General features: G+C 43.5%; 2 long non-coding RNA genes across 2 annotated transcripts; both read left to right on the top strand.

Moving 5' to 3' along the window:
• Positions 1–43,981: 43,981 nt before the first annotated feature.
• Positions 43,982–45,077, top strand: LOC141638013 (uncharacterized). Its single transcript, XR_012541971.1, has 2 exons — positions 43,982–44,198; positions 44,856–45,077. It is a non-coding gene; the product is annotated as an uncharacterized LOC141638013 (long non-coding RNA).
• Positions 45,078–50,456: 5,379 nt separating this feature from the next.
• LOC141638015 (uncharacterized) lies at positions 50,457–51,553 on the top strand. Its single transcript, XR_012541973.1, has 2 exons — positions 50,457–50,673; positions 51,332–51,553. It is a non-coding gene; the product is annotated as an uncharacterized LOC141638015 (long non-coding RNA).
• The last annotated feature ends 20,536 nt before the right edge of the window (positions 51,554–72,089 follow it).

Here is a 72,089-nt window from a genome sequence, read left to right as displayed (position 1 = left end):
ATTAATTCCTGAAATGAGCTCGGATACGTGATTAAAAAACAGGATAAAAAGAAACAGGTCCTCATTTACCTTCCGAACGGCCGAAATTTAAGTGTATAATACACGGTTTTTCGGATTCCGGCCCAGAACAAAATTTTCCGTAAATCACATAGAAAGTTTCTCGGGTCAGATAAAGTGGCCACGCAAAGTTTGAGCACCAACGAAAGACATTTGGGGTGCTTGGTGTGCCAATCCAAAGATTCGCCAAACTCCTGGATTATCGTCAAAAATGCTTTAAAGCTAGTTATTTGAGGCTGAAATCGAATGCAGTTATTCCCTGAAATGAGCTCGGACGCGTGATTGAAAAACAGGGAGAAAAAGAAACAGGGTCCGATACGACCTTCCGAACGGCTGAAATTGAAGTGTATAATACACGGTTTTTCGGGATTCCGGGGTCCCGGAACAAAATTCTTCGGAAATCACATAGAAAGTTTCTAGGGTCAGATAAAGCGGCCACGCAAAGTTTGAGCACCAACGGAAGACATTTGGGGGTGCCGGTGTGCCACAAACCAGCATTCGCCGAAACTCGGATTATCGTGTAAAATGTGTTAAATCTCGTTATTTGAGGCTGAAATCGAACAGGTTAATTCCTAAAATGAGCTCGGATACGTGATTGAAAAACAGGAGAAAAAGAAACAGTGGTCCTCTGACCTTCCGAACGGCCGAAATTGAAGTGTCTAATACACTGCTTTTTTGGGATTCCCGGTCCCGGAACAAAATTTTCCTAAATCACATAGAAAGTTCCTCGGGTCAGATAAAGCGGCCACGCAAAGTTTAAGCACCAACGAAAGACATTTGGGGTGCTGTGGTGTGCACAATCCAAAGATTCGCCGAAACTCGGATTATCGTAAAAAATGCTTTAAAGCTAGTTATTTGAGGCTGAAATCGAACAGGTTAATTTCTGAAATGAGCTCGGACGCGTGATTGAAAAACAGGGAGAAAAAGAAACAGGGTCCGATACGACCTTCCAAACGGCTAAAATTGAAGTGTATAATACACGGTTTTTCGGGATTCCGGGGTCCCGGAACAAAATTCTCCGGAAATCACATAGAAAGTTCCTCGGGTCAGATAAAGCGGTCACGCAAAGTTTGAGGACCAACGGAAGACATTTGGCATTTTGGGGGTGTCGGTGTGCCACAAACCAGCATTCGCCGAAACTCGGATTATCGTCAAAAATGCTTTAAAGCTCGTTATTTGAGATTGAAATCGAACAGGTAAATTTCTGAAATGAGCTCGGATACGTGATTAAAAAACAGGGAGAAAAAGAAACAGGGTCCGGTACGACCTTCCGAACGGCCGAAATTTAAGTGTATAATACACGGTTTTTCGGGATTAAAGTCCCTGAACAAAATTTTCCTAAATCACATAGAAAGTTCCTCGGGTCAGATAAAGTGGCCACGCAAAGTTTGAGCACCAACGAAAGACATTTGGGGGTGCCGGTGTGCCACAATCCAGCATTCGCCGAAACTCGGATTATCGTCAAAAATTCTTTAAAGCTAGGTATTTGAGGCTGAAATCGAACAGATTAATTTCTGAAATGAGCTCGGACGCGTGATTGAAAAACAGGGAGAAAAAGAAACAGGGTCCGATACGACCTTCCGAACGTCTAAAATTGAAGTGTATAATACACGGTTTTTTTTGGATTCCGGTCCCGAACAAAATTCTTCGGAAATCACATAGAAAGTTTCTAGGGTCAGATAAAGCGGCCACGCAAAGTTTGAGCACCAACGGAAGACATTTGGGGGTGCCGGTGTGCCACAAACCAGCATTCGCCGAAACTCGAATTATTGTGTAAAATGTGTTAAATCTCGTTATTTGAGGCTGAAATCGAACATGTTAATTCCTAAAATGAGCTCGGATACGTGATTGAATAACAGGAGAAAAAGAAACAGGTCCTAGTCACGACCTTCCGAACGGCCAAATTGAAGTGTCTAATACACTGCTTTTCGGGATTCCAGGTTCCGAACAAAATTTTCCGGAAATCACATAGAAAGTTCCTCGGGTCAGATAAAGCGGCCACGCAAAGTTTGAGCACCAACGAAAGACATTTGGGGGTGCCGGTGTGCCACAATCCAGCATTCGCCGAAACTCGGATTATCGTAAAAAATGCTTTAAAGCTAGTTATTTGAGGCTGAAATCGAACAGGTTAATTTCTGAAATGAGCTCGGACGCGTGATTGAAAAACAGGGAGAAAAAGAAACAGGGCTTGATACGACCTTCCGAACGGCTAAAATTGAAGTGTATAATACACGGTTTTTCGGGATTCCTTGGTCCCGGAACAAAATTCTCCGGAAATCACATAGAAAGTTCCTCGGGTCAGATAAAGCGGTCACGCAAAGTTTGAGGACCAACGGAAGACATTTGGCATTTTGGAGGTGTCGGTGTGCAACAAACCAGCATTCGCCGAAACTCGGATTATCGTGAAAAATGTGTTAAAGCTCGTTATTTGAGATTGAAATCGAACAGGTTAATTTCTGAAATGAGCTCGGATACGTGATTAAAAAACAGGGAGAAAAAGAAACAGGGTCCGGTACGACCTTCCGAACGGCCGAAATTTAAGTGTATAATACACGGTTTTTCGGGATTCCGGGGCCCGGAACAAAATTTTCCGGAAATCACATAGAAAGTTCCTCGGATCAGATAAAGTGGCCACGCAAAGTTTGAGCACCAACGAAAGACATTTGGGGGTGCCGGTGTGCCACAATCCAGCATTCGCCGAAACTCGGATTATCGTCAAAAATGCTTTAAAGCTAGTTATTTGAGGCTGAAATCGAACAGATTAATTCCTGAAATGAGCTCGGACGCGTGATTGAAAAACAGGGAGAAAAAGAAACAGGGTCCGATACGACCTTCCGAACGGCTAAAATTGAAGTGTATAATACACGGTTTTGGGATTCCGGTCCCTAACAAAATTCTTCGGAAATCACATAGAAAGTTTCTAGGGTCAGATAAAGCGGCCACGCAAAGTTTGAGCACCAACGGAAGACATTTGGGGGTGCCGGTGTGCCACAAACCAGCATTCGCCGAAACTCGAATTATTGTGTAAAATGTGTTAAATCTCGTTATTTGAGGCTGAAATCGAACATGTTAATTCCTAAAATGAGCTCGGATACGTGATTGAATAACAGGGAGAAAAAGAAACAGGGTCCGGTACGACCTTCCGAACGGCCGAAATTGAAGTGTCTAATACACTGTTTTTCGGGATTCCGGGGTTCCGGAACAAAATTTTCCGGAAATCACATAGAAAGTTCCTCGGGTCAGATAAAGCGGCCACGCAAAGTTTGAGCACCAACGAAAGACATTTGGGGTGCTTGTGCCACAATCCAAAGATTCGCCGAAACTCGATTATCGTAAAAAATGCTTTAAAGCTAGTTATTTGAGGCTGAAATCGAACAGGTTAATTTCTGAAATGAGCTCGGACGCGTGATTGAAAAACAGGGAGAAAAAGAAACAGGGCTTGATACGACCTTCCGAACGGCTAAAATTGAAGTGTATAATACACGGTTTTTCGGGATTCCTTGGTCCCGGAACAAAATTCTCCGGAAATCACATAGAAAGTTCCTCGGGTCAGATAAAGCGGTCACGCAAAGTTTGAGGACCAACGGAAGACATTTGGCATTTTGGAGGTGTCGGTGTGCAACAAACCAGCATTCGCCGAAACTCGGATTATCGTGAAAAATGTGTTAAAGCTCGTTATTTGAGATTGAAATCGAACAGTTAATTTAAATGAGCTCGGATACGTGATTAAAAAACAGGAGAAAAAGAAACAGGTCCTGCATCGACCTTCCGAACGGCCGAAATTTAAGTGTATAATACACGGTTTTTCGGGATTCCGGGGTCCCGGAACAAAATTTTCCGGAAATCACATAGAAAGTTCCTCGGGTCAGATAAAGTGGCCACGCAAAGTTTGAGCACCAACGAAAGACATTTGGGGGTGCTTGGTGTGCCACAATCCAAAGATTCGCCGAAACTCGGATTATCGTCAAAAATGCTTTAAAGCTAGGTATTTGAGGCTGAAATCGAACAGATTAATTCCTGAAATGAGCTCGGACGCGTGATTGAAAAACAGGGAGAAAAAGAAACAGGGTCCGATACGACCTTCCGAACGGCTAAAATTGAAGTGTATAATACACGGTTTTTCGGGATTCCGGGAACAAAATTCTTCGGAAATCACATAGAAAGTTTCTAGGGTCAGATAAAGCGTCCACGCAAAGTTTGAGCACCAACGGAAGACATTTGGGGGTGCCGGTGTGCCTGAAACCAAAGATTCGCAAACTCGAATTATCGTGTAAAATGTGTTAAATCTCGTTATTTGAGGCTGAAATCGAACATGTTAATTCCTAAAATGAGCTCGGATACGTGATTGAAAAACAAGGAGAAAAAGAAAAGGGTCCGCGACGACCTTCCGAACGGCCGAAATTGAAGTGTCTAATACATACATCAAGCTGATGGATTCCAAAGTCCGGAACAAAATTTTCCTAAATCACATAGAAAGTTCCTCGGTCGAGATAAAGCGGCCACGCAAAGTTTGAGCACCAACGAAAGACATTTGGGGTGCCGGTGTGCCAAATCCAAAGATTCGCCGAAACTCTGGATTATCGTAAAAATGCTTTAAAGCTAGTTATTTGAGGTCAAATCGAACAGTTAATTTCAAATGAGCTCGTACGCGTGATTGAAAAACAGGGAGAAAAAGAAACAGGTCCGGTACGACCTTCCGAACGGCTAAAATTGAAGTGTATAATACACGGTTTTCGGGATTCTAGGGTCCCGAACAAAATTCTCCGGAAATCACATAGAAAGTTCCTCGGGTCAGATAAAGCGGTCACGCAAAGTTTGAGGACCAACGGAAGACATTTGGCATTTTGGAGGTGTCGGTGTGCAACAAACCAAAGATTCGTTCATGCGAAACTCGGATTATCGTGAAAAATGTGTTAAAGCTCGTTATTTGAAGTCAAATCGAACAGTTAATTCTGAAATGAGCTCGGACGCGTGATTGAAAAACAGGAGAAAAAGAAACAGGGTCCTGTTTACCTTCGAACGCTAAAATTGAAGTCTATAATACACGCTTTTTCGATTCCGGTCCCTAACAAAATTCTCCGGATATCACATAGAAAGTTCCTCGGGTTTGATAAAGAGGCCACGCAAAGTTTGAGGACCAACGGAAGACATTTGGCATTTTGGGGGTGTCGGTGTGCCACAAACCAGCATTCGCCGAAACTCGGATTATCGTCAAAAATGCTTTAAAGCTCGTTATTTGAGATTGAAATCGAACAGGTTAATTTCTGAAATGAGCTCGGATACGTGATTAAAAAACAGGGAGAAAAAGAAACAGGGTCCGGTACGACCTTCCGAACGGCCGAAATTTAAGTGTATAATACACGGTTTTTCGGGATTCCGGGGCCCGGAACAAAATTTTCTGGAAATCACATAGAAAGTTCCTCGGGTCAGATAAAGCGGCCACGCAAAGTTTGAGCACCGCAACGAAAGACATTTGGGTGTGCCGGTGTGCCACAATCCAGCATTCGCCGAAACTCGGATTATCGTCAAAAATGCTTTAAAGCTAGTTATTTGAGGCTGAAATCGAACAGATTAATTCCTGAAATGAGCTCGGACATTTGATTGAAAAACAGGGAGAAAAAGAAACAGGGTCCGATACGACCTTCCGAACGGCTAAAATTGAAGTGTATAATACACGGTTTTTCGGGATTCCGGGGTCTCAGAACAAAATTCTTCGGAAATCACATAGAAAGTCTCTAGGGTCAGATAAAGCGGCCACGCAAAGTTTGAGCACCAATGGAAGACATTTGGGGGTGCCGGTGTGCCACAAACCAGCATTCGCCGAAACTCGGATTATCGTGTAAAATGTGTTAAATCTCGTTATTTGAGGCTGAAATCGAACAGGTTAATTCCTAAAATGAGCTCGGATACGTGATTGAAAAACAGGGAGAAAAAGAAACAGGGTCCGGTACGACCTTCCGAACGGCCGAAATTGAAGTGCCTAATACACTGTTTTTCGGGATTCCGGGTTCCCGGAACAAAATTTTCCGGAAATCACATAGAAAGTTCCTCGGGTCAGATAAAGCGGCCACGCAAAGTTTGAGCACCAACGAAAGACATTTGGGGGTGCCGGTGTGCCACAATCCAGCATTCGCCGAAACTCGGATTATCGTAAAAAATGCTTTAAAGCTAGTTATTTGAGGCTGAAATCGAACAGGTTAATTTCTGAAATGAGCTCGGACGCGTGATTGAAAAACAGGGAGAAAAAGAAACAGGGTCCGATACGACCTTCCGAACGGCTAAAATTGAAGTGTATAATACACGGTTTTTCGGGATTCCGGGGTCCCGGAACAAAATTCTCCGGAAATCACATAGAAAGTTCCTCGGGTCAGATAAAGCGGCCACGCAAAGTTTGAGGACCAACGGAAGACATTTGGCATTTTGGAGGTGTCGGTGTGCAACAAACCAGCATTCGCCGAAACTCGGATTATCGTGAAAAATGTGTTAAAGCTCGTTATTTGAAGTCAAATCGAACAGTTAATTCTCAAATGAGCTCGGACGCGTGATTGAAAAACAAGGAGAAAAAGAAACAGTCCTCGACCTTGAACAGCTAAAATCAAGTCTATAATACACAGTTTTTCGGGATTCCGGGGTCCCGGAACAAAATTCTCCGGATATCACATAGAAAGTTCCTCGGGTTTGATAAAGAGGCCACGCAAAGTTTGAGGACCAACGGAAGACATTTGGCATTTTGGGGGTGTCGGTGTGCCACAAACCAGCATTCGCCGAAACTCGGATTATCGTCAAAAATGCTTTAAAGCTCGTTATTTGAGATTGAAATCGAACAGGTTAATTTCTGAAATGAGCTCGGATACGTGATTAAAAAACAGGGAGAAAAAGAAACAGGGTCCGGTACGACCTTCCGAACGACCGAAATTTAAGTGTATAATACACGGTTTTTCGGGATTCCGGGGCCCGGAACAAAATTTTCTGGAAATCACATAGAAAGTTCCTCGGGTCGATAAAGCGGCCACGCAAAGTTTGAGCAAAGAACGAAAGACATTTGGGTGTGCCGGTGTGCCACAATCCAGCATTCGCCGAAACTCGGATTATCGTCAAAAATGCTTTAAAGCTAGTTATTTGAGGCTGAAATCGAACAGATTAATTCCTGAAATGAGCTCGGACGTTTGATTGAAAAACAGGGAGAAAAAGAAACAGGGTCCGATACGACCTTCCGAACGGCTAAAATTGAAGTGTATAATACACGGTTTTTCGGGATTCCGGGTCCCTTTAACAAAATTCTTCGGAAATCACATAGAAAGTCTCTAGGGTCAGATAAAGCGGCCACGCAAAGTTTGAGCACCAATGGAAGACATTTGGGGGTGCCGGTGTGCCACAAACCAGCATTCGCCGAAACTCGGATTATCGTGTAAAATGTGTTAAATCTCGTTATTTGAGGCTGAAATCGAACAGGTTAATTCCTAAAATGAGCTCGGATACGTGATTGAAAAACAGGGAGAAAAAGAAACAGGGTCCGGTACGACCTTCCGAACGGCCAAATTGAAGTGCCTAATACACTGCTTTTTGGGATTAAAGGTTCCGAACAAAATTTTCCGGAAATCACATAGAAAGTTCCTCGGGTCAGATAAAGCGGCCACGCAAAGTTTGAGCACCAACGAAAGACATTTGGGGGTGCCGGTGTGCCACAATCCAGCATTCGCCGAAACTCGGATTATCGTAAAAAATGCTTTAAAGCTAGTTATTTGAGGCTGAAATCGAACAGGTTAATTTCTGAAATGAGCTCGGACGCGTGATTGAAAAACAGGAGAAAAAAGAAACAGTCCGATACGACCTTCCGAACGGCTAAAATTGAAGTGTATAATACACGGTTTTTCGGGATTCCGGGGTCCCGGAACAAAATTCTCCGGAAATCACATAGAAAGTTCCTCGGGTCAGATAAAGCGGCCACGCAAAGTTTGAGGACCAACGGAAGACATTTGGCATTTTGGAGGTGTCGGTGTGCAACAAACCAGCATTCGCCGAAACTCGGATTATCGTGAAAAATGTGTTAAAGCTCGTTATTTGAAGCTGAAATCGAACAGGTTAATTCCTGAAATGAGCTCGGACGCGTGATTGAAAAACAAGGAGAAAAAGAAACAGGGTCCGGTACGACCTTCGGAACGGCTAAAATTGAAGTCTATAATACACAGTTTTTCGGGATTAAAGTCCCTAACAAAATTCTCCGGATATCACATAGAAAGTTCCTCGGGTTTGATAAAGAGGCCACGCAAAGTTTGAGGACCAACGGAAGACATTTGGCATTTTGGGGGTGTCGGTGTGCCACAAACCAGCATTCGCCGAAACTCGGATTATCGTCAAAAATGCTTTAAAGCTCGTTATTTGAGATTGAAATCGAACAGGTTAATTTCTGAAATGAGCTCGGATACGTGATTAAAAAACAGGGAGAAAAAGAAACAGGGTCCGGTACGACCTTCCGAACGGCCGAAATTTAAGTGTATAATACACGGTTTTTCGGGATTCCGGGGCCCGGAACAAAATTTTCTGGAAATCACATAGAAAGTTCCTCGGGTCAGATAAAGCGGCCACGCAAAGTTTGAGCACCAACGAAAGACATTTGGGTGTGCCGGTGTGCCACAATCCAGCATTCGCCGAAACTCGGATTATCGTCAAAAATGCTTTAAAGCTAGTTATTTGAGGCTGAAATCGAACAGATTAATTCCTGAAATGAGCTCGGACGCGTGATTGAAAAACAGGGAGAAAAAGAAACAGGGTCCGATACGACCTTCCGAACGGCTAAAATTGAAGTGTATAATACACGGTTTTTCGGGATTCCGGGGTCCCGGAACAAAATTCTTCGGAAATCACATAGAAAGTCTCTAGGGTCAGATAAAGCGGCCACGCAAAGTTTGAGCACCAATGGAAGACATTTGGGGGTGCCGGTGTGCCACAAACCAAAGATTCGCCAAACTCGGATTATCGTGTAAAATGTGTTAAATCTCGTTATTTGAGGCTGAAATCGAACAGGTTAATTCCTAAAATGAGCTCGGATACGTGATTGAAAAACAGGGAGAAAAAGAAACAGGGTCCGGTACGACCTTCCGAACGGCCGAAATTGAAGTGCCTAATACACTTTTTTCGGGATTAGGTTCCGGAACAAAATTTTCCTGGAAATCACATAGAAAGTTCCCCGGGTCGGATAAAGCGGCCACGCAAAGTTTGAGCACCAACGAAAGACATTTGGGGGTGCCGGTGTGCCACAATCCAAAGATTCGCAAAACTCGATTATCGTAAAAAATGCTTTAAAGCTAGTTATTTGAGGTCAAATCGAACAGTTAATTTAAAATGAGCTCGGACGCGTGATTGAAAAACATGGAGAAAAAGAAACAGGGTCCGATACGACCTTCCGAACGGCTAAAATTGAAGTGTATAATACACGGTTTTTTAAAGGATTCGGGTCCCTAACAAAATTCTCCGGAAATCACATAGAAAGTTCCTCGGGTCAGATAAAGCGGCCACGCAAAGTTTGAGGACCAACGGAAGACATTTGGCATTTTGGAGGTGTCGGTGTGCAACAAACCAAAGATTCGCCAAACTCGGATTATCGTGAAAAATGTGTTAAAGCTCGTTATTTGAAGCTGAAATCGAACAGGTTAATTCCTGAAATGAGCTCGGACGCGTGATTGAAAAACAGGGAGAAAAAGAAACAGGGTCCGGTACGACCTTCGGAACGGCTAAAATTGAAGTCTATAATACACAGTTTTTCGGGATTCCGGGGTCCCGGAACAAAATTCTCCGGATATCACATAGAAAGTTCCTCGGGTTTGATAAAGAGGCCACGCAAAGTTTGAGGACCAACGGAAGACATTTGGCATTTTGGGGGTGTCGGTGTGCCACAAACCAGCATTCGCCGAAACTCGGATTATCGTCAAAAATGCTTTAAAGCTCGTTATTTGAGATTGAAATCGAACAGGTTAATTTCTGAAATGAGCTCGGATACGTGATTAAAAAACAGGGAGAAAAAGAAACAGGGTCCGGTACGACCTTCCGAACGGCCGAAATTTAAGTGTATAATACACGGTTTTTCGGGATTCCGGCCCGAACAAAATTTTCTGAAATCACATAGAAAGTTCCTCGGGTCGGATAAAGCGGCCACGCAAAGTTTGAGCACCAACGAAAGACATTTGGGTGTGCTTGGTGTGCCAAATCCAAAGATTCGCAAAACTCGGATTATCGTCAAAAATGCTTTAAAGCTAGTTATTTGAGGCTGAAATCGAACAGATTAATTCCTGAAATGAGCTCGGACGCGTGATTGAAAAACAGGGAGAAAAAGAAACAGGGTCCGATACGACCTTCCGAACGGCTAAAATTGAAGTGTATAATACACGGTTTTTCGGGATTCCGGGGTCCCGGAACAAAATTCTCCGGAAATCACATAGAAAGTTTCTAGGGTCAGATAAAGCGGCCACGCAAAGTTTGAGCACCAACGGAAGACATTTGGGGGTGCCGGTGTGCCACAAACCAGCATTCGCCGAAACTCGAATTATCGTGTAAAATGTGTTAAATCTCGTTATTTGAGGCTGAAATCGAACATGTTAATTCCTAAAATGAGCTCGGATACGTGATTGAAAAACAGGGAGAAAAAGAAACGAGGTCCTCGACCTTCCGAACGGCCGAAATTGAAGTGTCTAATACACTGTTTTTCGGGATTCCGGGTTCCCGGAACAAAATTTTCCGGAAATCACATAGAAAGTTCCTCGGGTCAGATAAAGCGGCCACGCAAAGTTTGAGCACCAACGAAAGACATTTGGGGGTGCCGGTGTGCCACAATCCAGCATTCGCCGAAACTCGGATTATCGTAAAAAATGCTTTAAAGCTAGTTATTTGAGGGTTGAAATCGAACAGGTTAATTTCTGAAATGAGCTCGGACGCGTGATTGAAAAACAGGGAGAAAAAGAAACAGGGTCCGATACGACCTTCCGAACGGCTAAAATTGAAGTGTATAATACACGGTTTTCGGGATTCTCGGTCCGAACAAAATTCTCCTAAAAATCACATCGAAAGTTCCTCGGGTCGATAAAGCAAACCACGCAAAGTTTGAGGACCAACGGAAGACATTTGGCATTTTGGAGGTGTCGGTGTGCAACAAACCGAAGATTCGCCGAAACTCGGATTATCGTGAAAAATGTGTTAAAGCTCGTTATTTGAAGTGAAATCGAACAGTTAATTCTGAAATGAGCTCGGACGCGTGATTGAAAAACAGGAGAAAAAGAAACAGTCGTCCTATTTACCTTGGGCAGCTAAAATTGAAGTCTATAATACACGTTTTTGGGATTTCGGGTCCGGAACAAAATTTTCCGAAAATCACATAGAAAGTTCCTCGGGTCAGATAAAGTGGCCACGCAAAGTTTGAGCACCAACGAAAGACATTTGGGGGTGCGGTGTGCCAAATCCAAAGATTCGCCGAAACTCGGATTATCGTCAAAAATGCTTTAAAGCTAATTATTTGAGGTCAAATCGAATGAAATTTAATTCTGAAATGAGCTCGGACGCGTGATTGAAAAACATGGAGAAAAAGAAACAGGGTCCGATACGACCTTCCGAACGGCTAAAATTGAAGTGTATAATACACGGTTTTTCTGGATTCCGGAACAAAATTCTTCGGAAATCACATAGAAAGTTTCTAGGGTCAGATAAAGCGGCCACGCAAAGTTTGAGCACCAACGGAAGACATTTGGGGGTGCCGGTGTGCCACAAACTAGCATTCGCCGAAACTCGGATTATCGTGTAAAATGTGTTAAATCTCGTTATTTGAGGCTGAAATCGAACAGGTTAATTTCTAAAATGAGCTCGGATACGTGATTGAAAAACAGGGAGAAAAAGAAACAGGGTACGGTACGACCTTCCGAACGGCCGAAATTGAAGTGTCTAATACACTGTTTTTCGGGATTCCGGGGTCACGGAACAAAATTTTCCGGAAATCACATAGAATGTTCCTCGGGTCAGATAAAGCGGCCACGCAAAGTTTGAGCACCAACGAAAGAAATTTGGGGGTGCCGGTGTGCCACAATCCAGCATTCGCCGAAACTCGGATTATCGTAAAAAAATGTTTTAAAGCTAGTTATTTGAGGCTGAAATCGAACAGGTTCATTACTGAAATGAGCTCGGACGCGTGATTGAAAAACAGGGAGAAAAAGAAACGGGGTAAGGTACGACTTCAGAACGGCTGAAATTGAAGTGTATAATACACGGTTTTTCGGGATTCCGGAGTCCTGAAACAAAATTCTCCGGAAATCACATAGAAAGTTCCTCGGGTCCGATAAAGCGGCTACGCAAAGTTTGAGCACCAACGGAAGACATTTGGGGGTGCCGGTGTGCCTAAACCGCGATTCGCCAAACTCGGATTATCGTGAAAAATGTGTTAAAGCTCGTTATTTGAGGCTGAAATCGAACAGGTTAATTCTGAAATGAGCTCGGACGCTTGATTGAAAAAGGGAGAAAAAAAATTGGGTCCTGTCGACCTTCCGAACGGGCAAATTGAATTGTATAATACACGGTTTTGGGGATTAAAGGTCCCGGAACAAAATTCTCCGGAAATTACATATAAAGTTCCTCGGGTCAGATAAAGCGCCCACGCAAAGTTTGAGCACCAACGGAAGACATTTGGGGTGCGGTGTGCGAAAACCGCATTCACCGAAACTCGGATTATCGTCAAAAAATGCTTTAAAGCTCGTTATTTGAGGCTGAAATCGAAACAGTTAATTTAAAATGAGCTCGGACGCGTGATTGGAAAGCGGGAAAAAAGAAACAGGGTCCCATTTACCTTCCGAACGGTCAAAATTGAAGTGTATAAATACACGGTTTTTCGGATTGGGGTTCCTAACAAAATTTTCCTAAATCACATAGAAAGTTCTTGGTCGAGATAAAGCGCCCACGCAAAGTTTGAGCACCAACGAAAGACATTTGGGGTGCCGGTGTGCCTAAAATCGGATTCGCCGAAACTCGGATTATCGTGAAAAATGTGTTAAAGCTCGTTATTTGAGGTGAAATCGAACAGTTAATTCTGAAATGAGCTCGGACGCTTGATTGAAAAAAACAGGAGAAAAAAAATTGGGTCCTGTCGACCTTCCGAACGGCTGAAATTGAAGTGTATAATACACGGTTTTGGGGGATTCCAGGTCCGAACAAAATTCTCCGGAAATCACATATAAAGTTCCTCGGGTCGGATAAAGCGGCCACGCAAAGTTTGAGCACCAACGGAAGACATTTGGGGGTGCGGTGTGCTGAAACCAAGATTCACCGAAACTCGGATTATCGTCAAAAATGCTTTAAAGCTCGTTATTTGAGGTGAAATCGAACAGGTTAATTTACAAAATGAGCTCGGACGCGTGATTGGAAAGCGGGGAGAAAAAGAAACAGGTCCGTGCGACCTTCCGAACGGCTAAAATTGAAGTGTATAAATACACGGTTTTTCGGGATTCGGGGTTCCGAACAAAATTTTCCTAAATCACATAGAAAGTTCCTCGGGTCGATAAAGCGGCCACGCAAAGTTTGAGCACCAACGAAAGACATTTGGGGTGCGGTGTGCCGTAAATCGGCATTCAAAACTCGGATTATCGTGAAAAATGTTTTAAAGCTCGTTATTTGAGGCTGAAATCGAACAGGTTAATTCCTGAAATGAGCTCGGACGCGTGATTGAAAAACAGGGAGAAAAAGAAACAGGGTCCGATACGACCTTCCGAACGGCTAAAATTGAAGTGTATAATACACGGTTTTGGGGATTCAAAGTCCCTAACAAAATTCTCCGGAAATTACATATAAAGTTCCTCGGGTCAAATAAAGCGCCAACGCAAAGTTTGAGCACCAACGGAAGACATTTGGGGGTGCCGGTGTGCCAGAAACCCACATTCACCGAAACTCGGATTATCGTCAAAAATGCTTTAAAGCTCGTTATTTGAGGCTGAAATCGAACAGGTTAATTTCTGAAATGAGCTCGGACGCGTGATTGGAAAACAGGGAGAAAAAGAAACAGGGTCCGGTACGACCTTCCGAACGGCTGAAATTGAAGTGTATAAATACACGGTTTTTCGGGATTCCGGGGTCCCGAACAAAATTTTCCGGAAATCACATAGAAAGTTCTTCGGGTCAGATAAAGCGCCCACGCAAAGTTTGAGCACCAACGAAAGACATTTGGGGTGCTTGGTGTGCAAATCGGATTCGCGAAACTCGGATTATCGTCAAAAATGCTTTAAAGCTCGTTATTTGAGGTTGAAATCGAACAGGTTAATTCCTGAAATGAGCTCGGACGCGTGATTAAAAATTAGGGAAAAAAAGAAACAGGTCCGGTACGACCTTCCGAACGGCCGAATTGAAGTGTATAATACACGGTTTTTCGGGATTCCGGGGTCCCGGAACAAAATTATCCGGAAATCACATAGAAAGTTCCTCGGGTCAGATAAAGCGGCCACGCAAAGTTTGAGCACCAACGAAAGACATTTGGGGGTGCCGGTGTGCCACAATCCAGCATTCGCCGAAACTCGGATTATCGTCAAAAATGCTTTAAAGCTCGTTATTTGAGGCTGAAATCGAACAGGTTAATTCCTGAAATGAGCTCGGACGCGTGATTGAAAAACAGGGAGAAAAAGAAACAGGGTCCGATACGACCTTCCGAACGGCTAAAATTGAAGTGTATAATACACGGTTTTTCGGGATTCCGGGGTCCCGGAACAAAATTCTCCGGAAATCACATAGAAAGTTCCTCGGGTCCGATAAAGCGGCTACGCAAAGTTTGAGCACCAACGGAAGACATTTGGGGGTGCCGGTGTGCCCAAAGATTCGCCGAAACTTCGGATTATCGTCAAAAATGTGTTAAAGCTCGTTATTTGAGGTTTGAAATCGAATTGGTTAATTCGAAATGAGCTCGGACGCTTGATTGAAAAACAGGAGAAAAAAATAGGGTCCGGTTTACGACCTTCCGAACGGCAAAATTGAAGTGTATAATACACGGTTTTGGGGGATTCCGGGGTCCCGGAACAAAATTCTCCGGAAATTACATATAAAGTTCCTCGGGTCAGATAAAGCGCCAACGCAAAGTTTGAGCACCAACGGAAGACATTTGGGGGTGTCGGTGTGCCAGAAACCAGCATTCACCGAAACTCGGATTATCGTCAAAAATGCTTTAAAGCTCGTTATTTGAGGCTGAAATCGAACAGTTAATTTACAAATGAGCTCGGACGCGTGATTGGAAAACGGGAGAAAAAGAAACAGGGTTCGGTACGACCTTCCGAACGGCCGAAATTAAAGTGTATAAATACACGGTTTTTCGGGATTCCAGGGTCCCGGAACAAAATTTTCCGGAAATCACATAGAAAATTCCTCGGGTCAGATAAAGCGGCCACGTAAAGTTTGAGCACCAACGAAAGACATTTGGGAGTGCCGGTTTGCCACAATCCAGCATTCGCCGAAACTCGGATTATCGTCAAAAATGCTTTAAAGCTAGTTATTTGAGGCAAATCGAGCAGTTAATTCACTCAAATGAGCTCGGATCGTGATTGAAAAACAGGAGAAAACGAAACAGGTCCGATCGACCTTCCGAACGGCTAAAATTGAAGTGTATAATACACGGTTTTTCGATTCCGCGTCCGGAACAAAATTCTCCGGAAATCACATAGAAAGTTCCTCGGGTCCGATAAAGCGGCTACGCAAAGTTTGAGCACCAACGGAAGACATTTGGGGGTCTTTGGTGTGCCTAAAACCAAAGATTCGCCGAACCTCGATTATCGTCAAAAATGTGTTAAAGCTCGTTATTTGAGGTTGAAATCGAATAGGTTAATTCCTGAAATGAGCTCGGACGCTTGATTGAAAAACAGGGAGAAAAAAAAAAAGGGTCCGGTACGACCTTCCGAACGGCTGAAATTGAAGTGTATAATACACGGTTTTGGGGGATTCCGGGGTCCCGGAACAAAATTCTCCGGAAATTACATATAAAGTTCCTCGGGTCAGATAAAGCGCCCACGCAAAGTTTGAGCACCAACGGAAGACATTTGGGGGTGCCGGTGTGCCAGAAACCAGCATTCACCGAAACTCGGATTATCGTAAAAAATGCTTTAAAGCACGTTATTTGAGGTTTGAAATCGAATCAGTTAATTTCTCAAATGAGCTCGGACGCGTGATTGGAAAACGAGGAGAAAAAGAAACAGGGTCCGAGACGACCTTCCGAACGGCTGAAATTGAAGTTTATAAATACACGGTTTTGGGGGATTAAAGTCCTGAACAAAATTCTCCGGAAATTACATATAAAGTTCCTCGGGTCAGATAAAGCGCCCACGCAAAGTTTGAGCACCAACGGAAGACATTTGGGGGTGCCGGTGTGCCAGAAACCAGCATTCACCGAAACTCGGATTATCGTAAAAAATGCTTTAAAGCTCGTTATTTGAGGCTGAAATCGAACTGGATAATTTCTGAAATGAGCTCGGACGCGTGATTGGAAAACAGGGAGAAAAAGAAACAGGGTCCGGTACGACCTTCCGAACGGCTGAAATTGAAGTTTATAAATACACGGTTTTTCGGGATTCCGGGGTCCCGGAACAAAATTTTCCGGAAATCACATAGAAAGTTCTTCGGGTCAGATAAAGCGCCCACGCAAAGTTTGAGCACCAACGAAAGACATTTGGGGGTGCCGGTGTGCCACAAACCAGCATTCACCGAAACTCGGATTATCGTAAAAAATGCTTTAAAGCTCGTTATTTGAGGTTTAAATCGAACAGGTTAATTCCTGAAATGAGCTCGGACGCGTGATTGAAAAACAGGGAAAAAAAGAAACAGGGTCCTATTTACCTTCCGAACGGCGAAATTGAAGTGTATAATACACGGTTTTGGGATTCCGGTCCGGAACAAAATTTTCCTAAATCACATAGAAAGTTCCTCGGTCAGATAAAGCGGCCACGCAAAGTTTGAGCACCAACGAAAGACATTTGGGAGTGCGGTGTGCCACAATCCAAAGATTCGCAAACTCCTGGATTATCGTCAAAAATTCTTTAAAGCTAGTTATTTGAGGTCAAATCGAACATGGTCAATTCCTGAAATGAGCTCGGACGCGTGATTGAAAAACAGGAGAAAAAGAAACAGGTCCGATCGACCTTCCGAGCGGCTAAAATTGAAGTGTATAATACACGGTTTTTGGGATTCAAGGTCCGGAACAAAATTCTCCGGAAATCACATAGAAAGTTCCTCGGGTCCGATAAAGCGGCTACGCAAAGTTTGAACACCAACGGAAGACATTTGGGGATGCCGGTGTGCCACAAACCAGCATTCACCGAAACTCGGATTATCGTCAAAAATGTGTTAAAGCTCGTTATTTGAGGCTGAAATCGAACACGTTAATTCCTGAAATGAGCTCGGACGCGTGATTGGAAAACAGGGAGAAAAAGAAACAGGGTTCGGTACGACCTTCCGAACGGCCGAAATTAAAGTGTATAAATACACGGTTTTTCGGGATTCCAGGGTCCCGGAACAAAATTTTCCGGAAATCACATAGAAAATTCCTCGGGTCAGATAAAGCGGCCACGTAAAGTTTGAGCACCAACGAAAGACATTTGGGAGTGCCGGTTTGCCACAATCCAGCATTCGCCGAAACTCGGATTATCGTCAAAAATGCTTTAAAGCTAGTTATTTGAGGCTGAAATCGAACAGGTTAATTCCTGAAATGAGCTAGGATGCGTGATTGAAAAACAGGGAGAAAACGAAACAGGGTCCGTTACGACCTTCCGAACGGCTAAAATTGAAGTGTATAATACACGGTTTTTCGGGATTCCGGCGTCCCGGAACAAAATTCTCCGGAAATCACATAGAAAGTTCCTCGGGTCCGATAAAGCGGCTACGCAAAGTTTGAGCACCAACGGAAGACCTTTGGGGGTGCCGGTGTGCCAGAAACCAGCATTCACCGAAACTCGGATTATCGTCAAAAATGCTTTAAAGCTCGTTATTTGAGGCTGAAATCGAACAGGTTAATTTCTGAAATGAGCTCGGACGCGTGATTGGAAAACGGGGAAAAAAAAAAACAGGTCCTAGTTTACCTTCCGAACGCAAAATTGAAATTGAAGTGTATAAATACACGGTTTTTCGGGATTCCGGGGTCTCGGAACAAAATTTTTCGGAAATCACATAGAAAGTTCTCCGGGTCAGATAAAGCGCTCACGCAAAGTTTGAGCACCAACGAAAGACATTTGGGGGTGTCGATTCCGCCACAAAAGATTCGCAGAAACTCGGATTATCGTCAAAAATGCTTTAAAGCTCGTTATTTGAGGCTGAAATCGAACTAGTTAATTCCTGAAATGAGCTCGGACGCGTGATTGAAAAACAGGGAAAAAAAAACAGTGCAGTACGACCTTCCGAACGGTTGAAATTGAAGTGTATAATACACGGTTTTTCGGGATTAGTGGTCCCTAACAAAATTTTCCTAAATCACATAGAAAGTTCCTCGGGTCAGATAAAGCGGCCACGCAAAGTTTGATTACCAACGAAAGACATTTGGGGTGCGGTGTGCCACATCCAAAGATTCGCCGAACTCGGATTATCGTCAAAAATGCTTTAAAGCTATTTATTTGAGGTTTGAAATCGAAATGTTAATTCCTGAAATGAGCTCGGACGCGTGATTGAAAAACAGGAGAAAAATAAACATGTCCAATACGACCTTCCGAATTCGGCTAAAATTGAAGTGTATAATACACGATTTTTCGGATTAAAGTCCGAACAAAATTCTCCGGAAATCAATAGAAAGTTCCTCGGGTCAGAGAAAGCGGCCACGCAAAGTTTGAGCACCAACGGAAGACATTTGGGGGTGTCGGTGTACCTGAAAACCAAAGATTCGCAAAACTCGGATTATCGTGAAAAATGTGTTAAAACTCGTTATTTGAGGCTGAAATCGAACAGGTTAATTCCCGAAATGAGCTCGGACGCGTGATTGAAAAACAGTGAGAAAAAGAAACAGGGTCCGGTACGACCTTCCGAACGGCTGAAATTGAAGTCTATAAGACACGGTTTTTCGGGATTCCGGGTTCCCGGAACAAAATTCTCCGGAAATCATATAGAAAGTTCCTCGGGTCTAATAAAGCGGCCACGCAAAGTTTGAGCACCAACGGAAGACATTTGGGGGTGCCAGTGTGCCACAAACCAGTATTCGCCGAAACTCGGATTATCGTGAAAAATGCTTTAAAGCTCGTTATTTGAAGCTGGAATCGAACAGGTTAATTCCTGAAATGAGCTCGGACGCGTGATTGAAAAACAGGGAAAAAAAGAAACAGGGTGCGGTACGACCTTCCGAATGGCTGAAATTGAAGTGTATAATACACGGTTTTTCGGGATTCCGGGGTCCCGGAACAAAATTCTTCGGAAATCAGATATAAAGTTCTCGGGTCAGATAAAGCGGCCACGCAAAGTTTGAGCACCAACGAAAGATATTTGGGGGTGTCGGTGTGCCAGAAACCAGCATTCGCCGAAACTCGAATTATCGTCAAAAATGTGTTAAAACTCGTTATTTGAGCCTGAAATCGAACAGGTTAATTCCCGAAATGAGCTCAGACGCGTGATTGGAAAACATGGAGAAAAAGAAACAGGGTCCGGTACTACCTTCCGAACGGCTGAAATTGAAGTGTATAATACACGGTTTTTCGGGATTCCGGGGTCCCGGAACAAAATTCTCCGGAAATCACATAGAAAGTTCCTCGGGTCAGATAAAGCAGCCACGCAAAGTTTGAGCACCAACGGAAGACATTTGGGGGTGCCAGTGTGCCACAAACCAGCATTCGCCGAAACTCGGATTATCGTCAAAATTGTGTTAAAGCTCGTTATTTGAGGCTGAAATCGAACAGGTTAATTCCTGAAATGAGCTCGGACGCTTGATTGAAAAACAGGGAGAAAAAAAATAGGGTCCGGTACGACCTTCCGAACGGCTGAAATTGAAGTGTATAATACACGGTTTTGGGGGATTCAAAGTCCCGAACAAAATTCTCCGGAAATTACATATAAAGTTCCTCGGGTCGATAAAGCGCCCACGCAAAGTTTCAACACCAACAAAGATATTTGGGGGTGCGGTGTGCCACAAACCAAAGATTCGAAAACTCGGATTATCGTCAAAATTGCTTTAAAGCTCGTTATTTGAGGTTGAAATCGAACAGGTTAATTCCTGAAATGAGCTCGGATACGTGATTGAAAAACAGGGAGAAAAAGAAACAGGGTCCGGTACGACCTTCCGAACGGCTGAAATTGAAGTGTATAAATACACGGTTTTTTGGAATTCCGGGGTCCCGGAACAAAATTTCCAGGAAATCACATAGAAAGTTCTTCGGGTCAGATAAAGCGGCCACGCAAAGTTTGAGCACCAACGAAAGACATTTGGGGGTGTCGGTGTGCCACAAACCAGCATTAGCCGAAACTCGGATTATCGTCAAAAATGCTTTAAAGCTCGTTATTTGAGGTTGAAATCGAACAGGTTAATTCCTGAATTGAGCTCGGATACGTGATTGAAGAAGATGGAGAAAAAGAAACAGGGTATGGTATGACCTTCCGAACGGCCGAAATTGAAGTGTATAATACACGGTTTTTCGGGATTCCGGGGTCCCGGAACAAAATTTTCCGAAAATCACATAGAAAGTTCCTCGGTTCAGATAAAGCAGCCACGCAAAGTTTGAGCACCAACGAGAGACATTTGGGGGTGCCGGTGTGCCACAATCCAGCATTCGCCGAAACTCGGATTATCGTCAAAAATGCTTTAAAGCTAGTTATTTGAGGCTGAAATCGAACAGGTTAATTCCTGAAATGAGCTCGGACGCGTGATTGAAAAACAGGGAGAAAAAGAAAAAGGGTCCGATACGACTTTCCGAACGGCTAAAATTGAAGTGTATAATACACGGTTTTTCAGGATTCCGGGGTCCCGGAACAAAATTTTCCGGAAATCACATAGAAAGTTCCTCGGGTCCGATAAAGCGGCTACGCAAAGTTTGAGCACCAACGGAAGACATTTGGGGGTGCCGTTGTGCCACAAACCAGCATTCGCCGAACCTCGGAGTATCGTCAAAAATGTGTTAAAGCTCGTTATTTGAGGCTGAAATCGAACAGGTTAATTCCTGAAATGAGCTCGGACGCTTGATTGAAAAACAGGGAGAAAAAAATAGGGTCCGGTACGACCTTCCGAACGGCTGAAATTGAAGTGTATAATACACGGTTTTGGGGGATTCCGGGGTCCCGGAACAAAATTCTCCGGAAATTACATATAAAGTTCCTCGGGTCAGATAAAGCGCCCACGCAAAGTTTAAGCACCAACGGAACACATTTGGGGTGCGGTGTGCAAAACCAAACATTCACCGAAACTCGGATTATCGTCAAAAATGCTTTAAAGCTCGTTATTTGAGGTCAAATCGAACAGTTAATTTAAAATGAGCTCGGACGCGTGATTGGAAAAAAAAAGTAGAAAAAGAAATGGGTCCTGACGACCTACCGAACGGCTGAAATTGAAGTGTATAATACACGGTTTTTCAGATTCCGTCCCGAACAAAATTTTCCGAAATCACATAGAAAGTTCTTGGGTCGGATAAAGCGCCCACCCAAAGTTTGAACACCAACGAAAGACATTTGGGGTGCGGTGTGCCACAAACCAAAGATTCGCGAAACTCGGATTATCGTAAAAAATGCTTTAAAGCTCGTTATTTGAGGTTGAAATCGAACAGTTAATTCTGAAATGAGCTCGGACGCGTGATTGAAAAAAAGATGGAGAAAAAGAAACAGTCAGTACGACCTTCCGAACGGCCGAAATTGAAGTGTATAATACACGGTTTTTACGGATTCGGTCCCGAACAAAATTTTCCGAAATCACATAGAAAGTTCCTCGGTAAGATAAAGCGGCCACGCAAAGTTTGAGCACCAACGACGATACATTTGGGGTGCTGCGGTGTGCCAAATCCAAAGATTCGCGAAACTCGGATTATCGTCAAAAATGCTTTAAAGCTAGTTATTTGATGCTGAAATCGAACAGGTTAATTCCTGAAATGAGCTCGGACGCGTGATTGAAAAGCAGGGAGAAAAAGAAACAGGGTCCGATTCGACCTTCCGAACGGCTAAAATTGAAGTGTAAAATACACGATTTTTCGGGATTCCGAGGTCCCGGAACAAAATTCTCCGGAAATCACATAGAAAGTTCCTCGGGTCCGATAAAGCGGCTACGCAAAGTTTGAGCACCAACGGAAGATATTTGGGGGTGCCGGTGTGCCACAAACCAGCATTCGCCGAACCTCGGATTATCGTCAAAAATGTGTTAAAGCTCGTTATTTGAGCCTAAAATCGAACAGGTTAATTCCTGAAATGAGCTCGGACGCTTGATTGAAAAACAGGGAGAAAAAAAAATAGGGTCCGGTACGACCTTCCGAACGGCTGAAATTGAAATGTATAATACACGGTTTTGGGGTATTCCAGGGTCCCGGAACAAAATTCTCCGGAAATTACATATAAAGTTCCTCGAGACAGATAAAGCGCCCACGCAAAGTTTGAGCACCAACAGAAGACATTTGGGGTTGCCGGTGTGCCAGAAACCAGCATTCACCGAAACTCGGATTATCGTCAAAAATGCTTTAAAGCTCGTTATTTGAGGTTGAAATCGAACAGGTTAATTTCAGAAATGAGCTCGGACGCGTGAGAAACAGGGAGAAAAAGAAACAGGGTCCGGTACGACCTTCCGAACGGCTGAAATTGAAGTGTATAAATACACGGTTTTTCAGGATTCCGGAGTCCCGGAACAAAATTTTCCGGAAATCACATAGAAAGTTCTTCGGCTCAGATAAAACGCCCACGCAAAGTTTGAGCACCAACGAAAGACATTTGGGGGTGCCGGTGTGCCAGAAACCAGCATTCGCCGAAACTTGGGTTATCGTGAAAAATGTGTTAAAGATCGTTATTTGAGGCTGAAATCGAACAGGTTAATTCCTGAAATGAGATCGGACGCGTGATTGAAAAACAGGGAAAAAAAGAAACAGGGTCAGGTACGACCTTCCGAACGGCTGAAATTGAAGTGTATAATACACGTTTTTCTGGGGTCCGGAACAAAATTCTCTGAAATCACATATAAAGTTCTCGGTCGGATAAAGCGGCCACGCAAAGTTTGAGCACCAACGAAAGATATTTGGGGGTGCGGTGTGTCGAAACCAAAGATTCGCCAAACTCCTGATTATCGTCAAAAATGCTTTAAAGCTCGTTATTTGAGGTCAAATCGAACAGTTAATTCCTGAAACGAGCTCGGACGCGTGATTGGAAAAAACAGGAGAAAAATAAACAGGGTCCCAGTACTACCTTCCGAACAGGTCAAATTGAAGTGTATAATACACGGTTTTGATTCCGGTCCCTAACAAAATTCTCCGGAAATCACATAGAAAGTTCATCGGGTCAGATAAAGCGCCCACGCAAAGTTTGAACACCAACGAAGATATTTGGGGTGCTTGGTGTGCCACAAACCAAAGATTCGCAAAACTCCGGATTATCGTGAAAAATGTGTTAAAGCTCGTTATTTGAGGTTGAAATCGAACAGTTAATTCACAAAATGAGCTCGGACACTTGATTGAAAAATAGGAGAAAAAGAAACGGGTCCGACGACCTTCCGAACGGTCAAAATTAAAGTGTATAATACACGGTTTTTCGGGATTTCGGGGTTCCGGAACAAAATTCTCCGGAAATCACATAGAAAGTTCTCGGGTCAGATAAAGCGGCCACGCAAAGTTTGAGCACCAACGGAAGACATTTGGGGTGTCGGTGTGCAAAAACCAGCATTCGCCGAAACTCGGATTATCGTGAAAAATGTGTTATAGCTCGTTATTTGAGGCTGAAATCGAACAGGTTAATTCCTGAAATGAGCTCGGACGCGTGATTGATAAACAGGAGAAAAAGAAACAAGGTCCTGTCGACCTTCCGGAACGGTTGAAATTGAAGTGTATAATACACTTTTTTCGATTCCGTGGTCCAGAACAAAAATCTCCTAAATCACATAGAAAGTTCCTCGGGTCAGAAAAAACAACCACGCAAAGTTTGAGCACCAACGGAAGACATTTGGGGGTGCGGTGTGCGAAACCGCATTCGCCAAACTTGGTTATCGTGAAAAATGTGTTAAAGATCGTTATTTGAGGCTTTGAAATCGAACAGTTAATTCCTGAAATGAGATCGGACGCGTGATTGAAAAAGGGGAAAAAGAAACTCGGTCCCGTCATTTAACTTCCAACGGTACAATTGAAGTGTATAATACAATGTTTTTGAGGGATTCCGTGGTCCAGAACAAAATTCTCCTAAATCACATAGAAAGTTCCTTGGGTCAGATAAAACAACCACGCAAAGTTTGAGCACCAACGGAAGACATTTGGGGGTGCCGGTGTGCAGAAACCAAAGATTCGCCGAAACTCGGATTATCGTCAAAAATGCTTTAAAGCTCGTTATTTGAGGTGAAATCGAACAGTTAATTCACTGAAATGAGCTCGGACGCGTGATTGAAAAAATGAGGAAAAAAAGAAACAGTGGTCCGACGACCTTCCGAACGGTGAAATTGAAGTGTATAATACACTGCCGGATTCCGTGGTCCAGAACAAAATTCTCGGAAATCACATAGAAAGTTCCTCGGGTCAGATAAAGCAACAACGCAAAGTTTGAGCACCAACGGAAGACATTTGGGGTGCTTAGGTGTGCGAAAACCGAAATTCGCGAAACTCGGGTTATCGTGAAAATGTGTTAAAGCTCGTTATTTGAGGTCAAATCGAACAGGTTAATTCACGAAATGAGCTCGACGCGTGATTGAAAAGCGGGAAAAAGAAACAGTCCGGTCCTATGACCTTCCGAGCAACGGCCAAATTGAAGTGTATAATACACGTTTTTCGGGATTCCGGTCCGGAACAAAATTCTCCGAAATCACATATAAAGTTCTCGGTCGATAAAGCGGCCACGCAAAGTTTGAGCACCAACGGAAGATATTTGGGGTGCGGTGTGCGAAAACCAAAGATTCGCCAAACTCGGATTATCGTCAAAAATGCTTTAAAGCTCGTTATTTGAGGTGAAATCGAACAGGTTAATTTACGAAAGGAGCTCGGACGCGTGATTATAAAATAGGGAGAAAAAGAAATGTCGTCCCATCGACCTTCCGAACGGGAAATTGAAGTGTATAATACACGGTTTTCGGGATCCCCGAACAAAATTCTCCTAAATCACATAGAAAGTTCATCGGGTCAGATAAAGCGCCCACGCAAAGTTTGAACACCAACGAAGATATTTGGGGTGCCGGTGTACCTAAACCAAAGATTCGCAGAAACTCGGATTATCGTGAAAAATGTGTTAAAGCTCGTTATTTGAGGCTGAAATCGAACAGTTAATTCTGAAATGAGCTCGGACACTTGATTGAAAAATAGGGAGAAAAAGAAACTGGTCCCAGTCGACCTTCCGAACAGTTTGAAATTAAAGTGTATAATACACGGTTTTTCGGGATTCCGGGAACAAAATTCTCCGAAATCACATAGAAAGTTCCTCGGGTCAGATAAAGCGGCCACGCAAAGTTTGAGCACCAACGGAAGATATTTGGGGGTGCGGTGTGCAGAAACCAAAGATTCGCCGAAACTAGGATTATCGTCAAAAATGCTTTAAAGCTCGTTATTTGAGGCTCAAATCGAACAGGTTAATTCTGAAATGAGCTCGGACGCGTGATTGAAAAACAGGGAAAAAAGAAAAAGAAACGAGTCCGACGACCTTCCGAACGGCCGAAATTGAAGTGTATAATACACGGTTTTTTTTCGGGATTCCGTGGTCCAGAACAAAATTCTCCGGAATCACATAGAAAGTTCCTCGGTCGGATAAATCAACAACGCAAAGTTTGAGCACCAACGGAAGACATTTGGGGGTGCTTAGGTGTGCGAAACCAGATTCGCAAAACTCGGGTTATCGTGAAAAATGTGTTAAAGCTCGTTATTTGAGGCTCAAATCGAACAGGTTAATTCCTGAAATGAGCTCGGACGCGTGATTGAAAAACTGGGAAAAAAAGAAACGGGGTCCTATCGACCTTCCGAACAGTAAATTGAAGTGTATAATACACGGTTTTTGGGATTCGGGATCCCGAACAAAATTCTCCGAAATCACATATAAAGTTCTCGGGTCGAGATAAAGCGGCCACGCAAAGTTTGAGCACCAACGGAAGATATTTGGGGTGCGGTGTGCGAAACCAAAGATTCGCCGAAACTCGGATTATCGTCAAAAATGCTTTAAAGCTCGTTATTTGAGGTGAAATCGAACAGTTAATTTACGAAAGGAGCTCGGACGCGTGATTATAAAATAGGAGAAAAAGAAACAGGTCCTGTGACCTTCCGAACAGTTGAAATTGAAGTGTATAATACACGGTTTTCGGGATTCCGGAACAAAATTCTCCGGAAATCACATAGAAAGTTCCTCGGGTCTGATAAAGCGCCCACGCAAAGTTTGAACACCAACAGAAGATATTTGGGGGTGCGGTGTGCCTACAAACCAAAGATTCGCCGAAACTCGGATTATCGTGAAAAATGTGTTAAAGCTCGTTATTTGAGGCCGAAAATCGAAATCAAAGGTTAATTCTTTAAATGAGCTCGGACACTTGATTGAAAAATAGGAGAAAAAGAAACGGTCCGGACGACCTTCCGAACGGCTTAAATTAAAGTGTATAATACACGGTTTTTCGGGATTCCGGTCCGAACAAAATTCTCCGAAAATCACATAGAAAGTTCCTCGGGTCAGATAAAGCGGCCACGTAAAGTTTGAGCACCAACGGAAGACATTTGGGGGTGTCGGTGTGCCAAAAACCAGCATTCGCCGAAACTCGGATTATCGTGAAAAATGTGTTATAGCTCGTTATTTGAGGCTGAAATCGAACAGTTTAATTTACGAAATGAGCTCGGACGCGTGATTGATAAACAAGGAGAAAAAGAAACAGGGTCCTGATCGACCTTCCGAACTAGTGAAATTGAAGTGTATAATACACGGTTTTTCGGGATTCCGTGGTCCAGGAACAAAATTCTCCGGAAATCACATAGAAAGTTCCTCGAGTCAGATAAAACAACCACGCAAAGTTTGAGCACCAACGGAAGACATTTGGGGGAGGCGGTGTGCCAGAAACCAGCATTCGCCGAAACTCGGGTTATCGTGAAAAATGTGTTAAAGCTCGTTATTTGAGGCTGAAATCGAACAGGTTAATTCCTGAAATGAGCTCGAACGCGTGATTGAAAAACAGGGAAAAAAAGAAACAGGGTCCGGTACGACCTTCCGAACGGCTGAAATTGAAGTGTATAATACACGGTTTTTCGGGATTCCGTGGTCCAGGAACAAAATTCTCCGGAAATCACATAGAAAGTTCCTCGGGTCAGATAAAACAACCACGCAAAGTTTGAGCACCAACGGAAGACATTTGGGGGTGCCGGTGTGCGAAACCGAAGATTCGCAAAAACTTCGGGTTATCGTGAAAAATGTGTTAAAGCTCGTTATTTGAGGCTGAAATCGAATAGGTTAATTCTGAACCGAGCTCGGACGCGTCATTGAAAAACAGGAAAAAAGAAACAGGGTCCGACGACCTTCCGAACGGTTTGAAATTGAAGTGTATAATATACGGTTTTTCGGGATTCCGGTCCGGAACAAAATTCTCCTGGAAATTACATAGAAAGTTTCTCGGGTCAGATAAAGCGGCCACGCAAAGTTTGAGCACCAACGGAAGACATTTGGGGTGTCGGTGTGCCACAAACCAAAGATTCGCCGAAAACTGGATTATCGTGAAAAATGTGTTATAGCTCGTTATTTGAGGCTGAAATCGAACAGGTTAATTTCTGAAATGAGCTCGGACGCGTGATTGATAAACAGGGAAGTAAAGAAACAGGATCCGATACGAACTTCCGAACGGCTGAAATTGAAGTGTATGATACTCGGTTTTTCGGGATTCCGGGGTTCCGGAACAAAATTCTCCTGAAATCACATAGAAAGTTCCTCGGGTCTGATAAAGCGCCCACGCAAAGTTTGAACACCAACAGAAGATATTTGGGGGTGCCGGTGTGCCACATACAAGCATTCGTCGAAACTCGGATTATCGTGAAAAATGTGTTAAAGCTCGTTCGAACAGGTTAATTTCTGAAATGAGCTCGGACGCGTGATTGAAAAACAGGAAAAAAAAAAACAGAGTCCAGTCGACCTCCGAACAGAAATTGAAGTGTATAATACACGGTTTTTCGGGATTCGGGTCCCGAACAAAATTCTCCGAAATCACATAGAAAGTTCCTCGGGTCAGATAAAGCGCCCACGCAAAGTTTGAACACCAACGAAAGATATTTGGGGGTGCGGTGTGCCTGAAACCAAAGATTCGAAACTCGGATTATCGTGAAAAATGTGTTAAAGCTCGTTATTTGAGGTGAAATCGAACAGGTTAATTCTGAAATGAGCTCGGACGCGTGATTGAAAAATAGGGAGAAAAAGAAATAGGGTCCGATGCGACCTTACGAACGGCAGTGAAATTTAAGTGTATAATACACGGTTTTTTTCGGGATTCCGGTCCCTTGAAAAAATTCTCCGGAAATTACATAGAAAGTTTCTCGGGTCAGATAAAGCGGCCACGCAAAGTTTGAGCACCAACGAAAGACATTTGGGGGTGTCGGTGTGCCTGAAACCAAAGATTCGCCGAAACTCGGATTATCGTGAAAAATGTGTTAAAGCTCGTTATTTGAGGCCGAAATCGAACAGGTTAATTTCTGAAATGAGCTCGGACGCGTGATTGATAAACGAGAGAAAAAGAAACAGGTCCGTACGAACTTCCGAACGAGTCAAATTGAAGTGTATAATACTCGGTTTTGGGATTAGGTTCCGGAAGAAAATTCTCCGGAAATCACATAGAAAGTTCTTCGGGTCAGATAAAGCAACCACGCAATGTTTTAGCACCAACGGAAGACATTTGGGGTGCTTGGTGTGCCGAAACCAAAGATTTTCCAAAACTCGGATTATCGTGAAAAATGTGTTAAAGCTCGTTATTTGAGGTCAAATCGAACAGTTAATTCTGAAATGAGCTCGGACGCGTGATTGAAAAACGGGAAAAAAAGAAACAGGGTCGATTTACCTTCCAACTGAAATTGAAGTGTATAATACACGGTTTTTGGATTCCGGTCCGGAACAAAATTCTCTGGAAATCACATATAAATTTCTCGGGTCAGATAAAGCGGCCACGCAAAGTTTGAGCACCAACGGAAGATATTTGGGGGTGCCGGTGTGCCAGAAACCAGCATTCGCCGAAACTCGGATTATCGTCAAAAATGCTTTAAAGCTCGTTATTTGAGGCTGAAATCGAACAGGTTAATTCCTGAAATGAGCTCGGACGCGTGATTATAAAACAGGGGGAAAAAGAAACAGAGTCCGGTACGACCTTCCGAACGGCTGAAATTGAAGTGTATAATACACGGTTTTTAGGGATTCCAGGGTCCCGCAACAAAATTCTCCGGAAATCACATAGAAAGTTCCTCGGGTCCGATAAAGCGGCCACGCAAAGTTTGCGCACCAATGGAAGACATTTGGGGGTGTCGGTGTGCCACAAACCAGCATTCGCCGAAACTCGGATTATCGTCAAAAATGTGTTAAAGCTCGTTATTTGAGGCTGAAATCGAACAGGTTAATTCCAGAAATGAGCTCGAACGCTTGATTGAAAAACGGGGAGAAAAAAAAAGGGTCCTAGATCGACCTTCCGAACGGATCAAATTGAAGTGTATAATACACGGTTTTTGGGATTCGGTCCCTAAGAAAATTCTCCGGATATCACATAAAAAGTTTCTCGGGTCAGATAAAGCGCCCACGCAAAGTTTGAGCACCAACGGAAGACATTTGGGGGTGCCGGTGTGCCACAAACCAGCATTCGCCGAAACTCGGATTATCGTCAAAAATGCTTTTAAGCTCGTTATTTGAGGTTGAAATCGAACAAGGTAATTCCTGAAATGAGCTCGGATACGTGATTTAAAAACAGGGAGAAAAAGAACCAGGGTCCGGTACGACCTTCCGAACGGCTGAAATTGAAGTGTATAATACACGGTTTTTCGGGATTCCGGGGTCCCGGAACAAAATTCTCCGGAAATCACATAGAAAGTTCCTCGGGTCTGATAAAGCGCCCACTCAAAGTTTGAACACCAACAGAAGATATTTGGGGGCGGTGTGCCTGACAAACCAAAGATTAAAACTCGGATTATCGTGAAAAATGTGTTAAAGCTCGTTATTTGAGGCCGAAATCGAACAGGTTAATTCTGAAATGAGCTCGGACGCGTGATTGAAAAATAGGGAGAAAAAGAAACGGGTCCTGCGACCTTACGAACAGTGAAATTGAAGTGTATAATACACGGTTTTTCGGGATTCCGGAACAAAATTCTCCGGAAATCACATAGAAAGTTTCTCGGGTGAGATAAAGCGGCCACGCAAAGTTTGAGCACCAACGGAAGACATTTGGGGGTGTCGGTGTGCCACAAACCAGCATTCGCCGAAACTCGGATTATCGTGAAAAATGTGTTATAGCTCGTTATTTGAGGCTGAAATCGAACAGGTTAATTTCTGAAATGAGCTCGGACGCGTGATTGATAAACAGGGAGAAAAAGAAACAGGGTCCGGTACGAACTTCCGAACGGCTGAAATTGAAGTGTATAATACTCGTTTTTTCGGGATTCCGGGGTCCCGAGAAAATTCTCCGGAAATCACATAGAAAGTTCTTCGGGTCAGATAAAGCAACCACGCAATTTTTTAGCACCAACGGAAGACATTTGGGGGTGCCGGTGTGCCAGAAACCAAAGATTCGCGAAACTCGGATTATCGTGAAAAATGTGTTAAAGCTCGTTATTTGAGGTCAAAATCGAACAGTTAATTCTGAAATGAGCTCGGACTCGTGATTGAAAAACAGGGAAAAAAGAAACGAGGGTCCCAGATTTACCTTCCGAACGGTGAAATTGAAGTGTATAATACACGGTTTTTCGGGATTCCGGGGTCCCGGAACAAAATTCTCCGGAAATCACATATAAAGTTCTCGGGTCCAGATAAAGCGGCCACGCAAAGTTTGAGCACCAACGGAAGATATTTGGGGTGCGGTGTGCGAAAACCAAGCACTCGCAAAACTCGGATTATCGTCAAAAATGCTTTAAAGCTCGTTATTTGAGGTGAAATCGAACGAGTTAATTCTGAAATGAGCTCGGACGCGTGATTATAAAACGGGGAAAAAAAAGCAGTCCCAGTCACGACCTTCCGAACGGGTGAAATTGAAGTGTATAATACACGGTTTTTTAGGGATTAGGGTCCCGCAACAAAATTCTCCGAAAATCACATAGAAAGTTCCTCGGGTCCGATAAAGCGGCCACGCAAAGTTTGAGCACCAACGGAAGACATTTAGGGGTGTCGGTGTGCCTGAAACCAAACATTCGCCGAACTCTGGATTATCGTCAAAAATGTGTTAAAGCTCGTTATTTGAGGTTTGAAATCGAACAGTTAATTCTGAAATGAGCTCGGACGCTTGATTGAAAAACAGGAGAAAAAAAACAGGTCCGATCGACCTTCCGAACGGATGAAATTGAAGTGTATAATACACGGTTTTTCGGGATTCCGGGGTCCCAGAAGAAAATTCTCCGGAAATCACATAAATAGTTTCTCGGGTCAGATAAAGCGCCCACGCAATGTTTGAGCACCAACGGAAGACATTTGGGGGTGCCGGTGTGCCACAAACCAGCATTCGCCGAAACTCGGATTATCGTCAAAAATGCTTTTAAGCTCGTTAGTTGAGGTTGAAATCGAACAAGGTAATTCCTGAAATGAGCTCGGATACGTGATTTAAAAACGGGAGAGAAAAGAACCGGGTCCTATTTACCTTCCGAACAGTGAAATTGAAGTGTATAATACACGGTTTTTCGGGATTCCGGGTTCCGGAACAAAATTCTCCGGAAATCACATTGAAAGTTCCTCGGGTCGATAAAGCGCCCACGCAAAGTTTGAACACCAACAAAGATATTTGGGGTGCTTGGTGTGTACAAACCAAGTTCGCCAAACTCGGATCATCGTGAAAAATGTGTTAAAGCTCGTTATTTGAGGCTGAAATCGAACGGGTTAATTCCTGAAATGAGCTCGGACGCGTGATTGAAAAATAGGAGAAAAAGAAACGGTCCGTCGACCTTCGAACGGTGAAATTGAAGTGTATAATACACGTTTTTCGGGATTCCGGAACAAAATTCTCCGGAAATTACATAGAAAGTTTCTCGGGTCAGATAAAGCGGCCACGCAAAGTTTGAGCACCAACGGAAGACATTTGGGGTGTCGGTGTGCCACAAACCAAGATTCGCAAAACTCGGATTATCGTGAAAAATGTGTTATAGCTCGTTATTTGAGGTCGAAATCGAACAGTTTAATTTACGAAATGAGCTCGGACGCGTGATTGATAAACGGGGAGAAAAAACAGGTCCGTCGAACTTCCGAACGCAGTGAAATTGAAGTGTATAATACTCGGTTTTTTTAGGGATTAGGTCCCGGAAGAAAATTCTCCGGAAATCACATAGAAAGTTCTTGGTCGGATAAAGCAACCACGCAATGTTTTAGCACCAACGGAAGACATTTGGGGGTGCCGGTGTGCCGAAAACCGAAGATTCGCGCGAAACTCGGGTTATCGTGAAAAATGTGTTAAAGCTCGTTATTTGAGGTCGAAATCGAACAGGTTAATTCCTGAAATGAGCTCGGACGCGTGATTGAAAAAACAGGGAAAAAAGAAACAGTCCTGACCTTCCGAACGGCTGAAATTTAAGTGTATAATACACGGTTTTTCGGGATTCCGGGGTCCCGGAACAAAATTCTCCGGAAATCACATATAAAGTTCTCGGGTCAGATAAAGCGGCCACGCAAAGTTTGAGCACCAACGGATGATATTTGGGGGTGCCGGTGTGCCAGAAACCAGCATTCGCCGAAACTCGGATTATCGTCAAAAATGCTTTAAAGCTCGTTATTTGAGGCTGAAATCGAACAGGTTAATTCCTGAAATGAGCTCGGACGCGTGATTATAAAACGGGGGAAAAAGAAACAGAGTCCGGTACGACCTTCCGAACGGCTGAAATTGAAGTGTATAATACACGGTTTTTAGGGATTCCGGGGTCCCGCAACAAAATTCTCCGGAAATCACATAGAAAGTTCCTCGGGTCTGATAAAGCGCCCACGCAAAGTTTGAACACCAACAGAAGATATTTGGGGTGCTTGGTGTACCACAAACCAAGATTCGCCGAAACTCGGATTATCGTGAAAAATGTGTTAAAGCTCGTTATTTGAGGCTGAAATCGAACAGGTTAATTCTGAAATGAGCTCGGACGCGTGATTGAAAAATAGGGAGAAAAAGAAACAGGGTCCGGTACGACCTTCCGAACGGCTGAAATTGAAGTGTATAATACACGGTTTTTCGGGATTCCGGGGTCCCGGAACAAAATTCTCCGGAAATCACATAGAAAGTTCCTCGGGTCAGATAAAGCGGCCACGCAAAGTTTGGGCACCAACGGAAGACATTTGGGGGTGTCGGTGTGCCACAAACCAGCATTCGCCGAAACTCGGATTATCGTGAAAAATGTGTTATAGCTCGTTATTTGAGGTCAAATCGAACAGTTAATTCTGAAATGAGCTCGGACGCGTGATTGATAAACGGGAGAAAAAGAAACGGGTCCTAGAGTACGACCTTCCGACCTTTGAAATTGAAGTGTATAATACACGGTTTTTCGGGATTCCCGGTCCAGGAACAAAATTCTCCGGAAATCACATAGAAAGTTCCTCAGGTCAGATAAAGCGCCCACACAAAGTTTGAGCACCAACGAAAGATATTTGGGGGTGCCGGTGTGCCACAAACCAGCATTCGCCGAAACTCGGATTATCGTGAAAAATGTGTTAAAGCTCGTTATTTGAGGCTGAAATCGAATAGGTTAATTCCTGAAATGAGCTCGGACGCGTGATTGAAAAACAGGGAGAAAAAGAAACAGGGTCCGGTACGACCTTCCGAACGGCTGAAATTGAAATGTATAATACACGGTTTTTCGGGATTCCGGGTCCCGGAACAAAATTCTCCAGAAATCACATAGAAAGTTCCTCGGGTCAGATAAAGCGGCCACGCAAAGTTTGAGCACCAACGGAAGACATTTGGGGGTGTCGGTGTGCCACAAACCAGCATTCGCCGAAACTCGGATTATCGTGAAAAATGTGTTATAGCTCGTTATTTGAGGCTGAAAACGAACAGGTTAATTCCTGAAATGAGCTCGGACGCGTGATTGTTAAACAGGGAGAAAAAGAAACAGGGTCCGGTACGACCTTCCGAACGGCTGAAATTGAAGTGTATAGTACTCGGTTTTTCGGGATTCTGGGGTCCCGGAAGAAAATTCTCCGGAAATCACATAGAAAGTTCCTCGGGTCAGATAAAGCGCCCACGCAAAGTTTGAGCACCAACAGAAGAAATTTGGGGATGCCGGTGTGCCAGAAACCAGCATTCGCCGAAACTCGGGTTATCGTGAAAAATGTGTTAAAGCTCGTTATTTGAGGCTGAAATCGAACAGGTTAATTCCTGAAATGAGCTCGGACACGTGATTGAAAAACAGGGAGAAAAAGAAACGGGTCCGGTCGACCTTCCGAACGGTGAAAATGAAGGGTATAATACACGGTTTTCGGGATTAAAGTCCCTAAGAAAATTCTCCGGAAATCACATAGAAAGTTCTTCGGGTCAGATAAAGCAACCACGCAAAGTTTGAGCACCAACGGAAGACATTTGGGGGTGCCGGTGTGCCAGAAACCAGCATTCGCCGAAACTCGGGTTATCGTAAAAAATGTGTTAAAACTCGTTATTTGAGGCTGAAATCGAACAGGTTAATTCCTGAAATGAGCTCGGACGCTTGATTGAAAAACACGGAGAAAAAAAAACAGGGTCCGGTACGACCTTCCGAACGGCTGAAATTGAAGTGTGTAATACACGGTTTTGAGGGATTTCGGGGTCCCGGAACAAAATTCTCCGGAAATTACATATAAAGTTCCTCGGGCTAGATAAAGCGCCCACACAAAGTTTGAGCACCAACGGAAGACATTTGGGGGTGCCAGTGTGCCAGAAACCAGCATTCACCGAGACTCGGATTATCGTCAAAAATGCTTTAAAGCTCGTTATTTGAGGCTGAAATCGAACAGGTTAATTCTGAAATGAGCTCGGACACGTGATTGGAAAACAAGGAGAAAAAGAAACAGGGTCCGGTACGACCTTCCGAACGGCTGAAATTGAAGTGTATAATACACGGTTTTTCGGGATTCCGGGTCCAGGAACAAAATTCTCCGGAAATCACATAGAAAGTTCCTCGGGTCAGATAAAGCGTCCACGCAAAGTTTGAACACCAACAGAAGATATTTGGGGGTGCCGGTGTGCCACAAACCAGCATTCGCCGAAACTCGGATTATCGTGAAAAATGTGTTAAAGCTCGTTATTTGAGGTTGAAATCGAATAGGTTAATTCCTGAAATGAGCTCGGACGCGTGATTGAAAAACAGGGAGAAAAAGAAACAGGGTCCGGTACGACCTTCCGAACGGCTGAAATTGAAATGTATAATACACGGTTTTTCGGGATTCCGGGGTCCCGGAACAAAATTCTCCAGAAATCACATAGAAAGTTCCTCGGGTCAGATAAAGCGGCCACGCAAAGTTTGGGCACCAACGGAAGACATTTGGGGGTGTCGGTGTGCTACAAACCAGCATTCGCCGAAACTCGGATTATCGTGAAAAATGTGTTATAGCTCGTTATTTGAGGCTGAAATCGAACAGATTAATTCCTGAAATGAGCTCGGACGCGTGATTGATAAACAGGGAGAAAAAGAAACAGGGTCCTGCATTTACGACCTTCCGAACGGTTCAAATTGAAGTGTATAATACACGGTTTTTTGGGATTCCGGGTCCAGGAACAAAATTCTCCTGGAAATCACATAGAAAGTTCCTCGGTCGGATAAAGCGCCCACACAAAGTTTGAACACCAACGAGAAGATATTTGGGGTGCCGGTGTGCCTGAAACCAAAGATTCGCCGAAACTCGGATTATCGTGAAAAATGTGTTAAAGCTCGTTATTTGAGGCTGAAATCGAACAGGTTAATTCCTGAAATGAGCTCGGATAAGTGATTTAAAAACAGGGTAAAAGAAAACAGGGTCCGTTACGACCTTCCGAACGGCTGAAATTGAAGTGTATAATACACGGTTTTTCGGGATTCCGGGGTCCCGGAACAAAATTCTCCGGAAATTACATAGAAAGTTCCTCGGGTCCGATAAAGCGTCCACGCAAAGTTTGAGTACCAACGGAAGACATTTGGGGGTGCCGGTGTGCCACAAACCAGCATTCGCCGAAACTCGGATTATCGTCAAAAATGTGTTAAAGCTCTTTATTTGAGGCTGAAATCGAACAGGTTAATTCCTGAAATGAGCTCGGACGCTTGATTGAAAAACAGGGAGAAAAAGAAACAGGGTCTGGTACGACCTTCCGAACGTCTGAAATTGAACGGTATAATACACGGTTTTTGGGGATTCCGGGGTCCCGGAACAAAATTCTCCGGAAATCACATATAAAGTTCCTTGGGTCAGATAAAGCGCCCACGCAAAGTTTGAACACCAACGGAAGACATTTGGGGGTGCCGGTGTGCCACAAACCAGCATTCGCCGAAACTCGGATTATCGTCAAAAATGTGTTAAAGCTCGTTATTTGAGGCTGAAATCGAACAGGTTAATTTCTGAAATGAGCTCGGACGCGAGAGTGAAAAACAGGGAGAAAAAGAAACAGGGTCCGGTACGACCTTCCGAACGGCTGAAATTGAAGTGTATAATACACGGTTTTTCGGGATTCCGGGGTCCAGTAACAAAATTCTCCGGAAATCACATAGAAAGTTCCTCGGGTCAGATAAAGCGGCCACGCAAAGTTTGAGCACCAACGAAAGATATTTGGGGGTGCCGGTGTGCCACAAACCAGCATTCGCCGAAACTCGGATTATCGTGAAAAATGTGTTAAAGCTCGTTATTTGAGGTTGAAATCGAATAGGTTAATTCCTGAAATGAGCTCGGACGCGTGATTGAAAAACAGGGAGAAAAAGAAACAGGGTCCGGTACGACCTTCCGAACGACTGAAATTGAAGTGTATAATACACGGTTTTCGGGATTCCGGTCCATAACAAAATTCTCCGGAAATCACATAGAAAGTTCCTCGGGTCGAGATAAAGCGCCCACGCAAAGTTTGAACACCAACGAGAAGATATTTGGGGTGCTTGGTGTGCCACAAACCAAGATTCGCCGAAACTCGGATTATCGTGAAAAATGTGTTAAAGCTCGTTATTTGAGGCTGAAATCGAATAGGTTAATTCCTGAAATGAGCTCGGACGCGTGATTGAAAAACAGGGAGAATAAGAAACAGGGTCCGGTACGACCTTCCGAACGGCTGAAATTGAAATGTATAATACACGGTTTTTCGGGATTCCGGGGTCCCGGAACAAAATTCTCCAGAAATCACATAGAAAGTTCCTCTGGTCAGATAAAGCGGCCACGCAAAGTTTGGGCACCAACGGAAGACATTTGGGGTGTCGGTGTGCTACAAACCAGCATTCGCCGAAACTCGGATTATCGTGAAAAATGTGTTATAGCTCGTTATTTGAGGCTGAAATCGAACAGATTAATTCCTGAAATGAGCTCGGACGCGTGATTGATAAACAGGGAGAAAAAGAAACAGGGTCCGGTACGACCTTCCGAACGGCTGAAATTGAAGTGTATAATACACGGTTTTTCGGGATTCCGGGGTCCAGGAACAAAATTCTCCGGAAATCACATAGAAAGTTCCTCGGTCAGATAAAGCGCCCACACAAAGTTTGAACACCAACAGAAGATATTTGGGGGTGCCGGTGTGCCACAAACCAGCATTCGCCGAAACTCGGATTATCGTGAAAAATGTGTTAAAGCTCGTTATTTGAGGCTGAAATCGAATAGGTTAATTCCTGAAATGAGCTCGGACGCGTGATTGAAAAACAGGGAGAAAAAGAAACAGGGTCCGGTACGACCTTCCGAACGGCTGAAATTGAAATGTATAATACACGGTTTTTCGGGTTTCCGGGGTCCCGGAACAAAATTCTCCAGAAATCACATAGAAAGTTCCTCGGGTCAGATAAAGCGGCCACGCAAAGTTTGGGCACCAACGGAAGACATTTGGGGGTGTCGGTGTGCCACAAACCAGCATTCGCCGAAACTCGGATTATCGTGAAAAATGTGTTATAGCTCGTTATTTGAGGCTGAAAACGAACAGGTTAATTCCTGAAATGAGCTCGGACGCGTGATTGTTAAACAGGTAGAAAAAGAAACAGGGTCCGGTACGACCTTCCGAACGCAAATTTGAAATTGAAGTGTATAGTACTCGGTTTTCGGGATTACAGGGTCCCTAAGAAAATTCTCCGGAAATCACATAGAAAGTTCCTCGGGTCAGATAAAGCGCCCACGCAAAGTTTGAGCACCAACAGAAGAAATTTGGGGATGCGGTGTGCCGAAACCGAAGATTCGCCGAAACTCGGGTTATCGTAAAAATGTGTTAAAGCTCGTTATTTGAGGTCAAATCGAACAGTTAATTCCTGAAATGAGCTCGGACACGTGATTGAAAAACAGAGGAGAAAAAGAAACGGGGGTCCGGTCGACCTTCCGAACGGATGAAAATGAAGTGTATAATACACGGTTTTTCGGGATTCCGTGGTCCCGGAAGAAAATTCTCCGGAAATCACATAGAAAGTTCTTCGGGTCAGATAAAGCAACCACGCAAAGTTTGAGCACCAACGGAAGACATTTGGGGGTGCCGGTGTGCCAGAAACCAGCATTCGCCGAAACTCGGGTTATCGTGAAAAATGTGTTAAAGCTCGTTATTTGAGGCTGAAATCGAACAGGTTAATTCCTGAAATGAGCTCGGACGCGTGATTGAAAAACAGGGAGAAAAAGAAACAGGTCCTCGACCTTCCGAACGGCTGAAATTGAAGTGTATAATACACGGTGTTTCGGGATTCCGGGGTCCCGGAACAAAATTCTCCGGAAATAACATATAAATTTCTCGGGTCAGATAAAGCGGCCACGCAAAGTTTGAGCACCAACGGAAGATATTTGGGGGTGCCGGTGTGCCACAAACCAGCATTCGTCGAAACTCGGATTATCGTGAAAAATGTGTTAAAGCTCGTTATTTGAGGTTGAAATCGAACAGGTTAATTCCTGAAATGAGCTCGGACGCGTGATTGAAAAACAAGGAGAAAAAGAAACAGGGTCCGATACGACCTTCCGAACGGCTGAAATTGAAGTGTATAATACACGGTTTTTCGGGATTCCGGGGTCCCGGAACAAAATTCTCCGGAAATCACATAGAAAGTTCCTCGGGTCAGATAAAGCGCCCACGCAAAGTTTGAACACCAACGGAAGACATTTGGGGGTGCCGGTGTGCCACAAACCAGCATTCGTCGAAACTCGGATTATCGTGAAAAATGTGTTAAAGCTCGTTATTTGAGGCTGAAATCGAACAGGTTAATTCCTGAAATGAGCTCGGATACGTGATTTAAAAACAGGGAGAAAAGAAAACAGGGTCCGGTACGACCTTCCGAACGGCTGAAATTGAAGTGTATAATACACGGTTTTTCGGGATTCCGGGGTCCCGGAACAAAATTCTCCGGAAATTACATAGAAAGTTCCCCGGGTCCGATAAAGCGTCCACGCAAAGTTTGAGCACCAACGGAAGACATTTGGGGGTGCCGGTGTGCCACAAACCAGCATTCGCCGAAACTCGGATTATCGTCAAAAATGTGTTAAAGCTCTTTATTTGAGGCTGAAATCGAACAGGTTAATTCCTGAAATGAGCTCGGACACTTGATTGAAAAACAGGGAGAAAAAGAAACAGGGTCTGGTACGACCTTCCGAACGTCTGAAATTGAACGGTATAATACACGGTTTTTGGGGATTCCGGGGTCCCGGAACAAAATTCTCCGGAAATCACATATAAAGTTCCTCGGGTCAGATAAAGCTTCCACGCAAATTTTGAACACCAACGGAAGACATTTGGGGGTGCCGGTGTGCCACAAACCAGCATTCGCCGAAACTCGGATTATCGTCAAAAATGTGTTAAAGCTCTTTATTTGAGGCTGAAATCGAACAGGTTAATTCCTGAAATGAGCTCGGACACTTGATTGAAAAACAGGGAGAAAAAGAAACAGGGTCCGATACGACCTTCTAAACGGCTGAAATTGAAGTGTATAATACACGGTTTTTCGGGATTCCGGGGTTCCGGAACAAAATTCTCTGGAAATTACATTGAAAGTTCCTCGGGTCAGATAAAGCGCCCACGCAAAGTTTGAGCACCAACGGAAGACATTTGGGGGTGCCGGTGTGCCACAAACCAGCATTCGCCGAAACTCGGATTATCGTGAAAAATGTGTTAAAGCTCGTTATTTGAGGCTGAAATCGAACAGGTTAATTTATGAAATGAGCTCGGACGCGTAAGTGAAAAACAGGGAGAAAAAGAAACGGGTCCTCAGACGACCTTCCGAACGGCTGAAATTGAAGTGTATAATACACGGTTTTTCGGGATTCCGGGGTCCCGGAACAAAATTCTCCGGAAATCACATAGAAAGTTATTCGGGCCAGATAAAGCGGCCACGCAAAGTTTCTGCACCAATGGAAGACATTTGAAGGTGCCGGTGTGCCACAAACCAGCATTCGCCGAAACTCGGATTATCGTAAAAAATGCTTTAAAGCTCGTTATTTGAGGTGGAATCTAACGGGTTAATTCTGAAATGAGCTCGGACGCGTGATTGAAAAACGGGAGAAAAAGAAACGGTCCCAGACGACCTTCCGAACAGCTGAAATTGAAGTGTATAATACACGGTTTTTCAGGATTCCGGGGTCCCGGAACAAAATTCTCCGGAAATCACATATAAAGTTCCTTGGGTCAGATAAAGCGGCCACGCAAAGTTTGAGCACCAACGGAAGTTATTTGGGGTTGCCGGTGTGCCACAAACCAGCATTCGTCGAAACTCGGATTATCGTCAAAAATGTGTTAAAGCTCGTTATTTGAGGCTGAAATCGAACAGGTTAATTCCTGAAATGAGCTCGGACGCGTGATTGAAAAACAGGGAGAAAAAGAAACAGGGTCCGGTACGACCTTCCGAACAGCTGAAATTGAAGTGTATAATACACGGTTTTTCAGGATTCCGGGGTCCCGGAACAAAATTCTCCGGAAATCACATATAAAGTTCCTTGGGTCAGATAAAGCTGCCACGCAAAGTTTGAGCACCAACGGAAGTTATTTGGGGTTGCCGGTGTGCCACAAACCAGCATTCGCCGAAACTCGGATTATCGTGAAAAATGTGTAAAAGCTCGTTATTTGAGGCTGAAATCGAACAGGTTAATTTATGAAATGAGCTCGGACGCGTGAGTGAAAAACAGGGAGAAAAAGAAACAGGGTCCGGTACGACCTTCCGAACGGCTGAAATTGAAGTGTATAATACACGGTTTTTCGGGATTCCGGGGTCCCGGAACAAAATTCTCCGGAAATCACATAGAAAGTTCTTCGGGCCAGATAAAACGGCCACGCAAAGTTTGTGCACCAATGGAAGACATTTGGGGGTGCCGGTGTGCCACAAACCAGCATTCGCCGAAACTCGGATTATCGTAAAAAATGCTTTAAAGCTCGTTATTTGAGGCTGGAATCGAACAGGTTAATTCCTGAAATGAGCTCGGACGCGTGATTGAAAAACAGGGAGAAAAAGAAACAGGGTCCGGTACGACCTTCCGAACGGCTGAAATTGAAATGTATAATACACGGTTTTTCGGGATTCTGGGGTCCCGGAACAAAATTCTCCAGAAATCACATAGAAAGTACCTCGGGTCAGATAAAGTGGCCACGCAAAGTTTGGGCACCAACGGAAGACATTTGGGGGTGTCGGTGTGCCACAAACCAACATTCCCCGAAACTCGGATTATCGTGAAAAATGTGTTATAGCTCGTTATTTGAGGCTGAAAACGAACAGGTTAATTCCTGAAATGAGCTCGGACGCGTGATTGTTAAACAGGGAGAAAAAGAAACAGGGTCCGGTACGACCTTTCGAACTGCTGAAATTGAAGTGTATAGTACTCGGTTTTTCGGGATTCTGGGGTCCCGGAAGAAAATTCTCCGGAAATCACATAGAAAGTTCCTCGGGTCTGATAAAGCGCCCACGCAAAGTTTGAACACCAACAGAAGATATTTGGGGGTGCCGGTGTGCCACAAACCAGCATTCGCCGAAACTCGGATTATCGTGAAAAATGTGTTAAAGCTCGTTATTTGAGGCTGAAATCGAATAGGTTAATTCCTGAAATGAGCTCGGACGCGTGATTGAAAAACAGGGAGAAAAAGAAACAGGGTCCGGTTCGACCTTCCGAACGGCTGAAATTGAAATGTATAATACACGGTTTTTCGGGATTCCGGGGTCCCGGAACAAAATTCTCCAGAAATCACATAGAAAGTTCCTCTGGTCAGATAAAGCGGCCACGCAAAGTTTGGGCACCAACTGTAATACCCCGTAATTTTATATAATAAATTAAACGGATATTATTAAATGGATATTATTATATATTAATTATTATACATTTATATTACTAATTAAGTCGGGTAAATTGTCGAGTCGATAATTATGTTAGGTTATTTTATTTAACTCGCGTCGTATCGGTCCAAGTAATTTAAGACGGGTTTATACGGAATTGTTAGCATCGACCATTTGAACTGTCTCAAAATGTCCAGCCCAAATTAATTATTAATTGTACCATACCCTAACCTTATTAATTAATACTACCCGTACCCTACCCTTGATTAATAATAAGTACTACCCATTTCCCTTAATAAACAAATGGCATGCCTACCATAAACTTCCAAAACCTACCCACTACCCGTTTTAATCTAATAGCACGCCTACCCACTTCTCAAACACCATTCATCTGCTTTTCACGCAAAACGAGAGGGATAGAGAGAGAGTGGAGGTTGACCGTGCAGCAGGGAGGAGCTAGGGACTAGTGTCGACGTCCGTGGGTGGCCGTGGTGGCCGTCGTGGTGGCAGAAAGAGGGTAAGACCGACTCTTTTCCTTTGTTTTCGTTTGGTGTCGGGTTTTTGGGGGTTTGTTCGTGCCTTGTTGGGGCTTTGTTAGTGATTGTTGTCAGGTTATATGAATAGTATGGTGAGTGGCGAGTGTCGTGGTGGTGGTTAGGGTGGTTCATGGTGGGGGTTAGTAACAGTAAAGGGCGGCAGTGATATGGGGTAGCAACGGGTGTTAGTTCGGGTTTTCAGGTGGGTTTTTAGATGGTTAGGTTTGGGTGGTGCCACCGTCGACTAGGGGGAGGTCGACGAGGTGGTGTTGTGGTGTCGGTGTTCATGGGTTAGTGGCGAGTTGAATGGTGGTTGTTGGGCAGTGAATAGTTAATTGTTGCGGTGGTGGAAGAAGGGGAAACAGTGGTGTTTGGTGGTGCGTGGTGGTGAACCAGGCCAAATGGTGGTCAGGGTTCACCTCGCCGGCGAGGGTCGACCCGATGGGGGTGGTTCCTGGTGGCTGGGTCATGGTGGGTACCACGGCTGGTGGTGGACACGGCCTCACGGTGGCCTGTGGTGGTGCGTGAGGGAGTGTGAAGGAGTACGGACGGTTTGGTTGTTTGAAACGGGTTTTATTAATTTAAATCGTTATAATTCGTAATGGGTCGCATTCTTAATTAATTAATCTAATCCCGAGTTATTTAAATAACTAAAGACGAGTTTAAATCGGGTTGTTGAATTATTTTATGTTTGATTCGGGTTTGTCCTAAATCGTTTAACTCATTAAATTATTTATTTAATTAATTCCCGAGACATTTAATAATTCAAGTTGGGTTTTGAGTCGGGTTTGTTAAAGGAGAAAAGTTACTATTTCGGGAAAGTTTCCATTTTGGGAGATGGCTATATTTAGTAGTTAGTAATTATAAATATTATAATTGTGCTAGGTGACGGATTCGTGAAGGATCGATAATCAATTCATTGCTTTACTTTCTGGACTGCTTAACTGCTTAATTGGAATTGCTGGCACTTGAGGTAGGGGAACTACACTTGTCTTATTATCGTTATTGATCGAATTGTGTTGACTGGATTCCTGGTTGTCGAGTTATACTATCATTTATATTGGGAAGGGTGATTGACTGATTTGATCGTATTGGGTATGATATCACAACATCGGGTAACTGGCATGATTTTATGATTCATCAGTTCATTGATTTATATATATTGTGTTGCATCAATTTCTTTTGATCATTCATATGCGTTGGAGGATGGTGTGGAGATTAATCAGGGTCTGTGATACGTTGTGGAAGCTATTCAGGGTCTGTGATTATGTGATAAGGTGTGGAAGTTATTCAGGGTCTGTGACTATGTGATATGGTGTGGAAGTTATTCAGGGTCCAGAATATGTGATATGGTGTGGAAGTTATTCAGGGTCTGTGAATCTGTGATATGGTGTGGAAGTTATTCAGGGTCTGTGAATCTGTGATATGGTGTGGAAGTTATTCAGGGACTGTGATACGGTGCGGAGATTATTCAGAGTCTGTCTGTGATATGGTGAGGTGGAGGATGTGACTAATTGGAAGTGGAGTTATATATTTTGTTGTCGTACTTGTTTTGTTTTTCCCTACTCAACCTCGTGGTTGACCCTGTGTATTCGTGAACACCTGTGATGATCCGTTTTATGGGGAGCAGACTTGACAGGTTTAAGAGATAGGACGGGAGCTTGATGGGCGTGAGACATTGGATCAGACGACTTAGTGGCTAGATCATCATCTAGAAGACTTCCACTTTTAATTATGTCAGTTCTTGTAATTCGAGTTGAAAAGAGTATTTGTAATAATTAAGTTAAAATATTACATAAATTGCCTTGGAGTTTAATTTGTTATTCACTACCTCGGGAAACCGAGATGGTAACAGTCCGTTTTATTAGAGAATGTCTTGACGAGGACTTCTTTTATAAACCGGGGTGTTACAAAGTGGTATCAGAGCGAACGATCCTCAGGCCTAAACCAATGAACCCAATGAACCTAGGATGTGTCTAATTAAAATGAACACCGGGATAGAACTGTTAGGAGCACACTGAGGTAAGGTTTGAGTTAGGGGCCCCCTCACACCGAACCAGTGGCCCTCTCAGTTTGACTCGGAAAACCCTGAGGGTATATGAGAGAAAGGGTAGAAACGTTGCATAAGGTTGAACCTGAGGTTCCTATATCGTTGCCTAAGTGTTGATTGATGCATAGATTATTGCATAATCGAGTTGGTATAAACTTTGAAACCCATATATTCTAACCATTCCGCAGGACAACGCTACGGTAAGTATTTTGTATGAATGATGACGTGATCATATAATGTTGGGAAATGAGAAATAAATTTCAAGTTCGGGTTAATAATCAATGAAGTGTTGTGCTAGTCGTGAGCATGAAAATAATTACGAGTCCATGATAATTACCTAGGTGGATGTTGAATGATGTGCTGATAGTACTAATGTGACTAAGTAATATGCGGTTGTGTGATCCCGAAGCCATGCTAGTATAATAATGTGATAGTAATAAGAAACGCTGTTGAATTGCCTGTTTTTAGTCATAGTAATCGTAATGTAGATGTAATGAGTAGATCGAGATGCGAAGGGATTCTATGGGGTATATGTTTACATAAGTACAGTGTGAGATCTAATTTGGTATGGGTTAGTATCAATGGTGTGATTGTAAGAGTGGAACGTATAAAATGAATTGACTTAGTGATGAAACTTGTTTTGGTTGATGTTACTCTTAAATTGACCTTACTACCATTTCTTTTCTGTTTATTGCCTATCGATGAAAATTTTATGAGAGGTAGTCTCGTCGGTTAGTGTTCATTTAGCGTTGGTTTCATGCTTATAAGATATACAGATTAGGAGTAATAATTATTTTGGTGAGCTGTGGTTAGGAAGTTTTGTGCAGTGACATTTTGACCAACGATTTTGTGAAAATCCTCATTTAAATGGTATTAATAATTTTCGCATAATTCCAACCCCAACGATCGTAAAATTCACATACGTGTTCAAATTGATAAGCCACGAAAAATATTGATGTCTCAATATTAAATAATAAGTTTTGCAAACTGACCCAAGTTTGGACCAATAGCTGCCACATGTTTGGTTGGACCAACCGAGTTGTAAAATCCTTTAAAAATGGTATTCTTGTGCTTTAAACCTAATTCTTTTCCCTGTGATTTTTAACTCTCCGTGTTTTGTAAAAGTAATATGAATCAAGTTTTAATCGAACGGTTATTTATTCGTGATCTTTGAAAGTTACAACGTGAAACATGACTTGTAAAATGTGTGTTCTAGGTTGAGTCTTCATACAGTGTTTGATTAATCCACGAGCTTTAATAATATGAATTTATAATGTCCTTATATGATGATAGTAGCAGGCATGTTCAGTAGTTACGTACCTCAAACAGTGATAAAAAAATTGAAGTTTAGTTGATAACATTGTTGGCGTGATGGTATGAGTAAAATTGAATAAATTAATTTGATTCGTAATCGAGGGTGAAATATTTTATATGAGTCCAGTTATTTACATATATTAATATACATTTGACACGTTGTGATATCTCCGGGTGTTCATCATAATTGCATAGTGGTCAGATATATATAAATATAAAAACTATATTGTCATATCTTGGTAAAGTTGATGGTATTAAAAGTAATTTGGTAAAGTTGATGGTATTAAAAGTAATTTGGTTGTTCTAATATACTCGCATGAATAATAATTATAATAATGCTGTTAATGATACACATGAATGGTAGTAATGATTGTGTCTAAATGTTCACACGTGGAAGATGCCATCTGAGTTCTAAGGTCTTTCATATGAGTTGTGTGCCCATAGTTATGATTACTACCATCATCGCATTAATCTATTTCGGTGGACCTAAACCGAGGACATGATAAACAAACAGTGTTGTAAATTCTTAGTGGATATGTTCACCAGTATATCGTCATAAGATACTAAAGGGATTCTTGCAATTGTAGGAGCGTGATATAAAGGAAACTGTTGATATAATACGACATTTGACATAGCTATATTCTCGAGTCGTCACTATCAATTATATTTTAATAAAGATTGTTCATGATAACTATGTTGGCAATATTATAATGGGATAACCCTTTTATGATTCACATGATACACATTGGTTTAAATGATAGTTGTTATAGTTACGCTTAATTGAGTCGTGAATATAACTGAGTAAAGAAGTGCAACTAAAATCCTGATGATTGAGGTAATAGTCGTTCATTAGTAAAGATAGGACTGAAATGAATAAGCTGAATCTGTAAGATTATAATATATGAGTCGACACCCAAGCTTGTTTTGTTGGAAGGAATTGAATTAAGTTACCTGAGTTTGAGTCCCGTAGTAAGTTGTAAAGGAATTCTATAGACGGCTATGTTATAAGAAGTATATTAAGAATTTAATCACCGTCCAATATGAAAGTAAAGGTTTTGAAAATGAAGTTAAACTTTGTCATGTAAGTATAAATTCGGAAGGAGATTTCCAGCAAGTGTCTGGTTGAATGGTTTCATGATCGTTGCTAAGTCTGGAGTAATGAAATTAGAACGGAGTCACAAGTGGTGGGTCAAGTTAGTCATGTTGTTCGTTCGTGTAGCGAATTGGTGGATTGTGGTTGGTTACGAATGTCGAAACGGGAAATGTGATGTGGTGATTTAAGTGAGTTACGTGTTAACATGGTAAGTTGATATTAGCATGACAAGTAACGAATAATTGTAAAATTGGTGTTGTTAAATACATTAACCTTGTATGTCATTGTGTTGGGTGCAGTTTAAATATATTAATACAAAGAACAAAAATTTATGTATGATAGTCTGGCATGTTACCTTTCCAATATCGTTGCTTAATCACTTGTGTGACTCGACCAATAAGTTATAAAATTTGCCAATCAATGTGCATTCGTCATTTATGAATAAATACCAAACCTTTGCGACGAGGATTGAAAATATTTCTGGGACGATAAGTACTGCGAAACTGGTTGTCTTCATTTGTTATCGGTGATTCTGTGTCTTGACCAGAATTTGTACAATTGTGTAAAGGAAAGTTAGATTGGACCTATTAGGTTATAAATTTTAATAAGATCGGTTTACCAAAGTGTTGACCCTAATTCTTTCCTTATGATGATTGATCCCCTATGTTCTAAAGTATGAAATTACAATGATTGTTGAGATGAATAATTACTAATGATTTTTACTGGTAACGGTAGCATCCTTGAAAGAGTTGTATATCGATTGTCTTTGGTAAGAACTAGTTATCTGGAACGTGAGTTGAGAACCTTTTATCCTTTTTAAGTTGTTAGCAGTAGTTTGAGACCGTTGTTATAATAATGAAGGTTACGAGGACGTAACCATGTTTCTAGTTGGGGAGGATTGTAAAATCTTGATGCTTAATTTGCACTTGTTTGTAAGTTATAGTTGACCAAGTTGACGTTTAGTTGTGGGGTACGTATGCAAATGAGTTCTATATGTTTTGTTCCTACTTCTGTTAGATGGTTGATGTGAAAAAGGAGAGTGTAGTTAAACTACCGGTATTGAGTTATGAGTTGTGGGGCCTTTGTGCCAAGCTACGTTTGCGGTCCAGCGAGACCATGGTTAATGAGTTCATGTTGAATTCGAGATCGGAATTGAGATGGAAAGATGATGGTGTTCTCATATGATTATATAGTGTTATACAATTGTGTTCGCAGGTAGTTATTAGTTGTAGTTAATTGGATTAAGAAAATGATGAGTTAAACTTCGGGACGAAGTTTATTTTTAGGAGGGCAGAATGTAACATTCCGTATTTATTACGTTTAATTGATGAGTCAAAAGTGTGTTAACCGTGTTAGAATTGCGTGACGTCCGTAAGTACAATATACAATACCTTTCTGTTGTTGAGTAAGGGGGCGAACTTCGGGACGAAGTTCATTTTAAGGGGGGAAGACTGTAATACCCCGTAATTTTATATAATAAATTAAACGGATATTATTAAATGGATATTATTATATATTAATTATTATACATTTATATTACTAATTAAGTCGGGTAAATTGTCGAGTCGATAATTATGTTAGGTTATTTTATTTAACTCGCGTCGTATCGGTCCAAGTAATTTAAGACGGGTTTATACGGAATTGTTAGCATCGACCATTTGAACTGTCTCAAAATGTCCAGCCCAAATTAATTATTAATTGTACCATACCCTAACCTTATTAATTAATACTACCCGTACCCTACCCTTGATTAATAATAAGTACTACCCATTTCCCTTAATAAACAAATGGCATGCCTACCATAAACTTCCAAAACCTACCCACTACCCGTTTTAATCTAATAGCACGCCTACCCACTTCTCAAACACCATTCATCTGCTTTTCACGCAAAACGAGAGGGATAGAGAGAGAGTGGAGGTTGACCGTGCAGCAGGGAGGAGCTAGGGACTAGTGTCGACGTCCGTGGGTGGCCGTGGTGGCCGTCGTGGTGGCAGAAAGAGGGTAAGACCGACTCTTTTCCTTTGTTTTCGTTTGGTGTCGGGTTTTTGGGGGTTTGTTCGTGCCTTGTTGGGGCTTTGTTAGTGATTGTTGTCAGGTTATATGAATAGTATGGTGAGTGGCGAGTGTCGTGGTGGTGGTTAGGTGGTTCATGGTGGGGTTAGTAACAAAAAGGGCGGCAGTGATATGGGGTAGCAACGGGTGTTAGTTCGGGTTTTCAGGTGGGTTTTTAGATGGTTAGGTTTGGGTGGTGCCACCGTCGACTAGGGGGAGGTCGACGAGGTGGTGTTGTGGTGTCGGTGTTCATGGGTTAGTGGCGAGTTGAATGGTGGTTGTTGGGCAGTGAATAGTTAATTGTTGCGGTGGTGGAAGAAGGGGAAACAGTGGTGTTTGGTGGTGCGTGGTGGTGAACCAGGCCAAATGGTGGCTGTGGTTCACCTCGCCGGCGAGGGTCGACCCCAGTGGGGGTGGTTCCTGGTGGCTGGGTCATGGTGGGTACCACGGCTGGTGGTGGACACGGCCTCACGGTGGCCTGTGGTGGTGCGTGAGGGAGTGTGAAGGAGTACGGACGGTTTGGTTGTTTGAAACGGGTTTTATTAATTTAAATCGTTATAATTCGTAATGGGTCGCATTCTTAATTAATTAATCTAATCCCGAGTTATTTAAATAACTAAAGACGAGTTTAAATCGGGTTGTTGAATTATTTTATGTTTGATTCGGGTTTGTCCTAAATCGTTTAACTCATTAAATTATTTATTTAATTAATTCCCGAGACATTTAATAATTCAAGTTGGGTTTTGAGTCGGGTTTGTTAAAGGAGAAAAGTTACTATTTCGGGAAAGTTTCCATTTTGGGAGATGGCTATATTTAGTAGTTAGTAATTATAAATATTATAATTGTGCTAGGTGACGGATTCGTGAAGGATCGATAATCAATTCATTGCTTTACTTTCTGGACTGCTTAACTGCTTAATTGGAATTGCTGGCACTTGAGGTAGGGGAACTACACTTGTCTTATTATCGTTATTGATCGAATTGTGTTGACTGGATTCCTGGTTGTCGAGTTATACTATCATTTATATTGGGAAGGGTGATTGACCGATTTGATCGTATTGAGTATGATATCACAACATCGGGTAATCGGCATGATTTTATGATTCATCGATTCATTGATTTATATATATTGTGTTGCATCAATTTCTTTTGATCATTCATATGCGTTGGAGGATGGTGTGGAGATTAATCAGGGTCTGTGATACGTTGTGGAAGCTATTCAGGGTCTGTGATTATGTGATAAGGTGTGGAAGTTATTCAGGGTCTGTGACTATGTGATATGGTGTGGAAGTTATTCAGGGTCTGTGAATATGTGATATGGTGTGGAAGTTATTCAGGGTCTGTGAATCTGTGATATGGTGTGGAAGTTATTCAGGGTCTGTGAATCTGTGATATGGTGTGGAAGTTATTCAGGGACTGTGATACGGTGCGGAGATTATTCAGAGTCTGTCTGTGATATGGTGAGGTGGAGGATGTGACTAATTGGAAGTGGAGTTATATATTTTGTTGTCGTACTTGTTTTGTTTTTCCCTACTCAACCTCGTGGTTGACCCTGTGTATTCGTGAACACCTGTGATGATCCGTTTTATGGGGAGCAGACTTGACAGGTTTAAGAGATAGGACGGGAGCTTGATGGGCGTGAGACATTGGATCAGACGACTTAGTGGCTAGATCATCATCTAGAAGACTTCCACTTTTAATTATGTCAGTTCTTGTAATTCGAGTTGAAAAGAGTATTTGTAATAATTAAGTTAAAATATTACATAAATTGCCTTGGAGTTTAATTTGTTATTCACTACCTCGGGAAACCGAGATGGTAACAGTCCGTTTTATTAGAGAATGTCTTGACGAGGACTTCTTTTATAAACCGGGGTGTTACACCAACGGAAGACATTTGGGGTGTCGGTGTGCTACAAACCAGCATTCGCCGAAACTCGGATTATCGTGAAAAATGTGTTATAGCTCGTTATTTGAGGCTGAAATCGAACAGATTAATTCCTGAAATGAGCTCGGACGCGTGATTGATAAACAGGGAGAAAAAGAAACAGGGTCCGGTACGACCTTCCGAACGGCTGAAATTGAAGTGTATAATACACGGTTTTTCGGGATTCCGGGGTCCAGGAACAAAATTCTCCGGAAATCACATAGAAAGTTCCTCCGGGTCGGATAAAGCGCCCACACAAAGTTTGACACCAACAGAAGATATTTGGGGTGCTTGGTGTGCCTGAAACCAAAGATTCGCGAAAACTCGGATTATCGTGAAAATGTGTTAAAGCTCGTTATTTGAGGCCGAAATCGAATAGGTTAATTCCTGAAATGAGCTCGGACGCGTGATTGAAAAACAGGAGAAAAAGAAACAGTGGTCCCAGACGACCTTCCGAACGCAAACGAATTGAAATGTATAATACACGGTTTTTCGGGTTTCCGGGTCCCGAACAAAATTCTCCGTAAATCACATAGAAAGTTCCTCGGGTCAGATAAAGCGGCCACGCAAAGTTTGGGCACCAACGGAAGACATTTGGGGGTGTCGGTGTGCCACAAACCAAAGATTCGCCAAAACTCGGATTATCGTGAAAATGTGTTATAGCTCGTTATTTGAGGTGAAAACGAACAGTTAATTCCTGAAATGAGCTCGGACGCGTGATTGTTAAACAGGAGAAAAAGAAACAGGGTCCGTGTACGACCTTCCGAACGGCCGAAATTGAAGTGTATAGTACTCGGTTTTCGGGATTCGGGTCCCGGAACAAAATTCTCCGGAAATCACATAGAAAGTTCCTCGGGTCGATAAAGCGCCCACGCAAAGTTTGAGCACCAACGAAGAAATTTGGGGATGCCGGTGTGCGAAAACCGATTCGCCGAAACTCGGATTATCGTGAAAAATGTGTTAAAGCTCGTTATTTGAGGCTGAAATCGAACAGGTTAATTCCTGAAATGAGCTCGGACACGTGATTGAAAAACAGGGAGAAAAAGAAACAGGGTCCGGTACGACCTTCCGAACGGCTGAAAATGAAGTGTATAATACACGGTTTTTCGGGATTCCGTGGTCCCGGAAGAAAATTCTCCGGAAATCACATAGAAAGTTCTTCGGGTCAGATAAAGCAACCACGCAAAGTTTGAGCACCAACGGAAGACATTTGGGGGTGCCGGTGTGCCAGAAACCAGCATTCGCCGAAACTCGGGTTATCGTGAAAAATGTGTTAAAGCTCGTTATTTGAGGCTGAAATCGAACAGGTTAATTCCTGAAATGAGCTCGGACGCGTGATTGAAAAACAGGGAGAAAAAGAAACAGGGTCCGGTACGACCTTCCGAACGGCTGAAATTGAAGTGTATAATACACGGTGTTTCGGGATTCCGGGGTCCCGGAACAAAATTCTCCGGAAATAACATATAAATTTCTCGGGTCAGATAAAGCGGCCACGCAAAGTTTGAGCACCAACGGAAGATATTTGGGGGTGCCGGTGTGCCACAAACCAGCATTCGTCGAAACTCGGATTATCGTGAAAAATGTGTTAAAGCTCGTTATTTGAGGCTGAAATCGAACAGGTTAATTCCTGAAATGAGCTCGGACGCGTGATTGAAAAACAGGGAGAAAAAAGAAACAGGGTCCGGTACGACCTTCCGAACGGCTGAAATTGAAGTGTATAATACACGGTTTTTCGGGATTTCGGGTCCCGGAACAAAATTCTCCGGAAATCACATAGAAAGTTCCTCGGGTCAGATAAAGCGGCCACGCAAAGTTTGAGCACCAACGGAAGACATTTGGGGTGCCGGTGTGCCACAAACCAAAGATTCGTCGAAACTCGGATTATCGTGAAAAATGTGTTAAAGCTCGTTATTTGAGGTCGAAATCGAACAGTTAATTCTGAAATGAGCTCGGATACGTGATTTAAAAACAGGAGAAAAGAAAACAGGTCCTAAGACGACCTTCCGAACGGGCCGAAATTGAAGTGTATAATACACGGTTTTTCCAGTTTCCGGGGTCCCGGAACAAAATTCTCCGGAAATTACATAGAAAGTTCCCCGGGTCCGATAAAGCGTCCACGCAAAGTTTGAGCACCAACGGAAGACATTTGGGGGTGCTTGGTGTGCCTGAAACCAAAGATTCGCCGAAACTCGGATTATCGTCAAAAATGTGTTAAAGCTCTTTATTTGAGGTCAAATCGAACAAAGTTAATTCCTGAAATGAGCTCGGACACTTGATTGAAAAACAAAAAGAGTGCCGTACGACCTTCCGAACGTCTGAAATTGAACGGTATAATACACGGTTTTTGGGGATTCCGGGGTCCCGGAACAAAATTCTCCGGAAATCACATATAAAGTTCCTCGGGTCAGATAAAGCGCCCACGCAAATTTTGAACACCAACGGAAGACATTTGGGGGTGCCGGTGTGCCACAAACCAGCATTCGCCGAAACTCGGATTATCGTCAAAAATGTGTTAAAGCTCTTTATTTGAGGCTGAAATCGAACAGTTAATTTAAAATGAGCTCGGACACGTGATTGAAAAACAGGGAGAAAAAAGAAACAGGGTCCGATACGACCTTCCGAACGGGCCGAAATTGAAGTGTATAATACACGGTTTTTCGGGATTCCGGGAACAAAATTCTCTGGAAATTACATTGAAAGTTCCTCGGGTCAGATAAAGCGCCCACGCAAAGTTTGAGCACCAACGGAAGACATTTGGGGGTGCCGGTGTGCCACAAACCAGCATTCGCCGAAACTCGGATTATCGTGAAAAATGTGTTAAAGCTCGTTATTTGAGGCTGAAATCGAACAGGTTAATTTATGAAATGAGCTCGGACGCGTAAGTGAAAAACAGGGAGAAAAAGAAACAGGGTCCGGTACGACCTTCCGAACGGCTGAAATTGAAGTGTATAATACACGGTTTTTCGGGATTCCGGGGTCCCGGAACAAAATTCTCCGGAAATCACATAGAAAGTTATTCGGGCCAGATAAAGCGGCCACGCAAAGTTTCTGCACCAATGGAAGACATTTGAAGGTGCCGGTGTGCCACAAACCAGCATTCGCCGAAACTCGGATTATCGTAAAAAATGCTTTAAAGCTCGTTATTTGAGGCTGGAATCTAACAGGTTAATTCCTGAAATGAGCTCGGACGCGTGATTGAAAAACAGGGAGAAAAAGAAACAGGGTCCGGTACGACCTTCCGAACAGCTGAAATTGAAGTGTATAATACACGGTTTTCAGATTCCGGTCCCGAACAAAATTCTCCGGAAATCACATATAAAGTTCCTTGGGTCAGATAAAGCGGCCACGCAAAGTTTGAGCACCAACGGAAGTTATTTGGGGTTGCTTGGTGTGCCTAAACCAAAGATTCGTCGAAACTCGGATTATCGTCAAAAATGTGTTAAAGCTCGTTATTTGAGGTCAAATCGAACAGTTAATTCTGAAATGAGCTCGGACGCGTGATTGAAAAACAGGGAGAAAAAGAAACAGGGTCCGACGACCTTCCGAATAATTGAAATTGAAGTGTATAATACACGGTTTTTCCAGATTCCGGTCCGGAACAAAATTCTCCGGAAATCACATATAAAGTTCCTTGGGTCAGATAAAGCGGCCACGCAAAGTTTGAGCACCAACGGAAGTTATTTGGGGTTGCCGGTGTGCCACAAACCAGCATTCGCCGAAACTTGGATTATCGTAAAAAATGCTTTAAAGCTCGTTATTTGAGGCTGGAATCGAACTGGTTAATTCCTGAAATGAGCTCGGACGCGTGATTGAAAAACAGGGAGAAAAAGTAACAGGGTCCGGTATGACCTTCCGAACTGCTGAAATTGAACTGTATAATACACGGTTTTTCGGAATTCCGGGTTCCCAGTACAAAACTCTCCGGAAATCACATAGAAAGTTCCTCGGGTCAGATAAAGCGCCCACGCAAAGTTTGAGCACCAACGGAAGACATTTGGGGGTGCCGGTGTGCCCTGAAACCAAAGATTCGCCGAAACTCGGATTATCGTGAAAAATGTGTTAAAGCTCGTTATTTGAGGCTGAAATCGAACAGGTTAATTCCCGAAATAAGCTCGGACGCGTGATTGAAAAAACGAGGAGAAAAAGAAACGGTCCGATACGACCTTCGAACGGTGAAATTGAAGTGTATAATACACGGTTTTTCGGGATTCCGGTTCCTAACAAAATTCTCTGGAAATTACATAGAAAGTTCCTCGGGTCAGATAAAGCGCCCACGCAAAGTTTGAGCACCAACGGAAGACATTTGGGGGTGCCGGTGTGCCACAAACCAGCATTCGCCGAAACTCGGATTATCGTGAAAAATGTGTAAAAGCTCGTTATTTGAGGCTGAAATCGAACAGGTTAATTTATGAAATGAGCTCGGACGTGTGAGTGAAAAACAGGGAGAAAAAGAAACAGGGTCCGGTACGACCTTCCGAACGGCTGAAATTGAAGTGTATAATACACGGTTTTTCGGGATTCCGGGGTCCCGGAACAAAATTCTCCGGAAATCACATAGAAAGTTCTTCGGGCCAGATAAAACGGCCACGCAAAGTTTGTGCACCAATGGAAGACATTTGGGGGTGCCGGTGTGCCACAAACCAGCATTCGCCGAAACTCGGATTATCGTAAAAAATGCTTTAAAGCTCGTTATTTGAGGCCGGAATCGAACAGTTAATTCTGAAATGAGCTCGGACGCGTGATTGAAAAACAGGAGAAAAAGAAACAGGGTCCTATGCATTTACCTTCCGAACGGCTGAAATTGAAATGTATAATACACGGTTTTTCGGGATTCTGGGGTCCCGGAACAAAATTCTCCAGAAATCACATAGAAAGTACCTCGGGTCAGATAAAGTGGCCACGCAAAGTTTGGGCACCAACGGAAGACATTTGGGGGTGTCGGTGTGCCACAAACCAACATTCCCCGAAACTCGGATTATCGTGAAAAATGTGTTATAGCTCGTTATTTGAGGTTTGAAACGAACGAGTTAATTCCTGAAATGAGCTCGGACGCGTGATTGTTAAACAGGGAGAAAAAGAAACAGGGTCCCATTTCGACCTTTCGAATCTGAAATTGAAGTGTATAGTACTCGGTTTTTCGGGATTACTGGGTCCCTAAGAAAATTCTCCGGAAATCACATAGAAAGTTCCTCGGGTCAGATAAAGCGCCCACGCAAAGTTTGAGTACCAACAGAAGAAATTTGGGGATGCCGGTGTGCCAGAAACCAGCATTCGCCGAAACTCGGGTTATCGTGAAAAATGTGTTAAAGCTCGTTATTTGAGGCTGAAATCGAACAGGTTAATTCCTGAAATGAGCTCGGACACGTGATTGAAAATTAGGGAGAAAAAGAAACAGGGTCCGGTACGACCTTCCGAACGGCTGAAAATGAAGTGTATAATACACGGTTTTTCAGGATTTCGGGGTCCCGGAAGAAAATTCTCCGGAAATCACATAAAAAGTTCCTCGGGTCCGATAGAGCGGCTACGCAAAGTTTGAGCAACAACGGAAGATATTTGGGGGTGTCGGTATGCCACAAACCAGCATTCGCCGAAACTCAGATTATCGTGAAAAATGTGTTATAGCTCGTTATTTGAGGCTGAGATCGAACAGGTTAATTCCTTAAATGAGCTCGGACGCGTGATTGAAAAACAGGGAGAAAAAGAAACAGGTCCGTTTACCTTCCGAACGGTGAAATTGAAGTGTATAATACACGGTTTTTCGGGATTCCGGGGTCCCGGAACAAAATTCTCCGGAAATCACATAGAAAGTTCCTCGGGTCAGATAAAGCGCCCACGCAAAGTTTGAGCACCAACGGAAGACATTTGGGGGTGCCGGTGTGCCACAAACCAGCATTCGCCGAAACTCGGATTATCGTGAAAAATGTGTTAAAGCTCGTTATTTGAGGCTGAAATCGAACAGGTTAATTCCTGAAATGAGCTCGGATAAGTGATTTAAAAACAGGGAGAAAAGAAAACAGGGTCCATTACGACCTTCCGAACGGCTGAAATTGAAGTGTATAATACACGGTTTTTCGGGATTCCGGGGTCCCGGAACAAAATTCTCCGGAAATTACATAGAAAGTTCCTCGGGTCCGATAAAGCGTCCACGCAAAGTTTGAGCACCAACGGAAGACATTTGGGGTGCCGGTGTGCCACAAACCAAAGATTCGCAAAAACTCGGATTATCGTCAAAAATGTGTTAAAGCTCTTTATTTGAGGCTGAAATCGAACAGGTTAATTCCTGAAATGAGCTCGGACGCTTGATTGAAAAACAGGGAGAAAAAGAAACAGGGTCTGGTACGACCTTCCGAACGTCTGAAATTGAACGGTATAATACACGGTTTTTGGGGATTCCGGGGTCCCGGAACAAAATTCTCCGGAAATCACATATAAAGTTCCTTGGGTCAGATAAAGCGGCCACGCAAAGTTTGAGCACCAACGGAAGTTATTTGGGGTTGCCGGTGTGCCACAAACCAGCATTCGTCGAAACTCGGATTATCGTCAAAAATGTGTTAAAGCTCGTTATTTGAGGTCAATAGAACAGTTAATTCTGAAATGAGCTCGGACGCGTGATTGAAAAACAGGAGAAAAAGAAACAGGGTCCGATGACGACCTTCCGAACAAATTAAATTGAAGTGTATAATACACGGTTTTTCAGATTCCGGTCCCGGAACAAAATTCTCCGGAAATCACATATAAAGTTCCTTGGGTCAGATAAAGCGGCCACGCAAAGTTTGAGCACCAACGGAAGTTATTTGGGGTTGCCGGTGTGCCACAAACCAGCATTCGCCGAAACTTGGATTATCGTAAAAAATGCTTTAAAGCTCGTTATTTGAGGCTGGAATCGAACTGGTTAATTCCTGAAATGAGCTCGGACGCGTGATTGAAAAACAGGGAGAAAAAGTAACGGGGTCCTTATGACCTTCCGAATCAATAAATTGAATCGTATAATACACGGTTTTTCGGAATTCGGGTTCCCGAAAGACAAAACTCTCCGGAAATCACATAGAAAGTTCCTCGGGTCCGATAAAGCGCCCACGCAAAGTTTGAGCACCAACGGAAGACATTTGGGGGTGCCGGTGTGCCACAAACCAAAGATTCGCGAAACTCGGATTATCGTGAAAAATGTGTTAAAGCTCGTTATTTGAGGCTGAAATCGAACAGGTTAATTCCTGAAATAAGCTCGGACGCGTGATTGAAAAACAGGGAGAAAAAGAAACAGGGTCCGATACGACCTTCTGAACGGCTGAAATTGAAGTGTATAATACACGGTTTTTCGGGATTCCGGGGTTCCGGAACAAAATTCTCTGGAAATTACATAGAAAGTTCCTCGGGTCAGATAAAGCGCCCACGCAAAGTTTGAGCACCAACGGAAGACATTTGGGGGTGCCGGTGTGCCACAAACCAGCATTCGCCGAAACTCGGATTATCGTGAAAAATGTGTTAAAGCTCGTTATTTGAGGCTGAAATCGAACAGGTTAATTTATGAAATGAGCTCGGACGCGTGAGTGAAAAACAGGGAGAAAAAGAAACAGTCCTGATTTACCTTCCGAACGGCTGAAATTGAAGTGTATAATACACGGTTTTTCGGGATTCCGGGGTCCCGGAACAAAATTCTCCGGAAATCACATAGAAAGTTCTTCGGGCCAGATAAAACGGCCACGCAAAGTTTGTGCACCAATGGAAGACATTTGGGGGTGCCGGTGTGCCACAAACCAGCATTCGCCGAAACTCGGATTATCGTAAAAAATGCTTTAAAGCTCGTTATTTGAGGTCGGAATCGAACAGGTTAATTCTGAAATGAGCTCGGACGCGTGATTGAAAAACAGGGAAAAAGAAACAGGTCCGTCGACCTTCCGAACGGCTGAAATTGAAATGTATAATACACGGTTTTTCGGGATTTTGGGGTCCCTAACAAAATTCTCCGAAATCACATAGAAAGTTCCTCGGGTCAGATAAAGTGGCCACGCAAAGTTTGGGCACCAACGGAAGACATTTGGGGGTGTCGGTGTGCCACAAACCAACATTCCCCGAAACTCGGATTATCGTGAAAAATGTGTTATAGCTCGTTATTCGAGGTCAAAACGAACAGTTAATTCACGAAATGAGCTCGGACGCGTGATTGTTAAACATGGAGAAAAAGAAACAGGTCCCAGTACGACCTTTCGAATCGCTGAAATTGAAGTGTATAGTACACGGTTTTTCGGGATACTGGGGTCCCGGAACAAAATTCTCCGGAAATCACATAGAAAGTTCCTCGGGTCGGATAAAGCGCCCACGCAAAGTTTGAGTACCAACGAAGAAATTTGGGGATGCCTAGGTGTGCGAAACCAGCATTCGCCGAAACTCGGGTTATCGTGAAAAATGTGTTAAAGCTCGTTATTTGAGGCTGAAATCGAACAGGTTAATTCCTGAAATGAGCTCGGACACGTGATTGAAAATTAGGGAGAAAAAGAAACAGGTCCTGTTTACCTTCCGAACGGCCGAAATGAAGTGTATAATACACGGTTTTTCAGGATTTCGGGGTCCCGGAAGAAAATTCTCCGGAAATCACATAAAAAGTTCCTCGGGTCCGATAAAGCGGCTACGCAAAGTTTGAGCACCAACGGAAGATATTTGGGGGTGTCGGTATGCCACAAACCAGCATTCGCCGAAACTCAGATTATCGTGAAAAACGTGTTATAGCTCGTTATTTGAGGCTGAGATCGAACAGGTTAATTCCTGAAATGAGCTCGGACGCGTGATTGAAAAACAGGGAGAAAAAGAAACAGGGTCCGGTATGACCTTCCGAACGGCTGAAATTGAAGTGTCTAATACACGGTTTTTCGGGATTCCGGGGTCCCGGAACAAAATTCTCCGGAAATCACATAGAAAGTTCCTCGGGTCAGATAAAGCGCCCACGCAAAGTTTGAACACCAACGGAAGACATTTGGGGGTGCCGGTGTGCCACAAACCAGCATTCGCCGAAACTCGGATTATCGTGAAAAATGTGTTAAAGCTCTTTATTTGAGGTCGAAATCGAACAGTTAATTCTGAAATGAGCTCGGACGCGTGATTGAAAAACATGGAGAAAAAGAAACAGTGTCCGGTACGACCTTCCGAACGTCTCGAAATTGAACGGTATAATACACGGTTTTGGGATTCCGGTCCCTAACAAAATTCTCCTAAATCACATATAAAGTTCCTTGGGTCAGATAAAGCGCCCACGCAAAGTTTGAACACCAACGGAAGACATTTGGGGTGCCGGTGTGCCACAAACCAAAGATTCGCGAAACTCGGATTATCGTGAAAATGTGTTAAAGCTCGTTATTTGAGGCCGAAATCGAACAGTTAATTTCTCGAAATGAGCTCGGACGCGAGAGTGAAAAACAGGAGAAAAAGAAACAGGTCCGGTACGACCTTCCGAACGGCTGAAATTGAAGTGTATAATACACGGTTTTTCGGATTCCGGTCCAGAACAAAATTCTCCTAAATCACATAGAAAGTTATTCGGGCCAGATAAAGCGGCCACGCAAAGTTTGTGCACCAATGGAAGACATTTGGGGTGCCGGTGTGCCACAAACCAAAGATTTGTCGAAACTCGGATTATCGTAAAAAATGCTTTAAAGCTCGTTATTTGAGGTCGGAATCGAACAGTTAATTCCCAAATGAGCTCGGACGTGTGATTGAAAAACAGGGAGAAAAAGTAATGGGGTCCAAAAGATGACCTTCCGAATCAAAAATTGAACCGTATAATACACGGTTTTTCTGAATTCGGGTTCCCAGACAAAACTCTCCTAAAATCACATAGAAAGTTCCTCGGGTCAGATAAAGCGCCCACGCAAAGTTTGAGCACCAACGGAAGACATTTGGGGTGGCGTGTGCCACAAACCAAAGATTCGCCGAAACTCGATTATCGTGAAAAATGTGTTAAAGCTCGTTATTTGAGGCTGACATCGAACAGGTTAATTCCTGAAATAAGCTCGGACGCGTGATTGAAAAACAGGGAGAAAAAGAAACAGGGTCCGATACGACCTTCTGAACGGCTGAAATTGAAGTGTATAATACACGGTTTTTCGGGATTCCGGGGTTCCGGAACAAAATTTTCTGGAAATTACATAGAAAGTTCCTCGGGTCAGATAAAGCGCCCACGCAAAGTTTGAGCACCAACGGAAGACATTTGAGGGTGCCGGTGTGCCACAAACCAGCATTCGCCGAAACTCGGATTATCGTGAAAAATGTGTTAAAGCTCGTTATTTGAGACTGAAATCGAACAGGTTAATTTATGAAATGAGCTCGGACGCGTGAGTGAAAAACAGGAGAAAAAGAAACAGAGTCCTGGTTTACCTTCCGAACGGCCGAAATTGAAGTGTATAATACACGGTTTTTCGATTCGGGGTCCCGAACAAAATTCTCCTAAATCACATAGAAAGTTGTTCGGGCCAGATAAAGCGGCCACGCAAAGTTTGTGCACCAATGGAAGACATTTGGGAGTGCTTGGTGTGCCACAAACCAAAGATTCGCCAAACTCGATTATCGTAAAAATGCTTTAAAGCTCGTTATTTGAGGGCCGGAATCGAACAGTTAATTCCTGAAATGAGCTCGGACGCGTGATTGAAAAACAGGAGAAAAGGAAACAGGTCCGTCGACCTTCCGAACGGCCGAAATTGAAGTGTATAATACACGGTTTTTCGGGATTCCGGGGTCCCGGAACAAAATTCTCCGGAAATCACATAGAAAGTTCCTCGGGTCAGATAAAGCGCCCACGCAAAGTTTGAACACCAACGGAAGACATTTGGGGGTGCTTGGTGTGCCTGAAACCAAAGATTCGCCGAAACTCGGATTATCGTGAAAAATGTGTTAAAGCTCGTTATTTGAGGCTGAAATCGAACAGGTTAATTCCTGAAATGAGCTCGGATAAGTGATTTAAAAACAGGTAAAAGAAAACAGGTCCGTTACGACCTTCCGAACGGTGAAATTGAAGTGTATAATACACGGTTTTTCGGGATTCCGGTCCCCCTAACAAAATTCTCCGGAAATTACATAGAAAGTTCCTCGGGTCCGATAAAGCGTCCACGCAAAGTTTGAGTACCAACGGAAGACATTTGGGGGTGCCGGTGTGCCCAAACCAAAGATTCGCCGAAACTCGGATTATCGTCAAAAATGTGTTAAAGCTCTTTATTTGAGGTCAAATCGAACAAAGTTAATTCTGAAATGAGCTCGGACGCGTGATTGAAAAACAAGGAGAAAAAGAAACAGGGTCTGGTACGACCTTCCGAACGTCTGAAATTGAACGGTATAATACACGGTTTTTGGGGATTCCGGGTCCGGAACAAAATTCTCCTAAATCACATATAAAGTTCCTTGGGTCAGATAAAGCGCCCACGCAAAGTTTGAACACCAACGGAAGACATTTGGGGGTGCCGGTGCCACAAACCAAAGATTCGCCGAAACTCGGATTATCGTGAAAAATGTGTTAAAGCTCGTTATTTGAGGCTGAAATCGAACAGGTTAATTTCTGAAATGAGCTCGGACGCGTGATTGAAAAACAGGGAGAAAAAGAAACAGGGTCCGGTACGACCTTCCGAACGGCTGAAATTGAAGTGTATAATACACGGTTTTTCGGGATTCCGGGGTCCAGGAACAAAATTCTCCGGAAATCACATAGAAAGATATTCGGGCCAGATAAAGCGGCCACGCAAAGTTTGTGCACCAATGGAAGACATTTGGGGGTGCCGGTGTGCCACAAACCAGCATTCGTCGAAACTCGGATTATCGTAAAAAATGCTTTAAAGCTCGTTATTTGAGGCCGAATCGAACGGGTTAATTCTCGAAATGAGCTCGGACGCGTGATTGAAAAACAGGGAGAAAAAGTAACGAGGTCCAAAGATGACCTTCCGAATCAAAATTGAATCGTATAATACACGGTTTTTCGGAATTCCGGGTTCCCATTACAAAACTCTCCGGAAATCACATAGAAAGTTCCTCGGGTCAGATAAAGCGCCTACGCAAAGTTTGAGCACCAACGGAAGACATTTGGGGGTGGCGTGTGCCACAAACCAGCATTCGCCGAAACTCGGATTATCGTGAAAAATGTGTTAAAGCTCGTTATTTGAGGCTGACATCGAACAGGTTAATTCCTGAAATAAGCTCGGACGCGTGATTGAAAAACAAACAGGAGAAAAAGAAACAGGTCCGATACGACCTTCTGAACGGCTGAAATTGAAGTGTATAATACACGGTTTTTCGGGATTCCGGGGTTCCGGAACAAAATTCTCTGGAAATTACATAGAAAGTTCCTCGGGTCAGATAAAGCGCCCACGCAAAGTTTGAGCACCAACGGAAGACATTTGAGGGTGCCGGTGTGCCACAAACCAGCATTCGCCGAAACTCGGATTATCGTGAAAAATGTGTTAAAGCTCGTTATTTGAGGCTGAAATCGAACAGGTTAATTTATGAAATGAGCTCGGACGCGTGAGTGAAAAACAGGAGAAAAAGAAACAGGGTCCGGATTTACCTTCCGAACGGTACCGAAATTGAAGTGTATAATACACGGTTTTTCGGGATTCTAGGGTCCCGAACAAAATTCTCCGGAAATCACATAGAAAGTTGTTCGGGCGGATAAAGCGGCCACGCAAAGTTTGTGCACCAATGGAAGACATTTGGGGGTGCTTGGGTGTGCCACAAACCAAAGATTCGCCGAAACTCGGATTATCGTAAAAATGCTTTAAAGCTCGTTATTTGAGGCCGGAATCGAACAGGTTAATCCCTAAAATGAGCTCGGACGCGTGATTGAAAAACAGGAGAAAAAGAAACAGGGTCCGGTACGACCTTCCGAACGGCCGAAATTGAAGTGTATACACGGTTTTTCGGGATTCAGGGAACAAAATTCTCCGGAAATCACATAGAAAGTTCCTCGGGTCAGATAAAGCGCCCACGCAAAGTTTGAGCACCAACGGAAGACATTTGGGGGTGCCGGTGTGCCACAAACCAGTATTCGCCGAAACTCGGATTATCGTGAAAAATGTGTTAAAGCTCGTTATTTGAGGTCGAAATCGAACAAAGTTAATTCCTGAAATGAGCTCGGATAAGTGATTTAAAAACAGGGTAAAAGAAAACAGGTCCGTTACGACCTTCCGAACGGTGAAATTGAAGTGTATAATACACGGTTTTTCTGGGATTCCGGTCCCGAACAAAATTCTCCGGAAATTACATAGAAAGTTCCTCGGGTCCGATAAAGCGTCCACGCAAAGTTTGAGTACCAACGGAAGACATTTGGGGTGCTTGGTGTGCCACAAACCAAAGATTCGCCGAAACTCGGATTATCGTCAAAAATGTGTTAAAGCTCTTTATTTGAGGCTGAAATCGAACAGTTAATTCCCGAAATGAGCTCGGACGCTTGATTGAAAAACAGGAGAAAAAGAAACAGTGGTCCGCAATACGACCTTCCGAACGTCCGAAATTGAACGGTATAATACACGGTTTTGGGGATTCCGGTCCCGAACAAAATTCTCCGGAAATCACATATAAAGTTCCTTGGTCGATAAAGCGCCCACGCAAAGTTTGAACACCAACGGAAGACATTTGGGGGTGCCGGTGTGCCACAAACCAAGATTCGCCGAAACTCGGATTATCGTGAAAAATGTGTTAAAGCTCGTTATTTGAGGTCAAAATCGAACAGTTAATTTCGAAATGAGCTCGGACGCGAGAGTGAAAAACAGGGAGAAAAAGAAACAGGGTCCGACGACCTTCCGAACGGCTGAAATTGAAGTGTATAATACACGGTTTTTCGGGATTCCGGTCCAGAACAAAATTCTCCGGAAATCACATAGAAAGATATTCGGGCCAGATAAAGCGGCCACGCAAAGTTTGTGCACCAATGGAAGACATTTGGGGGTGCCGGTGTGCCACAAACCAGCATTCGTCGAAACTCGGATTATCGTAAAAAATGCTTTAAAGCTCGTTATTTGAGGCTGGAATCGAACGGGTTAATTCCTGAAATGAGCTCGGACGCGTGATTGAAAAACAGGGAGAAAAAGTAACAGGGTCCAGTATGACCTTCCGAACTGCTGAAATTGAACTGTATAATACACGGTTTTTCGGAATTCCGGGTTCCCATTACAAAACTCTCCGGAAATCACATAGAAAGATCCTCGGGTCAGATAAAGCGCCCACGCAAAGTTTGAGCACCAACGGAAGACATTTGGGGGTGGCGTGTGCCACAAACCAGCATTCGCCGAAACTCGGATTATCGTGAAAAATGTGTTAAAGCTCGTTATTTGAGGCTGACATCGAACAGGTTAATTCCTGAAATAAGCTCGGACGCGTGATTGAAAAACAGGGAGAAAAAGAAACAGGGTCCGATACGACCTTCTAAACGGCTGAAATTGAAGTGTATAATACACGGTTTTTCGGATTCCGGTTCCGAACAAAATTCTCTGGAAATTACATAGAAAGTTCCTCGGGTCAGATAAAGCGCCCACGCAAAGTTTGAGCACCAACGGAAGACATTTGAGGGTGCTTGGTGTGCCACAAACCAAAGATTCGCCGAAACTCGGATTATCGTGAAAATGTGTTAAAGCTCGTTATTTGAGGTCGAATCGAACAGGTTATTCCTGAAATGAGCTCGGACGCGTGATTGAAAAACAGGAGAAAAGGAAACAGGTCCTAGGTTTACCTTCCGAACGGCCAAATTGAAGTGTATAATACACGGTTTTTCGGGATTCCGTAACAAAATTCTCCGTAAATCACATAGAAAGTTCCTCGGGTCAGATAAAGCGGCCACGCAAAGTTTGGGCTCCTACGGAAGACATTTGGGGGTGTCGGTGTGCCACAAACCAAAGATTCGCCGAAACTCGGATTATCGTGAAAGATGTGTTATAGCTCGTTATTTGAGGTCGAAACGAACAGTTAATTCCTGAAATGAGCTCGGACGCGTGATTGTTAAACAGGAGAAAAAGAAACAGGTCCGCACGACCTTCCGAACGGCCGAAATTGAAGTGTATAGTACTCGGTTTTTCGGGATTATGGGGTCCCTGAAGAAAATTCTCCGGAAATCACATAGAAAGTTCTTCGGGCCAGATAAAGCGGCCACGCAAAGTTTGTGCACCAATGGAAGACCTTTGGGGGTGCCGGTGTGCCACAAACCAGCATTCGCCGAAACTCGGATTATCGTAAAAAATGCTTTAAAGCTCGTTATTTGAGGCTGAAATCGAACAGGTTAATTCCTGAAATGAGCTCGGACACGTGATTGAAAAACAAGGAGTAAAAGAAACAGGGTCCGGCACGACCTTCCGAACGGCTGAAAATGAAGTGTATAATACACGGTTTTTCGGGATTCCGGGGTCCCGGAAGAAAATTCTCCGGAAATCACATAAAAAGTTCCTCGGGTCAGATAAAGCGGCCACGCAAAGTTTGAGCACCAACGGAAGACATTTGGGGGTGCCGGTGTGCCACAAACCAGCATTCGCCGAAACTCGGATTATCGTCAAAAATGCTTTTAAACTCGTTATTTGAGGTTGAAATCGAACAGGTTAATTCCTGAAATGAGCTCGGATACGTGATTTAAAAACTGGGAGAAAAAGAAGCAGGGTCCGGTACGACCTTCTTAACGGCTGAAATTGAAGTGTATAATACACGGTTTTTCGGGATTCCGTAGTCCGAGAACAAAATTCTCCGGAAATCACATAGAAAGTTCCTCGGGTCCGATAAAGCGGCCACGCAAAGTTTGAGCACCAACAGAAGACATTTGGGGGTGGCGGTGTGCCACAAACCAGCATTCGCCGAAACTCGGATTATCGTGATAAATGTGTTATAGCTCGTTATTTGAGGCTGAGATCGAACAGGTTAATTCCTGAAATGAGCTCGGACGCGTGATTGAAAAACAGGGAGAAAAAGAAACAGGGTCCGGTACGACCTTCCGAACGGCTGAAATTGAAGTGTATATACACGGTTTTTCGGGATTCCGGGAACAAAATTCTCCGGAAATCACATAGAAAGTTCCTCGGGTCAGATAAAGCGCCCACGCAAAGTTTGAACACCAACGGAAGACATTTGGGGGTGCCGATGTGCCACAAACCAGCATTCGCCGAAACTCGGATTATCGTGAAAAATGTGTTAAAGCTCGTTATTTGAGGCTGAAATCGAACAGGTTAATTCCTGAAATTAGCTCGGACGCGTGATTGAAAAACAGGGAGAAAAAGAAACAGGGTCCGTTACGACCTTCCGAACGACTGAAATTGAAGTGTATAATACACGGTTTTTCGGGATTCCAGGCTCCCGGAACAAAGATCTCCGGAAATCACATAGAAAGTTCCTCGGGTCAGATAAAGCGCCCACGCAAAGTATGAGCACCAACGGAAGACATTTGGGGGTGCCGGTGTGCCACAAACCAGCATTCGCCGAAACTCGGATTATCGTGAAAATTGTGTTAAAGCTCGTTATTTGAGGCTGAAATCGAACAGGTTAATTCCTGAAATAAGCTCGGACGCGTGATTGAAAAACAGGGAGAAAAAGAAACAGGGTCCGGTACGACCTTCCGAACGGCTGAAATTGAAGTGTATAATACACGGTTTTTCGGGATTCCGGGGTCCCGGAACAAAATTCTCTGGAAATTACATAGAAAGTTCCTCGGGTCAGATAAAGCGCCCACGCAAAGTTTGAACACCAACGGAAGACATTTGGGGGTGCCGGTGTGCCACAAACCAGCATTCGCCGAAACTCGGATTATCGTGAAAAATGTGTTAAAGCTCGTTATTTGCGGCTGAAATCGAACAAGTTAATTTCCGAAATGAGCTCGGACGCGTAAGTGAAAAACAGGGAGAAAAAGAAACAAGGTCCGGTACGACCTTCCGAAAGGCTGAAATTGAAGTGTATAATACACGGTTTTTCGGGATTCCGGGGTCCCGGAACAAAATTCTCCGGAAATCACATAGAAAGTTCTTCGGGCCAGATAAAGCGGCCACGCAAAGTTTTGCACCAAGGGAAGACCTTTGGGGGTGCCGGTGTGCCACAAACCAGCATTCGCCGAAACTCGGATTATCGTAAAAAATGCTTTAAAGCTCGTTATTTGAGGCTGAAATCGAAGAGGTTAATTTCTGAAATGAGCTCGGACGCGTGATTGAAAAACAGGGAGAAAAAGTAACAGGGTCCGGTACGACCTTCCGAACTGCTGAAATTGAACTGTATAATACACGGTTTTTCGGGATACCGGGTTCCCAGTACAAAACTCTCCGGAAATCACATAGAAAGTTCCTCGGGTCAGATAAAGCGCCCACGCAAAGTTTGAGCACCAACGGAAGACATTTGGGGTGCCGGTGTGCCAGAAACCAGCATTCGCCGAAAATTGGATTATGGTGAAAAATGTGTTCAAACTCGTTATTTGAGACTGAAATCGAATAGGTTAATTCCTGAAATTAGCTCGGACGCGTGATTGAAAAGCAGGAAGAAAAAGAAACAGGGTCCGGTACGACCTTCCGAACGGCTGAAATTGAAGTGTCTAATACACGGTTTTTCGGGATTCCAGGCTCCCGGAACAAAGATCTCCGGAAATCACATAGAAAGTTCCTCGGGTGAGATAAAGCGCCCACGCAAAGTATGAACACCAACGGAAGACATTTGGGGGTGCCGGTGTGCCAAAACCAGCATTCGCCGAAACTCGGATTTTCGTGAAAATTGTGTTAAAGCTCGTTATTTGAGGCTGAAATCGAACAGATTAATTCCTGAAATAAGCTCGGACGCGTGATTGAAAAACAGGGAGAAAAAGAAACAGGGTCCGATACGACCTTCCGAACGGCTGAAATTGAAGTGTAATACACGGTTTTACGGGATTCCGGGGTCCCGGAACAAAATTCTTTGGAAATTACATAGAAAGTTCCTCTGGTCAGATAAAGCGCCCTCGCAAAGTTTGAGAACCAACGGAAGACATTTGGCGGTGCCGGTGTGCCACAAACCAGCATTCGCCGAAACTCGGATTATCGTGAAAAATGTGTTAAAGCTCGTTATTTGAGGCTGAAATCGAACAGGATAATTTCTGAAATAAGCTCGGACGCGTGAGTGAAAAACAGGGAGAAAAAGAAACAAGGTCCGGTACGACCTTCCGAACGGCTGAAATTGAAGTGTATAATACACGGTTTTTCGGGATTCAGGGGTCCCAGAACAAAATTCTCCGGAAATCACATAGAAAGTTTTTCGGGCCAGATAAAGCGGCCACGCAAAGTTTGTGCACCAATGTAAGACCTTTGGGGGTGCCGGCGTGCCACAAACCAGCATTCGCCGAAACTCGGATTATTGTAAAAAATGCATTAAAGCTCGTTATTTGAGGCTGAAATCGAACAGGTTAATTCCTGAAATGAGCTCGGACGCGTGATTGAAAAACAGGGAGAAAAAGAAACAGGGTCCGGTACGACCTTTAGAACGGCTGAAATTGAAGTGTATAATACACGGTTTTTCGGGATTCCGGGGTCCCGGAACAAAATTCTCCGGAAATCACAAAGAAAGTTCCTCGGGTCAGATAAAGCGGCCACGCAAAGTTTGAGCACCAACGGAAGACATTTGGGGGTGCCGTTGTGCCAAAACCAAAGATTAGTCGAAACTCGATTATCGTGAAAATGTGTTAAAGCTCGTTATTTGAGGTCAAATCGAATAGTTTAATTCCTGAAATGAGCTCGGACGCGTGATTGAAAAACAGGAGAAAAAGAAACAGGGTCCTGATTTACCTTCCGAACGGCGAAATTGAAGTGTATAATACACGGTTTTTGGATTCCGGGTCCCTAAAAACATTCTCCGGAAGTCACATAGAAAGTTCCTCGGGTTAGATAAAGCGCCCACGCAATGTTTGAGCACCAACGGAAGACATTTGGGGTGCCGGTGTGCTGAAACCAAAGATTCGCGAAAATCGGTTATCGTGAAAAATGTGTTAAAGCTCGTTTTTTAGGTCAAATCGAACAGTTAATTCCTGAAATAAGCTCGGACGCGTGATTGAAAAACAGGAGAAAAAGAAACAGGTCCTGACAACCTTCCGAACGGCTCAAATTGAAGTGTATAATACACGGTTTTGAATTCGGTTCCGGAACAAAATTCTCCGAAAATCACATAGAAAGTTCCTCGGGTCGATAAAGCGGCCACGCAAAGTTTGAGCACCAACGGAAGACATTTGGGGGTGCCGGTGTGCCGCGAAACCGATTCGCCGAAACTCGGATGATCGTGAAAAATGTGTTAAGGCTCGTTATTTGAGGTCAAATCGAACAGTTAATTCACGAAATGTGCTCGGACGCGTGATTGAAAAACAGGGAGAAAAAACGGGGCCGTGACGATCCTCGGAACGGCCGAAATTGAAGTGTATAATACATGGTTTTTCGGGATTCCAGGGTCTCGGAACAAAATTCTATGGAAATCACATAGAAAGTTCCTCGGGTCGATAAAGCGGCCACGCAAAGTTTGAGCACCAACGGAAGACATTTGGGGTTGCTTGGTGCGCCACAAACCAAAGATTCGCCGAAACTCGGATTATCGACAAAAATGTGTTAAAGCTCGTTATTTGAGGTCAAATCGAACAGTTAATTCTGAAATGAGCTCGGACGCGTGATTGAAAAATAGGGAGAAAAAGAAACAGGGTCCGCTATGACCTTCCGAATGGCTGAAATTGAAGTATATAATACACGGTTTTTCGGGATTCCGAGGTCCCGGAACAAAATTCTCCGGAAATCACATAGAAAGTTCCCCGAGTCAGATAAAGCGGCCACGCAAAGTTTGAGCACCAACGGAAGAAATTTGGGGTTGCCGGTGTGCCACAAACCGGCATTCGCCGATACTCGGATTATCGTCAAAAATGTGTTAAATCTCGTTATTTGAGGCTGAAATCGAACAGGTTAATTCCTGAAATGAGCTCGGACGCGTGATTGAAAAACAGGGAGAAAAAGAATTAGGGTCCGGTACGACTTTCCGAACGGCTGAAATTGAAGTGTATAATACACGGTTTTTCAGGATTCCGGGGTCCCGGAACAAAATTCTCCAGAAATCACATAGAAAGTTCGTCGGGTCAGATAAAGCGGCAACGCAAAGTTTGAGCACCAACGGAAGACATTTGAGGTTGCCGGTGTGCCACAAACCAGCATTCGCCGAAACTCGGATTATCGTCAAAAATGTGTTAAAGCTCGTTATTTGAGACTGAAATCGAACAGGTTAATTCCTGAAATGAGGTCGGACGCGTGATTGAAAAACAGGGAGAAAAAGAAACAGGGCCTTGTACGACCTTCCGAACGGCTGAAATTGAAGTGTATAATACACGGTTTTTCGGGATTACGGGGTCCCGGAACAAAATTCTCCGGAAATCACATATAAAGTTCCTCGGGTCAGATAAAGCGGCCACGCAAAGTTTGAGCTCCAACGGAAGACATTTGGGGGTGCTGGTGTGC

This window comes from Silene latifolia, unplaced genomic scaffold, assembly GCF_048544455.1.
Source record: "Silene latifolia isolate original U9 population unplaced genomic scaffold, ASM4854445v1 scaffold_160, whole genome shotgun sequence".
Lineage (NCBI taxonomy): Eukaryota > Viridiplantae > Streptophyta > Magnoliopsida > Caryophyllales > Caryophyllaceae > Silene > Silene latifolia.
The sequence above is the reverse complement of the archived record's forward strand: the minus strand, read 5'-3'. Positions and strand labels throughout refer to the sequence as shown.